We start from the raw sequence: 72089 nt of genomic DNA, 5'->3' as shown, positions 1-72089 counted from the left end.
AAATGAACTCTGGGGCATCCCTCCTGGTGAATGGCGGTATTGCACCCTTAGTTAATTCAGTGTCTTTGGCAAAACTCAAACGTGAGCATGCTCTTAGGTTCAAAAGGTAAAGTTACAAATACAGCTCCAAATTTGGTCAAAAGTTACATTAAAGGTCCTATCTTACACAAAACTGACTCTTGTGAGCTTTTAGCCGTTTTAGAATGTGGTTACGTGTCACGATCTCTGTCTCTCCTGCCTTTTTTTGGTCTTTTTCCCCTCCCTTCTGCGTATGAGCCTGGAGCAGGGGAGGAGATCTTGGCTCCTCCCGTGCACACCTGGAGCTAATCCGCAATCAGCTGCACCTGGGGAGAATAAGAGGAGCCACGACCTGACACTCGGCGCCAGATCGTCCGCGTATCTCTGTGGTACTCCCTGCTTGGCTCAGTTCATGTTTTTTGCTTTTTGACTCTGCTAAACTGGATATATTTGCTCCTCACCAGATCCTGGATCAGCTGTCTACCGGTACTGTTCGTCCCGTCTCGGTCTCTGCTACTCACACTCTGTCCATGGACCACGGCAAACGCAAACAACCGCTCCTGAGTCACAGTTTGATCTACCGTCATTTGTGCACTTGCACTCTTGTAAATAAACACTGTTAAACTTTTCCCCGAGTTCTGTCTTTTTGGTCCCACCTGTCAGACGTTATGACGTTACGTCCTCAAAACCATACCTGGAGTTTGAGTACGTGTTTCAGTAACCCTTTATTATTAGTCTGTCTCCGTCTCCAAAGCTCAAAATGCTCTGTTCCACCTTGTGATGTCATGATAGCTTTAAACTATCTTTTACCTTTTGTTCAGTAGAGATTTGCAATTCCGAGGCTGAAATCATCCAAATGATTCTAGTAAAGGTGCATGTAGTTTAAAAACACACTGGAGCACACACTTCCTGCACATGATGACATCACAAGGTGGGACGCAGTGGTTTCTGTTTGGGAGAAAAACTCAGCCTAAATATGCAGGATTTGTGTGAATGAAACAAAACAACTCCAGGTCTGTTTGTGATGCGGACACAACATAAAAACACAGATCAGAGGATGGTGTAATATGGGCCCTTTAAATGACGTCTCTTATTGGGGCATGATTTACTCAAGTCAAGCCCATGGAGCAAAGGTCTGGTCCCTCTTTGACCTGAGCAGAGCCGATCTCAGCTCCTCCCTCGTCAAGCTCCATGGGCCGGGGGCATTCTCAGCTGCTGCGGGGCATCCCATCTACACCGCTCGGGCCTGCGGTGTAAAACATGCAGCTAAAATCACCTCACGTGGGCCCTGCACCTGACACATACATGCACACACGTTTAAACTGGTTTAAATAGCGTCATAATTACAGTGAACATGGGGGATAAGTGATACGTCGCATTGGGGTTTGAGGAGGGAGAGAGAGAGATTGGAATGTGACTCTAGGAATTTTTACATCTCAACGTTGTGGTCCATATAAGGATGCTGTTCCCTTACTGTCATGCGTTAGGTCACTGTATGGAATGTGTTTAATCAAAAAGTAATAATAATGAAATAAAAATAGACACGGGGAAGCTGGTCATGGATTTTAAAGCGAATTTTGCTGGGAACTATATACCAACTACAGTAAACCCAAGATATTTTTTGTCCAATCAGGTTGATTTTTTCAATGAGAACCACGTGGAAACAATGGTCTATGAATATCCCGTGGTTTAACGCTGGAGTGAGAGGAGAGACTAAGTGGGCGGGGCTAACGGTTAAATCTGAAACATTTTCCTCACTCATGTTTCAAAATCCGATGCTGGCCCTTTAAGAAATCAGTATACGCGGAATACTCAGTAGGTTCTGTGCATGCTAGCTAGCTCACTGCGTCACGTTTATTAAAATTAGACAACAGAAAATAAACAAAATCAATCCTATCAAAATTCAAATTAAAATAAAAAACTATATATATATATATTATTTTTATATGTACAATACTTCCGTTTGTGGTGTTGTTTTAATACTTTTCATGCCTCAAAATTAGCATTAGCGTTAGCATCGAGCCACAAACATCTCTCTTTCTAAATGCAGAAGTGTTCTCCGGTGAAGTATTGATGGGTTTTGGGGTTGTTTTTTTTAAGTTTTTAACATGTTGTCTTTAAATATTTATACATTTTAGCGTCACTCTGTAAAAACCTCATAGAGATACAACTGGACGGGAAGTAGTGACGCTAACAGTGAGATCGCAAGCCACTGTTGTGCATAAAGCCCATGGTTGTGTGAAAGGCAAGTTGTATTGTCATTCCTGATGGAGTTTACTAACTGATATCTAAAGCTGATATCTACTCGTGCATCAGGACCACAATTACCACCATTGGTCAACAGGATAATTTGGTTTTAGGCTACAAAAAACAACAACTCAAACCACTACACCACCACAAATTTGAATAGCCTTGATTTGCCAGTAAAGACAAATTCTCTTGTCAAACTGCAACAATAGCGTCATTCTCCTACTGCCCATAAATGAGGTAGAGGAGAACAATTTGAAAGCTTGTGAGGAGCAGCCGACCAGAAGTCTTTGGCATTTCAGAGCGAGAGGGAGGTGTAGAGGTTGGAAAATGTCTCTGAACAAAAATGTCTTGGTTTTCGATCTTCATCTGGCCTTTTGTGTCACACCAGAGTCAGCCATTAGTGAGGAATCCAGACATAGTTTATGAATGAGGCACATCGATGCTACAGAGAAGAGTGAGATGTTGGTGTGATTCCTCTGTGTTTGCAAAGGAACAGAAAAATCCCCAGGCAAAATCTCATGCAAAATGAATAAAATCAGCAAGAATGTTTTTTGTAAGACTGGTGGGCCTGCAGGAAATGGTAAATGGTCACGTTTTTTTTCATATAGCGGTTTTCCCAGGCATTCCAAGCTCTGTAGATCAAGGAACTGCTCACACACACATTCATACATCAGTGTGCGCAGACACTGGGGGTGCGGGGGGGTTAAGTGTCTTGCCCTAGGACACAACTTCAGCATTCATCTGTGGGTCAGTGGATTTGACTGCTTAACTGATGATGTTTATGTCGAGATTGAGATTCGACCCACACACCTTCAGATCAGTGGACATACACATACAGGATTTTAGAAGTTAGCGTGGTATGAATGTGGTGTTTACCCCAGGACTACCTCAGGCTGTGTCCAATGTATGAGTATGGAGTTAATGAGTAATGACTTCAGTGGAGCACTTTGTCGAGCGTGTAAAGTGTAATATGTGTAATATGTAAAGAATTATTATGAATATCACTTGACATTTAGAGACATGATACCAGCTTCAAAAAGAATCAAAAATCAAAAGAGAAAGCCTATTGACTCAATGTTGGCCATCATAGTGCTCTTAAAATAGTGAATAAATACATTTGTGGGGAAAAAGCCTACACCTAAACTACTATTTAAGTGCATAATGAGCACAATACATCACAAGACAGAGCCCGAACATTGGCAGAGGTCTAGTCTATTAATTGTTTTGTTTGTTATTTTGTTATGTTTTTTTGTTTGTTTTTTTAATAACGTGTCTACAATTATTACTCACCATCCAAAAATGCACTGTGTTTTTGCACCTACACCAGAAAGTCTCTCTAATTCATGTAACATTTCCTGTTTGTAGAAGACTGACCTTCAGTGTTGAGCAAACTAAATGTAAGAGTGAGGAATGCAGTGACCACAGCAGTGAGCAGAGCACAGGGACCGCACATACACAACACTACACACACAACACTACACACACAACACTGTACACACACAACACTGTACACACACAACACTGTACACAAAACACACATGGGCCGCACGTACACAACACTGTACACACACAACACTGTACACACAACACACATGGGCCGCACGTACACAACACTGTACACACACAATACTGTACACACAACACACATGGGCCGCACGTACACAACACTACACACACAACACTACACACACAACACTGTACACACACAACACTGTACACACACGACACACATGGGCCGCATGTACACAACACTGTACACAGAGCACACATGTACACTGTACACAGAGCACACATGTACACTGTACGTGTCTCTGTGGAAGCTACACACTGAGTGGACTGATAAACATATTTTACATTCTATTTTTAAAAAGGTTTTTTGTAAAATATTTAATCATCCATCCATTTTCTTCCACTTATCCGGGGCTGGGGTGCAGGGGGAGTAGTCTAAGCAGGGACTACTACTTCCCTCCTCCAGCTCCTCCGGTGGGACCCCAAAGCATTCCCAGGCCAGCTGAGAGGCATAGTCCATAGTCATAGACCGGTAAATCGAGAGCTTTGACTTAGCTAATTCTTTATCACAACAGTCCGATACAGAGACCACATCACTCCAGACGCTGCACCGATCCAACTCTCAGTCTCACGCTCCATCCTTCCCTCACTCTGAACAAGACCCTGAGATACTTGAACTCCTCCACTTGAGGCAGGGACTGTCCACCAACTCATATATATATATATATATATATATATATATATATATAGAGAGAGAGAGAGAGAGAGAGAGAGAGAGAGAGAGAGAGAGAGAGAGAGAGAGAGAGAGAGAGAGAGAGAGAGAGAGAGAGAGAGAGAGAGAGAGAGAGAGAGAGAGAGAGAGAGAGAGATATTTTAATAACAATTCTCTTTTGTCTTCGTTATTAAGAATTTGCTTTATTATCTTTCCAAGTATAGCACTAAAACCTTTTAAATCTTGCACAGGATACTTGCCGTCCTGTGCATTTCTCCATGTTTGTGATTAGCAGAGTTACATACAGAGGAACCCGTTGCCTTACACAAATATGAAAAGGATCCAAAATCAAAATAGGATTCTAAAACATCTCCAATAAACTCAAGAATACTTTGCCAATGTCCAAATTGCCTTGTGATGCAGATTCAAAGTTGCCAAAAACTGTGGAAACTGGTTTGAGTTCAAATAGTAAAAGTGAATTAGCCTTGAGAGGCTGAAGTCACTGGGTCCATCTGGATGTACCAGTGTAATTAAAGTTCCAACTTCTTTTTGCCCATATTTCATTGCTCCAGCTGCCCGTGCTGCAGTCTGCCATCAGCGCAGCTCTTGACAGACACTTCTTTGTGAGACTGGACATAAACATTGGCAATAAAAAAGTGAGTAGAGCGAATGGAATATTTAAACAGTGATTAAATGGACAAAATATTTTAAGAGACACATGAGCAAATAGGATAAAAAAAAAAAAAAGTCCGCATTAGCAGACTGAGTATTGTTTTACTGAACTTTATAAATTCTTTTATTATTTATATTTTTTTGCTTAAGCTAATTAGCACATTTATATCTTCATATCAGCCATGGTCACATTTTTATATAGCGCTTTTCCACCTTCAAATTAATTTACATCAAGTAACCACTCACCCATTCACCAGTGTACACAGACACTAAGGGCAAGGTGGGTTAAGTGTCTTGCCCAAGGACTCAACGACAGTATTCATCTGTGGGAGCTGGAATCGCACCGTCAACCTGTGAGTCAGTGGACAAACACTCTAGCAACTCAGCTACTGTCGCCTCTGTTATCATTGTGCCTACCATTTGAATGCAAGTTTATCTAACAACAAAACTGTTTAAATTCTCGAAAATATCCATTAATTAAATGTTAATTAAACATAACATACTATGAAAAATGTACTTTTATGCCCTTGAAACTATTTAATAACAGTGTTTCCTCATCATTAGCTTAATTAATGTTGCATTTTGTTTGATTCGTGCTTGTTTGAGTAATCCCACAAAGTCCTGTATTCAAGTTTTTAGTGCTCAGTAAATGTTAGTTTTCACCTACCCCCTATCCCCACCCACGACATGATTATTTATACATGTCAAATTTCAAAATGAGAAGTTTTTTGATTGTTAAATAAAATAAACCCACAGCAAATGAAAATCTGCTTCTTGTGAAATGTCACTGTGAGGAGGCGTGGCCTGAACCGAAATGTCAGTTCTGCAGCTTTCAACAGGAAGTCCACTGACCCAAAGGTTGGTGGTTCGAATCCCGCTCTCAGCAAAAACATCACTCGTCCAGTGGTCACGAATGTCTTGAAGGTGAAAAAGCGCTATATAAAAATGTGACTGTCTACCATTTTACCAATTTAAAGCTGTGAGAGACAATTATTGTGGACGCCAATGAACAAAACGCAAAATAATTATCTACATATTGAAGTTTATCACCAAGTACCAGAAAAAAGGACATGTCTTCTCTAAACTGTGACTGTATGATGCCATTCCTAGAAAGCAAAGATTAGCAATGACAACTACGTAATCTCTGAGTCGCCCAGGTCTGATCCATAGCAAAAGAAAAATATAAAATCTGTCAACTGGACAAAATGTTGTAGGAGTGAGTTTCAGTGTAGTTAGTTCCTCCTGTCAGACAAATATAAGGCAGTGTCCAGCAGTAATCTGACCAGAACTGAAGAAGCGACTTGGATGAGCAGCGAAACGTCTTCACTCCTACAAAGTTTCATCCAGTTGGCAGATTTAATATTAGCTATGACACATTTTACATCTGGTTCCAACAATACTTCTCTTTTATACGTAAAATCTTTTTGATGAATCATGTTGAAATGATTCAGGGCCATGCACTACTTTGTCTGAGTCACTGTAGAACCATGTGAGGTCTGGTGGGTTCAGCCTCGTTCGTGTATTTCAGAGACGACAAGTACAAGCCAAAGTTTTCCTAATTTGGGGCGGAGGTCTGTGTGCTTGGCCTGTCTGAATAATGGGCCCCTGACTCAGCACGGAAATATTACACTGTTCTCCTCTGTAAATAGACTAGAATAGACCCAATCAGAAGGTGGTTTCTGTCTATTCTAAGAGAGCGTAAGAACTTAAAGAGGCAGGTTTTCAGTTTTTTGGAATTACTTCACAGTTTAAGTAACCTTGGGAAAAAAAGTTGAAAAGTAGTGCTGAGTCCTATGGAATCTCTCCGTCTATGTCATCACTGCATACAACTCCATTCAAAATAAAGAAACGATTTACACATGGAACACATTTTAAATTTTCTAAACTGTGTTATAATGTTGTTTCCTCATCACAAACAGACCTGGAGTTGTGTTTTGTTTCATTCACACATGTTTAACACAGAATCCCTGCATATTCAGGCTTCTTCTCTTACACTCTGCTCCACCTTGTGATGTCATGTGGTAATACAGGAAGTGCTCCACTGTGTTTTTAAACTCCATACACCTTCACTAGAATCATTTGAATAATTTCAGCCCTGGAATTGACAATCTCACAACTAAAAGCTCACACAAGTCAATGTTGTGTAGTACAGGACCTTTACAGCAAGAATTTAGTAAAGTAAAGGTATCACTATTTTCTATTGTCAAACTAGGGAACATTGTGTAAGATTTAAAGGTCCTACATTATGCAAACGTGACTCTTGTGAGCCATGTTATAACCTCATAAAAACACACCTGGAGTTGTGTTTTGTTTCATTCACACATTTGAGCAACTCTTTATTATTAGTCTCTGCACGTCTCCCAAGCTTAAAATGCACTTTGTGATGTCATTTAGTGGTAGTTTTCAGGTTAACAGCTCCTTTTCCCTTTTGTTTAGTAGAGACTGGAAGTTACAAATTATTCTAGTGATGTGTTCTAGTGGTGTGTGAGGTTTAAAAACACAGTGGAACACTTCCTGTATTACCACATGACATCACAAGGTGGAACCCAAGGTGGAGTGTGTTCTGTTTGAGAGAAGAAACAAGAAACTAAACACAACTCCAGGTATGTTTTTGATGACGAAACATTATAACATAGATCAGAAAATAACATAATATGGGCCCTTTGAAGAAAAAGCTTTTGTCTCAACAATTTTCTGTAAAGTTGCTATTCTAACCTGTCACACCCACTTTAAATTGGATTTAAATGTAAAAATGTGAAATGAGATATTCAATCATGAAAATAGATCAGTCTGATGACTTTTTTTCAAAACTCATTTGCTCTATATTGCATTACTCATTCACTCCTCATTCTTCACTCTTGGTTGTGATGAGCTCATTTTTACCACAGCTGAGGTTAACCATCGGGAACATGACTACAACCGAACACTCACACATGTTAGATTTATTTCTGGTTTGATTAAATATTACTTGAAAGATAATACAGATTTGGTCACATTTTTATACAGCACCTTTCCACCTTCAAGACAATCAAAGCGCTTTACATCAAGGAACCACTCCCCCATTCACACACATTCATACACCAGTGTATGTAGACTCTGGGGGCGAGGTGGGTTAAGTGTCTTGCCCAAGGACACAACAACAGTATTAATTTATGGGACCTGGAATCGAGAGCGGGATTCGAACTGCCAACCTTCAAGATCAGTGGACGAACACTCAAAAACAAAAACAAAAAATGTCTCTTGCATTTATTTGATTGTTTTTTACTAGTCAAAAACAGCAAGGTAAAAGTGCATTCTTACTGTTGGTGAGGTCACCTTTTCACAGATGAAACCTGTAACTTGGCTTGGTGGTGTTATCTGGTTGTCTCCATGGAGATAGATTACACAAGGTGAAACAATAATATCTCCATGGAGACAAAACCTGGATAAATCTTATAGCCAGTGACCACTGTTCATTTTAAAGCAGATTTCAGTTTTTCTTGTCCTTGTGCTTTAACTCATGCTGCTCTAATGATTACTGACCAGCAGGGGCGCTCTAGACACAGACTTAAAGATTCTCCTGCATTCTTCTGTTCCTGTTTTGACTGAAATAGCTCACACAAAGCCCCATGATGTAGTGAAATCCTACCTATCTCTGAAACACGACCCTCTATAGTCAATACTCTTTAAGTCCCAGCTGCTTGTTTGATGTAATCTGGCCCGGTCTGGTCCTGGTCAGCTCCCGTTGGCCTGGATTGCCCTCTCCTCCGCTCGGCTGGCTCCAGTGGAATGTGATGACCACAGATGGGACAAAGCCGTGCATTCATCCCTTCCTCGTCCCACTGTGGAAGCTGAAGAGTGGGAGCCTTGATCACAGACAGAGGGGAGTCCAGCCACCCCTGTCCCGTCCGACGAGCTTCTGTCAGTACAATGTTTTGGAGCACTTTGTAGACCCTCGTCTGTTCACATATTAAAGCAGACCTATTATGCAAAATCGACTTTTCAGAGATTTTAACCATGTCGTAGTTGTTTTCCTTTCTCGTTTCCCCGTTTTTGGAGTGGTTCGTGCATGCTTGAGCAATCTTTTATCGCTTATTTTCAAGACGCACTTACACTTTGAATCACACTCTCTATTCATAATGTAAATAATAATAATCATCATTTTGGTGATGGTAAGTAAGTCCTGTTGTAGCCACAGCTGCCCTGAGGTAGATGAAGTGAGGCTACCAATCTGCGCCATCGACCCCTCCAACAACCACCAGCCCTAACTCACCACATTCATACCAGGCAAGATGGATAAAGTGTCTTGCCTAAGGACACAATGACACTATGAAGTAAAACTACTGCCCCACTGTGACACCTGGTATTCCAACGGTCTTCTATCTAAGAACTAACAAGGCACAAGTTGCCTCGCTTCTGAAATGTGACGAGATCGGGCAAAATCCATGCAGTTAATACACAAATTCAAAACGTGTCTTTCCCTGTAGAGACATGGATGATTACCTCAGACGCCCAAACTCCAAGGCTCAAATACTTTCAGATAATGTTCATCGTTTAAACAAAGTACACATGAATTTGGGGGACCCAGCCTTCGCTGCTGCCGCCCCCGCCCTCTGAAACTCACTCCCACAGTGCATCAGGAACTCTGAGTCACTGCAGTACTTCAGATCATTACTAAAAACTCACCTTTTCAATCGGGTATTCCCCCATGATTTCCACCATCTTCTTCTACTGTTATTGTTTGTAAAATGTCATTGAGTGTCCAAATAAGCTCTTTATGAGATTATTATAATTAATCATTAATTATTAATTATTATTCTTATTATCATCATTAATATTATTATTATTATTATTATTATTATTAATTAACAAGATCCTGGCTAAATCGTATACAGTCCTTCTGCAGCCTTCCAGTCTGTTTGTTCATACTTTCTCCATCTGAGTTTCCTATTCTATCCATTTGCCATCTTTATATTCATAATTGAATCAAATGAGCACTCAGGGCTGCAAAGGAGTTTCCACCGCACAGTCACTAATAAACAGAATACACAGCGTTAGCATTGAAACTGATGAGTAAATATGCTTCTGTTTTATATTCTAAAGAGTCATTGTAAGATGAAAAAATAAAAGGAAATGGTGATGCTGGAAAATAATATTAGGATAATAATATTTAGTGACTTAAAGTGCTATTAATAATGGGAAAAGATGGGGAGAAAAAAAAACAGTGCATTGGCCATCCTGTACTACTATTATTGATTTTTCTATTTTATTTGTATTTTATTATTATTTTATTTGTATTTATATTATTAGTTTTATGAATTGTTTATTTTAATCGTGTTATTTATGAATTGTATCTATTATTATTATTATTATTATTATTATTATTAGCATTATTATTAGCATTATTATTAGCATTATTATTATTAGCATTATTATTATTATTATTAATTTATCTTTATTGATTTATGTAAGTATTATCACTAGGAATGAAATAAGGAGGGGTGTGTCAGTCTAGTATTGTTAGTGTTTCCTATAAAGGTGCATTTTGTTACTTTTCCTGTCTCCGTGGAAATGTTATTGAATATTGTTTGGAATCTTTATGAAATTAAACATATCTAACTTACATTTATTTGATTATTTTTATTAGTCAAAAACACCTAAACACGCATTTTTACTGCCTGAGGAGGTCACCTTTTTGCAGATGTAACCTGTAACTTGGCCTGGTGGTGTTACCTGGTTGTCTCCATGGAGATAGATCACACAAGGTGAAACAATAAGATCTCCATGGATACAAGTAGATGGCAGACTCTCCACCAAGAAAGTTACATAGTGCACCTAAAACTGTTGCGTTGTAAAGCTTCTAATGAATGTATTTGTGTTCATTAATTAATATCCAAGTTAAAAATTACACGTTATTCAATTGTGACTTTATTTGTGTTAGATATCCAAACTACAAGTTGATAGACTGTATAAAGAAGTGTGACGTCACCCTTAGCGTTTAGCTCCAGTCAAATGAAGCTCATTGAGGCCAACGTTTATAGGGGCAAATTTGGAGCCGAGTTCCATATTAGGAAATCTGACCACGAGTATCATAGCAACCAAACAGCCAATCTGAAACGAGGCTGTTGATGGTAATGCCCATAACCACCCACACCACTGGTTTAGCAGGGAGCTTGGCAACGACGTCAATCAAACTTGTTGCTAACACTAGCAAGAGTGACCTCTGGGAAAGAAAGCACCTGATTTTTTTCTCTTACTAGCGTTTATATCTTGATTGATGGACACAACAGCGAAATGAAAACACCAGGATCATGTAGAGCGGCTTAATACGAACATTTTAAGACAAAAATGACGAGTCTGACAGCAGCAGTTACAGAAAGAGGAGTGACAGTTTTCCAATTTCAAAGAACTCAAACCGCTTTATATCAAGGAACCACTCACCAATTCACTTTCTATTGGAAAAAGCGCTATATAAAAATGTGACTGTTTACCAGTTCAAAAAGCCTGTTCCACATCTTGCATAAATCTTACAGCTAGAAACGATCGTTCAGTTGGTTAAAAGCAGATTTTTGTTTTTGTTGTGCTCGTGTCCAGGTGTGGTCGCCCTCCTCAAAGGCCACATCCACAATTCATGAGAGGAAACTGAATCTAGCTCTAGCTGTGTGTGCGAGCGAGGGCTGGGAAGTGCATCAGAGCTTAAAGAGCCATCTAAATCATGGTTGATGTATTAAGAGAAAGCGGAGCGAGAGTGGAGCGATATAACAGCGATAGAACTCGTGGAAGGAGAAATAGGAAATGGATGCTTTTACTGGTCTGATGCAGAGGTCATAGATAGGCAGGATGTATGTTTGATGTTACAGCTAACAAAATGGGACTTGATGGATGGAATGATGTCATTTCCTGGTATTGTACAAAGCAGAAAAAATAGCATGTGCCTCTAGGATTATCATGGTTATGTCATGTTATGTAATTTCAACTTTGATCAAAGACTTAAGTCAAGTTTCCTTCAACCTTATGCAAAATCGAGCTTAAAATATCAGATTTTTTGCATGTTCCTGTATATAAGGGGCTCCAAACGTACCGTAATGGGCTGGTATTTTGTGTTTACCTCAGAGTTGACACCTTTTGTTGTTTATGTGTTGTTGTTGTTGATGAACTGCTTTTATATGTGACAGTTGCTATGGCGATGAGTTGATGTAAAGCTCCTATTCGTCTATTTCTGGTCTGTTTTGGAGACTGGCTCGAGTGAGTTGAGACTGCTGTTGTTTTGCTCTTGTTTTGGCGTGGGTTACGACCTGCAGTAGCCCTTGTGTTCAGGAAATAAACAACCAGATGAAATTTGGTGTGTTCCCTCACACCAGAACTCTACATTATTAGTACAAACTTAACAGATTAATTTTGGGACCTGGATTCCGTAGACAGTTGTCGTTAAGTTCTGGTCTGTCTACCTTTGCAGTTGACAATAAAGAAAACACAGGAATAACATAATAAAGCCACAGTATGTAACTTTTTTAGTCAAACAAATGGCAAAAGCATGTATTTCACTATGGTTGTGTTTATTGTACTGAAAGACATATGAAAACATGTGCTCTCCTCCAGTTTGTTTCCATGGAAAGGTTGTTCCTTTGGCTAGAATCTTCCACAGTATGACATAACACATATCTATCTTATAAAAAATGTTCCAAAGTGTGGTTTTAACTTTTTATTTCCATGGAATCATGCAGAAAATGACATAATATACTTTTAAAAGGCCCATATTACACTATCTTCTGATCTATGTTCTAATGTTTCCTCATCACAAACAGACGTAGAGTTGTGTTTTGTTTCAATCACACATGTTTAACACACAAACCCTGCATATTTAGGCTGAGTTTTTTCTCAAACTGAAAACACTCTGTTCCACCTTGTGATGTCATGTGGTAATACAGGAAGTGCTCCAGTGTTTTTAATCTCCTTACATCTTCTCTAGAGTCATTTGGATAATTTCAGCTCTGGAAATGTCAATCTCTACTGAACTAAAGGTAAAAGGAGCTGTTAACTGCCACTTCATGACATCACAAGGTGGAACAGAGCATTTCAAGCTTTGGAGACGTTGACAGACTAATAATAAATGGTTTCTCAAACATGTGTGAATGAAACAAAATACAACCCCAGGTATGTTGTTGATGAGGTAGCAGCGTTATTACATGTCTTAAAGCTCATAAGAGTCAGTTTTGTGTAATATAGGACCTTTAAGTAAATATCATTCCGGTGAGATATGGTCCGATTTTTGGTACAACACAATCTTTGACTCAATAGACCTTATTTTACCTTGAATAAACACTGAATAAACTCACTTTTGCCATGTTTACAAGTTGCTAGCAAGTCTTCTCTTCCCCCCTGTAATACATCATGCCTAATTCCATGAACTCCACACAGCTTTTTCCATTACAGTCTCTGGTCTGAGTGTAGTTTAAGTGGACCGGACAGCGTGCTTGCTCCCTCAGACATGTCCACTATGCCGTAACTCACAACATACTCTCAGGAGACACAGGGAGGGTGAGTAAATATAGAGCCCGCTAACATTACCCTCACGTTCTGTGGTCTGCTGGGGATTGGACTTAGAGGCTCTCGTGGCAGTGGAGACTATAGGCCATACAGTAGATAAATCCTATAGATGGGGCTGGGTTTGGACTTGTTTAAAGTATTTATAGGAGGTGAGGTCAATCAGTTTAAGCTAGCCATGTAAAGATATAGGCGGTCATGGGAGGTGGGGCTAAGATGAAGACACACCTCGGGATGGTAATTCAAAAACGTGCAGATTTGAATGCCATATTAGGCTGGACGATATACAGTGGTGGATGAAGTACTCCATTTTGTTAGTTAAGTAAAAGTACAGATATAGAGGTAAAAACTTACTCTACTTAAGTAAAAGTAAGTACCTGTTTAAAAAAGTGTTAAATGTAGAGAGATTGCTGAAAAAAAAAAAAATTACACCGATTTTGGTCAACAAGCTTGAATCCAAAATCTTTAGTCAGGATTTTACCACCAACATGGTAAAAATAACCCAAATTAAATCATATGAAAAGTTGGTTTAACAAGGAGCAGGTGCTTAGCAACGCTGTCAATCAAATCTGTTGCTAACATTAGTAGGAGCGACCTCAGGCAAAGAAACTGCCTGATTTATCTGTTATTGATGTTCATATCTTGATTTACTGACACAATAGTGAAATAAAAATACTAGGATCATGTGGAGTTAGTATAAACATTTTAAGACCGAAATGACAAGCCTGACAGCAGCAGTTAGAGAGCCAGGGTTGATGGAGCTGGGAAGCGCGCCCAAGCTCACTTCCCATTTGGTACGCAGGTTAGCTATGTCCATTTATATATACAGACTATGGTCCTGTTCAAAAATGTAATGGAGTAGAAAGTACAGATACCTGCTTTCAAATGTAGTGAAGTAAAAATAAAAAGTATCCAAACTGTAAACTTAACTTGACAAGTACAGATACCTAAAAGATCTACTGAAGTACAGTGCTTTACTACTTGTACATCATTACCTTCCCCCACTGATGACTGATGATACAGCATCTCCAAAGCTGGCCAAGTCAATACAGCAAAGACAAAGTGTCTGCATTTCAGGCCAAGAAATGTAAGCTAACATCTCCATCACATCTCAGTCGATATCAAGTTTCCATTCAAGTCTTTTCTTCTCAGTAGAAATGGGTCTTTTGACCTAATGAACGTAGCTCTTGTAATGAGCCATTATGTCAAGAAGATACTGTCTATGACCTTGACAAGCTTAAACTGGACAATGACAAAACACAGGGTTGTAATATTGATGCTTTAGGTATTAAAACGGATTCCTCTGTATTTGAGGGAGCAGTGTCTCTACTCTGAGTCCCACTGTTGACAAGACTGCTCATGCATTAGTCTATTAGTTTATTTCAATTGATAAATACATATAACATGTTCAAGAAGTTGAGTGTGTATATATAAAAAAGGAATTTTAATTAATCCATAATAGTGTTAACAGACATATTATGCAAAATCTTTTCAGAGCTTTTAACCATGCTATAGTTCTTTCTGGGGCGGGTGCAGAGAGATCCGGGCGGCAGTCGAAGGCGGGGACCTCAATGACCGGATCTCCGGACATGGAGACTAGCTCTGGGGACATGGAATGTCACCTCGCTGGGGGGGAAGGAGCCTGAGCTTGTGCGGGAGGTTGAGCGCTACCGGCTAGATATAGTCGGCCTCAACTCCACGCACAGCTTGGGCTCTGGAACCCAACTCCTTGAGAGGGGCTGGACTCTCCATTTCTCTGGCGTTGCCCGCGGGGAGCGGCGGCGAGCTGGTGTGGGCTTGCTCATTGCCCCACAGCTCAGCCACCACGTGTTGGAGTTCACCCCGGTGAATGAGAGGGTCGCGTCCCTGCGCCTTTGGGTCGGGGACAGGTCTGTCACTGTTGCGTCGGCCTACGGGCCAAACAGCAGTGCGGAGTACCCGGCCTTCTTGGAGTCCCTGGGAGGGGTACTAGACAGTGCACCAACCGGGGACTCCGTTGATCTCCTGGGGGACTTCAATGCCCATGTGGGTAATGACAGTGACACTTGGAGGGGCGTGATTGGGAGGAACGGCCTCCCCGATCTGAACCCGAGCGGTGTTTTGTTATTGGACTTCTGTGCCAGTCACAGTTTGTCCATAACAAACACCATGTTCAAGCACAAGGGTGTCCATCAGTGCACGTGGCACCAGGACACTCTAGGTCAGAGGTCGATGATCGACTTTGTTGTCGTGTCATCTGACCTCCGACCGCGTGTCTTGGACACTCGGGTGAAGAGAGGGGCTGAGCTGTCAACTGATCACCACCTGGTGGTGAGTTGGATCCGCTGGCAGAGGAGGAAGCCGGACAGACCTGGCAGGCCAAAGCTCATCGTGAGGGTCTGCTGGGAACGTCTGGCGGAGCCCTCTGTCAGAGGGGTCTTCAACTCACACCTCCGGGAGAGCTTCTCCCTGATCCCGGGGGAGGCTGGGGACATGGACTCTGAGTGGGCCATTTTCTCCACCTCTATTGTCGATGTGGCTGCTCATAGCTGTGGTCGTAAGGTCTGCGGTGCTTGTTGTGGCGGCAATCCCCGAACCCGGTGGTGGACACCGGAAGTAAGGGATGCCGTCCGGCTAAAGAAGGAGTCCTATCGAGCCTTGTTGGATCGTGGGACTCCTGAGGCAGCTGATGAGTACCGGCAGGCCAAGCGTGCCGCGGCTCGGGCAGTCACAGAGGCAAAAACTAGGGGTTGGGAGGAGTTCGGGGAGGCCAGGGAGGAGGACTATCGGACGGCCTCAAAGAAATTCTGGCAAACCGTCCGACGCCTCAGGAGGGAGAAGCAGTGCTTCACCAACACTGTTTACAGTGCGGGTGGAGAGCTGCTGACCTCGACCGGCGATGTTGTCGGGCGGTGGAAGGAATACTTTGAGGATCTCCTCAATCCCACTGTCACGTCTTCTGAGGAGGAAGCAGAAACTGGGCACCCGGAGGCGGACCCTGGCTGAAGTCACCGAGGTGGTTGGCAAGCTCCTCAGTGGCAAGGCTCCGTGGGTGGACGAGATCCGTCCTGAGTACCTCAAGTCTCTGGATGTTGTCTTGGCTGACACGTCTCTGCAACATCGCGTGGCGGTCAGGGACAGTGCCTGTGGAATGGCAGACCGGGGTGGTGGTCCCTCTGTATAAGAAGGGGGACCGGAGTATGTGTTCCAATTACAGGGGAATCACACTCCTCAGCCTTCCTGGTAAGGTCTATTCCAGGGTACTGGAGAGGAGAATCCAACCGATAGTCTAACCTTGGATTCAAGAGGAGCAGTGTGGTTTTCGTCCTGGTCGCGGAACACTGGACCAGCTCTATACTCTCCATCGGGTCCTTGAGGGTTTATGGGAGTTTGCCCAACCAGTCCACATGTGTTTTGTGGATCCGGAGAAGGCATTCGACTGTGTCCCTCGTGGTGCTCTGGGAGTATGGGGTCCGGGGCTCTTTGCTAAGGGCTGTCCGGTCCCTGTATGACCGGAGCAGGAGCTGTGTTTGCATTGCCGGCAGTAAGTCAGACCTGTTCCCGGTGCATGTTGGACTCCGCCAGGGCTGCCCTTTGTCACCGGTTCTGTTCATTATATTTATGGACAGAATTTCTAGGTGCAGCCAGGGGCTGGAGGGGGTCTGGTTTGGGAGCCACAGGGTTTCATCTCTGCTGTTTGCAGATGATGTTGTCCTGATGGCTTCTTCGAGCCAGGACCTGCAGCAGGCACTGGGGCGGTTTGCAGCCGAGTGTGAAGCGGCTGGGATGAGAATCAACTCCTCCAAATCCGAGGCCATGGTTCTCGACCGGAAAAAGGTGGTTTGCCCTCTCTGGGTGGGTGGTGAGTCTCTGCCTCAAGTGGAGGAGTTCAAGTATCTCAGGGTCTTGTTCACGAGTGAGGGAAGGATGGAGCGTAAGATTGACAGGTGGATCGGTGCAGCGTCTGCAGTGATGCAGTCGCTGTATCAGTCCGCTGTGGTAAAGAAGACGCTGAGTCCAAAGGCAAAGCTCTCAATTTACCAGTCAATCTACGTTCCTACCCTCACCTATGGTCATGAGCTCTGGGTAATGACCGAAAGGACAAGGTCGCGGATACAAGCGGCCGAAATGGGTTTCCTCCGTAGGGTGGCCGGGTGCACCCTTAGGGATAGGGTGAGGAGCTCGGTCACACGGGAGGAGCTCGGAGTAGAGCCGCTGCTCTGACACGTCGAGAGGAACCAGTTGAGATGGCTCGGGCATCTGTTCAAGATGCCTCCTGGACACCTCCCTAGGGAAATGTTCTGGGCATGTCTCACTGGGAGGAGGCCCCGGGGAAGACCCAGGACACACTGGAGGGACTATGTCTCTCAGCTGGCCGGGGAACGCCTTGGGGTCCCACCGGAGGAGCTGGAGGACGTGTCCGGGGTGAGGGAAGTCTGGGAGTCCCTGCTTAGACTGCTACCCCCGCGACCCGGCCCCGGATAAGCTTAAGAAAATGGATGGATGGATAGTTCTTTCTTCTCTTTGACCCTCTCGAAGTCACTTAATCGCTTATTTTCAAGACACTATATTGCCGATCAACTTATATTTTCACAGCCATCAGCATATACCTACTGCTCTATACTTACTTCATTCTACAATTTTATTATCTTAATCAACAAAACGTGCAGGATTCGACAGCGTCGTGTAATCATTTTGGTTCAAATGGAAAAAAAATCCACTACTTGTTGTGATGACGTTTACAACATCAGCTCCCACTGAAAGCAAATGCTAATTTTGAGGCAGAATAACTATTAAAATAACACCACAAACTGAAGTATTCTACATTTAAAAACAATCGTGCAGTCTTTAATTCAATTAATTTGAATTTTAATAGGTTGTTTACTTACTGCTTTAAATAATAGTGACTGTTAGCTAATAGCATGATGCGGTGCACGAGCCAATTCAGATGAAGCAACAATTAACAAATAAGGGAATAAAAACAACAAATCTTATGGCGCATTTAGAAGGCTTTATGCATTATCTGATTTTGGACACCTCCTCCTCATCTCTGTAGTAGAACGCAAGCTATCATCTGTCCAGCTTTGCCCCTCCAGGAGAGATGAGTGTAAACGATCCAGGCTGCAAAGGTAGGTAACACTACACAGATTATTATTTTGTCCTACAGCGGATTGTGAGGACTCTTCCTGTGGCATGAATCTTTAAAGAGCCCACTGTAATCCATACAGATGGGCAGATAGCGGCACAGAATGGACCCCGGCTATCCGATGCTACGCACAGACCAACTCAAATCTATGGCCCCAAAGATGAAGCTCAGATTGCTCAGCCCCAAATAGAAAATCAACCAAGATATTTAATTATAGAGGAACAAAAAACAAAAAGAGTATGAGACGTTAACACACAAATATACAAAAGGTACTGTTGGTACTGTACTAAAGCTGGAGACAATTTCAGAATTATACGCAAAATCATATGAAATAAATAAATAAGCAAACAAATGCACAAAGACAAAAACAAATACATAAATAAATATCAATTTGGGTTAAAAAAAATAATTTGTCAAGTATAAAATTCATATATTTATTAAAGCCCATGAAGTGTGTTTTATTTACAAATACAATATACTTTCCATTATTATTATTTTTTTAATCCAAAGCATTTATTTAGATTATTTTGATGTGAATGTTTACATCTCAATAACATAAAAATAGGACTATTTAGGATCAGGATATAGGTCAACATTTCATTTTTACCGTGTAGATTCTTTAAGTTCAGCTCCATGATAAGAACATCCACCTCTGAAGCACAAGTCAGTAAATATATGAAGTCATCTCAGCTTGACTAAATTTGTAAATTGAATCCAACTGTACGGCAACTGTAACCAACGGCAACTGCTTCTGTGTCAACAACAGAAATCTTGGCCGGGCCGGGCTCCTGTAGCCTAGCACTGTACCACAATTGGCTCACCCACTGAATGCTTAGATAACTTGTTCATCCATTATTCATGCCAGCTCACCTTTAGAGAGGTCTTGAGCTCATTTTCAGGTAAGCACTGTTCACAGGCAGACAGCGCACCGCGGGACCTCTACCTTTACCGGTGAGTTTTCTTGGAGATACTTTAAAGGTCATTTGGATTATTGTAACTGCGTACTTCTGTTGTATCTGTTGAAATCTCTCATCTGTGCCACACAAAATTGATAATTGTTGCATCGTTTAGTTGTGTAGTTGGGAATTACTATATTAGCTTTGTTTGTGTCTGATGCAAACTGCAAGACAAGAATCAATAAGTAACTTTTCTATAGTTTAAAAGAGCTTGGGAGTGAGTCGTCACACCTCAGAGAATTTTAAGTTAGGCTAACGTTGAACCTATATCTTAAAATGCTGTTAAAGTTAGAGTTCATTCAAAGATATTCTGACATTATAGTGTGATAAATGTATTTAGCAGTAGTGAAAAACAGCCTCCTTCTGGGTTGTTCCCTCAGCTCTTTTGTTTACTTTTTACATCGTCTTTGCTAACTCTATGGACATCTGCCAGTAGACCTAACAAAGTTTTTGACGTTCAATCCTGAGTTCCATGTACAAAAGGGTTAGGTTACCATTTGCAAAACAGCTTGAAATTTTTTGACAGTATAACATGAACCTAGATGAAAAATAATACTGTTTTGTTTGTTTGGAAACCTTCTTGCACCATAGCAAACATATTTCTATTGTAAATGTTACCCTTGATTCTAACCATAGACCGTATAAAGAAGTGGACTAAGTGAGTGTGACGTCACCCATGGCGTTCGACTCAAGTCAGATGAAGCTCGTTAGGGTGCCATATTTGGAATTCTGATCGCGAGTATCATAGCAACCAAAGAGCCAATCTGGAGTGAGGCTGTTGAAGGTAATGCACCTTCTGGCCTGCACCACTGGCTTAGCAGGGAGTGGGCACTTAGCAACACTGTCAATCAAACCTGTCGCTAGCGGGAGCAAGCTTGAGGAAAAAAGGCGCCTGGTTTGTCTATTAGTTAATTAATGTTCATATCTTGATTTATGGACACAATAAGGAAATAAAAATACAGGATCATGTAGCGCAGGTTAATACGAACATTTTAAGACCAAAATGACGAGTCTGACAGCAGCAGTTACAGAGAGAGGGTTGACAGTTTTCCAATGTTAAATTAATTGGAGACAGAGTTAATGGAGCAGGAAGTTCGCCCACGCTCACTTCCTATTTCAAACGCGGTGACTAGCAGGTTAGCTATGTCCATTAATATGTATATACAGTCTATGATCTACCACTGTCTATCCATGAGTTTCAGAACGATGAAAGTTAAGGCAGTTACCACAGTGAAGAAAAATATACTAATTATACTAGTATATATAACTAAATAATTTATCTTTAAAATAGAAAAAAAATCCACAAAAACGTTGAATGTAACTGGTAGAAACATGATCTCACTCAAATGTATTCTTACAATATTCATTTCAAAACCAGGAAACCACAAACTCTCTAGGAGACAGTTATGGAGCTGATGGGATCCACTCTGACTGCTACTTACGCCCGGCCAAAAACCAGTCACTTCCTCCCTGCCATCTCCACCATGGCGGCCAGTTACCGTGGCACCCAGCCCGCTTTACCCATGAGCGCTAGTGCCAACCAGTGGAGGACCAGCAGCTACTACAAGAGCAACGGCCCCCTCCCCTCGACGCTATCCATCCAACGGGACAATCTAGACTTAGTCCGGGCCAAAACAATGTTCTACCCGTCCAACAGAACAGCCCTGACAACTAGATACACTCCTGAAGACTGGTATAAATCCAACCACAGCAACTACAGAGAGTCGGAATCGTCACGGAAAAGTGCAGAGAGGTTAAGGCAAGATACGATTCGGCTCATGCAGGATAAGGATCAGCTGACCAGGAGGACACAGGAAACTACGAGTAAAAATCTTGGAGAGAGAGTGAGCGATATTGTCTTCTGGAAGTCTGAGCTGAGCCATGAGATCGATAACATGGTGACAGAGATAGCAGCTCTCAGCGAGGTCAAGAGGAGGCTGGAGAGAGCGCTGGCCGAGACGGAGGGGCCACTTCAGGTAAACATGCAATAAAGAGTATAAAGTCACATTTTTATGCCCCCATGGAGATGTTACTGCTTTGCCTGAATGATCCACAGTACCTGGGATCCAGAACACACACAGGGGTGTCAAACACATTTTCACTGAGGGCCACATCAGCAAAATGGCTGCTCTCAAAGAGCCAGATGTAAAATAAATCTAACTATTTTTTCAAATTGTTAATTAACTGTTTCTGTATTTATTACTTATTAAGCTACAAATATTGCATATGAATTTGCCTAAATGTAAAATAATGGCTGTGTAACTGTAACTGTAAACCATCATAACTTTTAATTTACCTTGTCGAGGGCCACATAAAATGATGTGGAGGGCCGCATTTGACCCGCGGGCCTCGAGTTTGACACATGTGCTTTACGAAGATGTGAGTCTGGTCACCTGTGAATCTGCCCATTTTCAAATATGATCAAGTTTGACCGGGTTTGCGAGGTTAATCTGTATAAAAAATACAGAGAGACGTAACATTAAACGTATATATCTATGGAGACAAGCGGGTCAAGTTACAGACCACATCAGCAGAGAGGCGACCCCGCTTTCAGTAAAGATGCTCAAAGTATCTTATTACCTTTAAGACTCATTCCAGACTGTGGAACATTTCAGGCAATATAATAACATAACCATGAAGAAAAACAGGTGATGGAACCTTCAGCTGAAAAATCTGATGAATCCGATTATAACATTTTGCTGTCTAGAGCCACCTCCTAATTCAAGATAAATAGAAAAAATAACATACATTTCACTCCCTATTGAAGTGGTAACTGTGAGCAAAAAGGCTAAAGGCTAGTACGTCTACACTCTCATGTTTGGGCATACACAGCGCACAACAAAGTCATATCTCATATCATGTTACCACTCTGCAGCCAAGATGTTTTGACTACAAAATCACTTGTAGCAACAGTCTCGCTCCATACATTTGCGTCACCAAGACACCTCTGAAAGCACCAGTGGTCATTGAACCTGTCAGCCTGTGAGAGCTAATGGTCTAAAAAAACAAGGACACCGCGCTAAATCTAGATCGGGTAACAGTGGGGTTCCTCAAGGAGCGGTAATTGGACCTATGTTATTGATACTGTGCTATTGATATATAATGAATGACAATGAATGAAACTCTTTACTGTCCTTCATCTGGTCTCGTTTGAGTCATGATCACTTTGTCAATAGGTGTCTCAAGAGTGTTTGTACCACAGAGAGAAGCGGATGTCCATTGATCTAGTGCATGACCACGTGGAGAAAGACCTAATTAAGGTAATGTCAGAGCACTACAGCTAGATACGATCTTGGTACTGTATCCAAACATGCATGAATTATTTATATTTGGGTGAACAGGAAGTGGAGGTGATCAAATCGTGCCAGGAGAGGATGAGGAGGTATCTGGAGAGAGCGGTGGCACAATTGGCGTGAGTATAGAAAAGATATTGAAGCCAAATTTTACACAAAAGACAACGATACATTAATTCAAACTTTTTGAACAAAGAGACACAGCAGGGAAGTGAATATTAAATTGGTTTGTGCTCTGTTAAACAATTTTCTAGTATTGTTTAGCAGTTTATCATAGAAGTCCCAAGTAGGTAATTTTTTCACGTTTACTTAATACTTTTAAGTACAAATTATTGTGTGATTTTTGACTGTTGTGTTGAGGGTTACAACTAAAATGAAATATCTTGGGCATATTATCACTGCAGACAGACTAGATGATGATGATATTTATAGACAATAAAGGATGTTGTATACTCAGGCAAATACTCTTATGTGGAAGTTTGGTTTTTGTACTGATGATGCAAAGTTGATATGGTTTAAATCGTATTATACACCGTTGTACATTGCCCAACTCTGGACTCATTACGAAAAATCCAGTGTGTAGGGGCTGCGGGTGGCCTGTAATGACGCTTAACAGGTGCTTTTTTGGGGGTGTCCTTGAGGAGGACTAGTGCGATCAAGATGTTTGTCACTGCACAAATGAACATTCTGCAAGTTGTACTCAGAACGTTAAAGTACAGTTTTTTTTGCAGGTTGAATAAGTCAGAAAATGAAATAATAATGTCACTCTCAAATATAAGATTCAGTGCAATACGCTTCACTGCAAGAAGTGGAGACACTGGTGTGGCCTTTTTAAATCATAAATGTTTACTGTTTGCATTGTCTTAAAAATGAACCATGCATCTGAAATAAAGATGAACTGAACTGAAATATGTGTACTTATAATCGAGTGAATCCTTAGCCATGTAACTATACTTTTACTTACCACTACTGATTCCAACTATTCTGTATTTGTCATGGTATATCGCTTTGTGGGTGTCCTAGGTCTAATCGAGCAGCGCAACATGAGCTGGAGCGAGACATGAGCGATAAAGTGACAGCTCAGAGGATCGACGACCGGTGTCACCACTTGAGAAACACGTCCAATGGGATCGGATACTACAGGGGCATCGAGAGACTGGACCCTTCGTGAGTGTATGCACTGACCAGGTCAAGCAGCCAGTCAGGGTGAAATACAAGTAACAAACCCATACATTTTACTTAGACCGAGAATATGCGGATGACACTGTTGTTAGTGGTTGGTAGAAGTATTATAATATCAGCAGACATCCTCTTACTGTACTTACTTACTTACCTTGGTGCCATAGCAAGAAGCTCCTTGGTTCGACTCCCGGGACAGGTGAGGCCTTTTTCGTGAAGTTTGCATGCAGCTCCCATCAACCTTAAAACGTACACAACAGATTAATTTCACCAGTAGCACTGAAGAAAGGGTCAAATGCAGAGGAGTTTGCAATTTCATATGAGGCTATTGTCTTAACCATACGAGAATCAAAAACTATTAAACCAAGGCTTACTCTACTTAACCCTTAATTAACTCTTAACCCATAAATGACTGAACAAATCTATTGCTACTTTGATATATACTTGATTCTCATTCATGCAACTGTTACTACAAATAAAAAGACTGTGTTAAAAGACAAGATATATGTTGTTTTTAGGTTTAACTAATAAGAGCAATGTATTTTTTATCACCTGACAGACTTTCTCTTCCCGACACCTGGTCCAAATTCACGGATGACAACATTTTGCATTCCCAGAGCGAACGCGCCGCCTCCCACAAACTCCGGGATGAGATTGAACTCTTGCTCAACACGACGTCCAACGAGATGTGGCACCAGTTCAACAACGTCAACGTGTCTTTTACCAACCGCATCTCCGAGACCTCGGATGCCAAGAACAGTCTGCAGACGCACCTGGCCAAGGTCTCTTACTCTACTTTATATTATACAGTTTATATTACGTGAATTTGAATCACTGAGGAGAAGGTATGACGTGCTAAAGATTCATTGATAATCAAAACATCACGTTGAAGTTGCACTGTGTAACGTTTCTGGTGGAGACTCCCCCAACTGCTTTTCTCATTGGAGATGTTACTATTTTGTCTAAAATGTTCACTAATATGGCATAAAATGATCTATATTCACGGAGAAAAGCAGGTGGTGCCACTAGGCTAGGTTACAGCTCAGATCTGTGGAGAGTTGAGTGCAGTCACAGCAAGAATGGATGTTTTTCAAGGTATTTGTGAGCAATAAAACAACTAATTGAGAAAAAAAGCAAGATAAATACATAATATTTGTATTGCGGGACATGGAAGGAAATAACATCACCATATAGATGTAGGTAGCAGACCCCTCACTAGAAAAGTTACATTGTGCACCTTTAAAGGGCTGACATTACACTATTTTATGATCTATGTTGTAATGTTGCTTCCTCATAAAAAAAACATACCTGGAGTTCCAATATTTTAATAAAGAAACACTGCATATTTACACTGAGTTCTTCTCTCAAACAGAAAACACTCTGTTCCACCTTGTGATGTCACCATGTGGTAATGCAAGTGCTCCACTGTTTCTTTAAAGTCCACACACCTTCACTAGAATCATTTGGATAATTTCAGCCCTGGAATTGCCAATCTCTACTGAACTAAAAGTAAAAGGAGCTGTTAACTTGAAAACTACCACTACATGACATCACAAGGTGGAACAGAGCATTTTGAGTTTAGGGGATGCAGACAGGCTAATAATACCGCATTACTCAAACATGTGTGAATAAAACAAAACATGCTTAATGCTCAGAAGAGTCAGTTTTGTTTAATATAGGACATGTAAATTTGTCTTGTTTTCTGTGTTCACTGTACTACCCAAGCACCAGTGACTCGCACATACCAACTCTATTTATACAAGAAGATATCGTTGTTGTGTATGCAAGCTTCAGTAAAACATCATCCAAAGTAGGTCAACATTATTTCAGAGACCACTGCATCAACCGTATTGTTATTGTTGAGATAAGGCGCTTATTATTTGCTCTGAAAAACAAGCATCAGAAGTTTCTCCAGGAGTCATGGTCAGGAGCAGTGATGGATGAAGTACTCGATTTTGTTACTTATGTAAAAGCACAGATACTGGAGCAAAAAATACTCAAATAAAAGCAAAAGCATCTCGTGAACAAATCTACTTAAGTAAATGTATTAAAGTACCTGTTTAAAAATGTACTTAAAGAGTAAAATGGTAAAGTATTTCAAGATTTTCAGATCAAGAAAAAGTCAAATTAACTGATTTTTATAAAAACTGAATTGTGTACAGAAACAATTATATATTTTTTGCTCAAACTATGAACATGTTAAAAATAAACCCTCAGTCTTTTCAGCAGGTCTAAAACTATAATAAAAAAATACTTTTACTTTTCAGTCCAGTTCAAAATGTAGTGGAGTAGAAAGTACAGATACCTGCTTTCAAATGTAGTGAAGTAAAAGTCAAAAGTAGCCACTTTAAAATTGACTTAAGTAAAGATTTTAGGCATCGGGACTTTGCTTAAGTAAAGTACTACTTTTACATTGTTACATTCCACCACTGGTCAGGAGTACCTCGCAAAAGGTAAATGACTTGTTCATGATTTTTGCAAAAAGATCTGGATAAATTGTGTTAGAGCCATGTGGATTCAACAAATTATATAGAACATTTCCTCCGTGCAGTTTCTGATTGAAGTCCATATGAAGACAATATTGACATCTGTTTTTATAGTAAAATGAAATTTTTATTCTGACACACTACTACAAACTACACCTATTTGTTTACAGTTTTTTGATCTATGTCTGTGTCTTATTTTGCATTCAGGCCCCTAATGGGAGCACCCACTTTTTGTCCAGTTGAAAGAATTGAATAGATCATACTTGGACGACTGAGGGATTACCCAGACATCTCTGTTTCGAGCTTGTATCCCAGTGCTTTCCTAACAATATCAGTATAATTGCTCCCCTCACAGAACCTCAAGGTTGCTGTGCGTTTTAGCTGAATCTTCCAGAGTAGGCAGATCACATGCTGTTTAGTGAGAAGGCAAAATCCCTCTCCTCTTGCATCAGTGGGTAACTCGATTTTCTACTTATTAGCAGATCATGTGCTTGTGCCATTCTCTTTTCCTCTGCGAGCTACAAACAAAACCAATGTAAATCCAATGCGTCTACATGTAACCCGAGAAGAGATCGATGTTAATCGCTCAAAGCATTGCTGTTTTGGTACTTCAGTTTGTCATCAGTGCCGTGCTAACAAGCTACAAACATGCTTACTATGAAATGTCCTAATCGAGCCGTAAATAGAACAAAAATGACTGGAGTAGATTAGCCAAAATTGTAAAAATATGTCTGCGATTTATTTTTGACAGCAGTTGTGATCTGAGGCACACGGTTCTCATTTAACCCAGTTTCAGAAGGCCAGTTATTTTTCCTAATTCAATTACATCAAAAGTGTTTGGACACAGAAGGACACTGTTAAGAAGCATACCAGATTGATTTATTAGGGCTACTGTCCATAATTACCACCAGCACTAGCTGTGAGTGTCTGCTTGAGTTTACTTTGCTAAAAGGTGAGTTCAGATATTGCCGTCTGGGCCAACCGCAACTGTACATAGTGTTAATGTAGTTTGTTTCTAAGAACTGCTTTTGTGTCAAACTGGTTGTAAAATTGTTTTCTGTGGCATATTAGCTCTATAGCTGCTCAATAGTGGCTCGGCTGGTTGTTACCATATCAGACTTAGAGTTTACTGTATTTCCATATCTTCAAAAACATGTATTTTCCCCACAATTTAATATCCTCCCATCCATTAATTTTCTTTTGCACTTATTTGGGGCTGGGTCATGGGGGCAGCAGTCTGAGTGTGGTCTCCCAGACTTCCCCAACCCCAGACACTATAGAGACAGATTTTCATGTATGGGCAAAATATAAAAGGAGGTAGGTATAAAATGTAATTGTCTTGAATGGACCAAACTGACTGAAATAATGGGAACTGTGCAATGAGTGGACAGTGCAATTATGGGAACTGTGCAGTTTTTACTTTGGCCCTTTTGTGACCCCAGATCTTGGGACAGCAGAGGGAAATTAGTCTTTGGCTATAATCCAGTGTGTTTACATTCAGGTTGTATCATGTCTGTTCATTAACATGCATTGTCCCAATCAAATAAATAAATAAATAAACACTTCCTCCAGCTCCTCCAGGGGGACCCCAAGGCGTTCTTAGACCAGCTGAGAGACATAGTCTCTGCATTGTGTCCTGAGTCGTCCCCGGGGCTTCTTCCCCCGTGGGACATGCCCAGAGCTCCTCACCCTATTTCTAAGGGAGCACCCATCCACCCTGCGGAGGAAACTCATTTCGACCGCTGGTATCTGCAAACTTTTCCTTTCTGTCTTTACATTGCCAAACAAGCAGAATGGTTTTAAACCCATCGAGATACACTTTTGAGTCTGCAAACTCCATGAGAATGAGCAGAAAAAATGGGCCACTGAAAATTTCACTGACAGATACCAACACATTCACTGCCAGAACATGTTTGGATTTTGGGTTTGGTTTGAGTATCTAGATAAAAAATGTAGGGTCCATTTCAATATCGTGTGATTCTGCTCCTCATTCAGACCCTTCAGGAGATCTTCCAGACTGAGATGCTGATCGAGTCTCTGAAAAAGGCCCTCAGAGACAAAGAGTGTCCGCTCAAAGTGGCCCAAACTCGGCTGGAGGAGCGGACCAGACGCCCCAACGTGGAGCTGTGCCGGGACAACCCACACCACAGGTAAACAGCCAGGGACATTTTTAAATTTGACTCATATGGATCTGACAATTCACTTTGGCTGGTTTCATTTTTATATTAACTCAATTTATTCTTGTTTTTTTTTTTTTTTGCTACAGTTACCTTTTATATAGACTGCAGAGGCAACCCTTTAAAAAACATGCAACTATCCCAAACAATTCACAAAAACTCCTCTATTTTTGGCTCCCTTTTTAAAAAATGTATAATTACATCTTACATTATGGTTCTGATATACTGCTGAATGTACAACAATGAGTTAAAGATGCACTACGTAGCTTTTCTGATGGAATGTCTGCCACCTGTTTGTCTTCATGGAATTACTGCTTTGCCTTGAATATTCCCCAGTATAGCATTAATCCTCTTGCATTTATTCAGTTACAGTTATTTATTTATTTTTATGACTAAAGATATACATTCTAAAAACATATTAGACATTTTTATCATGCGTGGGCTTGCCTCTCCACTGATCTGAACTGTAAGGTGGTAGCTCCTCCTTATTTCCATGGATATAGATTAACTTAATGCCATACTGTGCAAAATTACAAGATGAGGAAAACATTGAACCTTCCAGTGTTCATGCAGTACATTACAACGATAATGTACATTTTAATTAATAAGGAAGTAATAAAAATGGTAAAATATTGAGAGCCAAAAATAGTGGATGTTAATTTGTTTGATTTGTTGAGGTGTAGTTTAAAAAATGTGGAGGATTAGACGAGAATAAATACAGTTAATATATATATAAAACTATAAAAAACTAAAGTGAACTGTCAGACAACCAGTGGGGGATGAAGTACTCAATTTTGTTACTTAAGTAAAAGTACAGATACAGAGGTTAAAAGTACTCAAGTAAAAGTAAAAATATCACATGAAAAACTATACTTAAGTAAAATTATTTAAGTACCTGTTTCAAAATGTACTTAAAGAGCACAAAGTAAAAGGATTTCACACAAGTGTTGTTCATTTGTTAAAGTGTTAGATGTAGTGATAGTGATTAAAAATGACCCAACAAAAAGTAAAAACACATTTAAGTACCAGTTTAAATAATATTTTAAATGGGTACTTAAGTATTTCACACAGATTTTGATAGTGTTATTAATTGCTAAAGTGATATTGATTCAAAAATTAGACATATTTTGGTCACAGTAACAATACAAATCAATTCCTTCATTTTTCTTATGAATTTTGTGTATTTATTTTTGTTTGCTCAAAACCGAAGCTTGAACTCGAAAACTTTAGTCGGGATGTTGCCACGAACATGGTAAAAATAACCCTTCAAATCATATGAAATGTACTTTTTAATTTTCAGCCTAGTTCAAAAATGTAATGGAGTAGAAAGTACAGATACGTGCTCTCAAATGTAGTAAAGCAAAAAGTATCCACTGCAAAATGTGCTTAAGTAAAGTACAGATACCTAAAAAGTACAGTACTTTGTTACCGTCCACCACTGCAGATATTTGTTCACACTTTTTCAGACTGGTGGGTGAGGTTAAAGAGATCGAGGACACCATTTACAAACTGCAGGAGCGTCTGATGGAAGCGGAGAACACACTGCAGACCCTGGTGAAGACTAAAGTGACTCTGGAACACGACCTTTCCGTCAAAGCCAACTCCTTGTTTCTGGACCAAGAGAAGTGTATGAGCATCCGCAAGAGTTTTCCCAGCATGCCGCGGCTGGTCGGGTACACATAACAACCGCCCTCTGAGGAACCATAGCTGTTTTAATCAATGTGGAGTGATGAGTATGAAGTAGGGTGGTCAAAAGTACGGAAAATCAGATGCTAATCGGTGCTAAAAGTAATATTGAAACTAGATACTGGTCTGAGCAAGTATCGTATAAAAAGTACTACTATTTTGTGTATGATAAGTACATTCTATTGCTACAAAATAATCGGTATCGAGTCTCAAGTCTATTCCTTAGCATCGCAATGAAGTTTGAAATTTTAGTATCGTGACAACTCTAGTATGAAGGTAGTTTTGTGTATTTATAATGAAAGTGTGAAGTGTTGTCGACATCCTTCAACATTGGGGATTTTAACAGCACTTCTATGGGAAAAAAAACAAGCAATTTACCTTACCTGGATTGCGTAAGAATTGATAAAAATACATGGGTTTTATATAGAGCATTTCACAGTAACTCAGAGAAGCTTTACGTACAGTAGCTGAGCATAAAGTAAGTGAAATAAAATGCAATATTTATAGGAAAAAATATATAAATAAATGTATTTTGTTGATTTGCTGTTTCACTCTTTGAGCTTTTAAAATACTGCGACGTGAATTTGATTGGATTTAATTTCTGGAAACTTTAAAACTGAAAAAATATACATGAAATACCAACACTTTTCTTATACAATACACATTAAACCATCTTCATAAGTTAGATATTTGTATAGTGTTACTGCAAATTTAAATAAAATCCCAAAAATGTAATCTGCTGTCCAGTGCATTTGTACAGTTATGTAAGTCTTATTTGCACTTTATATTTGCACTACACTGTCAGGTTTCACACACTGTGCTCACATAGCGCAATATAAACAAACCTAGTTCTTTCCAACCTGAAAATTCTCCCTTTACTACAACTCGCTACAGTTTACTGAATGTCTCTCCCTGTTCTTCACCTCCATTTTACGCTAATCTATCCAAAACATTTAAATATATAGAATCCAGATAACTCATTTTCAACTACCCAAATCACTTTTATTGTTTAGATTAAGTGTACTATTTTTACATAACACTATCTGTATGTCTCGGGGCTGGTTGCCATGGCGCTGACTCCACTTGTTGTCACATGACGGCGTTCACAGCTCAGAGGTTCAGGGTTCACTGAACAGGTTGGAAACCCGCTGGGACCACTAATGCAGAAGGTTTGTTTTGTGTAACAGGGCAGAAAAGACACGTCTGATGTATGTTTGACTGATTTCGTGTTGAAGATGTTAAACAAACACGATACGGATGGAAAAACAATATTTTCCATGTACAGTAAGTTAAGTGTCTGTACTTTTTAAAGGTCCTATAATATGCAAAATTGACTCCTGTGAGCTTGTTACCTCATCAAAAACATACCTGAGTTGTGTTTTATTTCATTCATGCATGTTTGAGTAACCTTTTATAATTAGTCTGTCTAAATCTCCAACGCTCAAAATGCTCTGTTCCACCTTGTGATGTCATGTAGTGGTAGTTTTCAAGTTAACAGCTCCTTTTACCGTTAGTTCAGTACAGATTGGCAATTCCAGGGCTGAAATTATCCAAATGATTGTACTGAAAGTGTTTGAAGTTTAAAAAGACAGTGGAGCACTTCCTGTATCACCTCATGACATCACAAGGTGGAACAGAGTGTTTTCTGTTCCTTTACGTGTCTAAAGTTTATTATTTATTATTTTATTGGAGTATTACTTTTTACCACAGTCAGGATCGTTTTGTTTGTTTTTGACATACAGCTTAAAACGTATGACTAAAATACAATTACCATCTCAAGACGACGCCAGAAACAACATCGTAAGCGGGTCCACCACCTGCTTGCCTTGACATGTTATTGTTTAGTGTGTAATGTTCCACAGTACGGCATTAAACGTATATGTTATTTATCCAGTTACAAGACGTTTTAGCTCTAAAAATATGCATTGTTACTGTTCATGGGATCGCATCTCCACAACTCTGACCTGCAACTTGACCTTACGGTGTCGCCTGTTCGTCTCCATGGAGATAGACAAGTTTAAGGCCATACTGTGGAACATTTTCAAACACTCCCAAAATGTATATATACTACTGTACAACACCATACGCTCATAATGCTAGCTCTATAGAGTCACAATGCACCCATCCCTGTACTATAAACTCAATCGTTATTAAATTTCACTTTGTGTGTCACCAGTTTCTATTTCCTTCCCTGACCACACAGCGCAGTACACTCACCACTCACTTATGGTCACTCCCCAACCCAACCCAACCCTCCGCTCCCACTGTGACCTTTGCCTTTTCTTAGGAATGTAAACTTCACTACAGCTAGTCGCGCGTAGCCGACGTCGTGTCTCGAGTCGTATTGATCACCTTTATAACATGTTGGAAATAGCATTAAGATAAGATACGGCAACTAATACTCTAATAATTAAAAAGTAAAAAAGTATACACTACACACTATATAAAGAGGTAGTGTTCAGAGTTCTCAGACAGATAAGGGAGTCCGTGGTTGTGTGTGGAGCTTGCCCTTTGATTTAGTGTAATGTTTTACAGCGGCATTGTCAGGCTGGTCCTATGCTGTGCAAATATCATTGTGTTTAATCATATGTTAGACAGTGCTTCTCAAACTGTGGGGCGGGGACCATTTTTCACACCAAGTACTAGCAAAGAAAAGATTTTTGGTTTTCTGAGTGCCACCAGATCTAAACCAGGTCTATAACAGGACTATTATAGGTCTAATCTAGGACTAAACCAGGTCTATAACAGAACTATTATAGGCCAAATCTTGGACTAAACCAGGTCTATAACAGGACTATTATAGGTCTAATCGATGACTAAACCAGGTCTATAACAGGACTATTATAGGTCTAATCTAGGACTAAACCAGGTCTATAACAGGACTATTATAGGTCTAATCTAGGACTAAACCAGGTCTATAACAGGACTATTATAGGTCAAATTTTGGACTAAACCAGGTCTATAACAGGACTATTATAGGTCTAATCTAGGACTAAACCAGGTCTATAACAGGACTATTATAGGTCTAATGTAGGACTAAACCAGGTCTATAACAGGACTATTATAGGTCTAATCTTGGACTAAACCAGGTCTATAACAGGACTATTATAGGTCTAAACAAGGACTAAACCAGGTCTATAACAGGACTATTATAGGTCTAAACTAGGACTAAACCAGGTCTATAACAGGACTATTATAGGTCTAATCTAGGACTAAACCAGGTCTATAACAGGACTATTATAGGTCTAATTTTGGACTAAACCAGGTCTATAACAGGACTATTATAGGTCAAATTTTGGACTAAACCAGGTCTATAACAGGACTATTATAGGTCTAATCTAGGACTAAACCAGGTCTATAACAGGACTATTATAGGTCTAATCTAGGACTAAACCAGGTCTATAACAGGACTATTATAGGTCAAATTTTGGACTAAACCAGGTCTATAACAGGACTATTATAGGTCTAATCTAGGACTAAACCAGGTCTATAACAGGACTATTATAGGTCAAATTTTGGACTAAACCAGGTCTATAACAGGACTATTATAGGTATAATCTAGGACTAAACCAGGTCTATAACAGGACTATTATAGGCCAAATCTTGGACTAAACCAGGTCTATAACAGGACTATTATAGGTCTAATCTAGGACTAAACCAGGTCTATAACAGGACTATTATAGGTCTAATCAAGGACTAAACCAGGTCTATAACAGGACTATTATAGGTCAAATTTTGGACTAAACCAGGTCTATAACAGGACTATTATAGGTCTAATCTAGGACTAAACCATGTCTATAACAGGACTATTACAGGTCTAATCTAGGACTAAACCAGGTCTATAACAGGACTATTATAGGTCTAATCTTGGACTAAACCAGGTCTATAACAGGACTATTATAGGTCTAATCTAGGACTAAACCATGTCTATAACAGGACTATTACAGGTCTAATCTAGGACTAAACCAGGTCTATAACAGGACTATTATAGGTCTAATCTTGGACTAAACCAGGTCTATAACAGGACTATTATAGGTCTAATCTTGGACTAAACCAGGTCTATAACAGGACTATTATAGGTCTAATCTTGGACTAAACCAGGTCTATAACAGGACTATTATAGGTCTAATCTTGGACTAAACCAGGTCTATAACAGGACTATTATAGGTCTAATCTTGGACTAAACCAGGTCTATAACAGGACTATTATAGGTCTAATCTTGGACTAAACCAGGTCTATAACAGGACTATTATAGGTCTAATCTTGGACTAAACCAGGTCTATAACAGGACTATTATAGGTCTAATCTAGGACTAAACCAGGTCTATAACAGGACTATTATAGGTCTAATCTAGGGCTAAACCAGGTCTATAAAAGGACTATTTCAAACCTAAAAGTGGACTACATAATTTCCACGTCAGACTAGAATTATAGCCTCCTTCTGCCTGTCAGATTGTCTCAGTCTTTAACGCAGAAAATCCACCTCTTACCTACCACCTTATTAAATACCTCCCTGGTATTTAATAATTTAATTTGTGTTTTGTTTTGGTTTTTTTGGTGTTTTTTTTTTGTGAAGCACTTTGGTCACCCGAAGTTGTTTTAAATATGCTATAAAAATAAACTTGAATCGAATTGAAAATAATCCAAAGGCGGACAAAAAAATTTGATAAAATTAACTCAATATGAGACAGACCCACAGACTGAAGAACTGTCCAAGTAACACCTGAAGGAGCTCACAGGCCACAGTTTGAGTAACACTACACAAGCTTATTCTGAACTGCTGTCTTTTGCAGTGTTTTATTTAGACTTTTATTCCAGTATAGACTATTTGGGTCTGGGAAGGTTGGCGTTCCAAATCCCGCTCTCACTGTAAATTGGTTGGGCGTCATTGGTTGAGCAGTCAGATCTGTTGATCCACAGGTTAGTGGTGCAATTCCAGCTCCCACAGATGAATGCTGTTGTTGTGTCCTTAGGCAAAACACTTAACCCACCTCACCCCCAGTGTCTGTGTACACTGGTGTATGAATGTGTGTGTGGATGGGTGAGTGGTTCCTTGATGTAAAGCACTATCTGACCATAATGGTTTTGAGCTGGTTTGATCCTGACTTTGAAAGCAGTTGATAAAAAACAAAAAAAACAAAACATAATCTTCAGAATAAAATTATAAGACTTTAATGGCTAATTTTGCAGTCCATTCTCATTTAGTAACACAGCATCAATCAGGACAATAACAAGCAGATTTTTAGCACCTTTCTGCACCGTTTTTCTGGCAACTTTCTTTTTTTTCTGAAAAGTTATGCTCTGACTCTACAGCACTGAGACACTGGTGTGGGATCCTCCATGTCTGTGTGTTCTGCGCTGTCCCTCTGCAGTGAATTCCTCAGCCTTAGCATCGCAAAGAAAGGCCCCCTGTTGTCAAGTGAACATCAAAGACCCCCAGTGCCCTTGTCACCTTGTTATTAAAGAGACACCAGAGATTGGTTCAGGTTTCTGCTCTCTCAGCTATTTCTCAAACTATTCGCTATCAACCTATTACTGTGGAGTGCAAAATTGTAGAAAAATGCTCAATAATAATAATAATAAATACAAAATAAATAAATCAATAAAAATAAATACATCAATAAAAATAAATACATTAAAATAAAAAAAAAACATTTAAAAATAAAATAAAAAAATAAAATAAATAAATCCATAAAATAAAATTACATTAAAAAATAAATAAATAAAAAATATATAAAATAAAATAAAAAAATTAAAAAATGATGAATTAGTCTTAGCACTTTTTTCCAAATGTTAAAAAGTCACTTTACAATTTGGTACATTGGTGGAAAGCTACTGTTACAGCCACAGTTACTCTGGGGCAGACTGGTAAAAGTGACGCTGCCAATCTGCATCATCCAAAGACAACCAACACTCATGCACACACTACATTCAGGCAATGTGGGTGAAGTGCCTTGCCTAAGGACACAACAACAGTTTTTGTGACTGGCGCCCCACTGTGACACCTGGTATTCCCAGCGCTTAGGTTCTGAGATATGATGAGATCAGACTTAGACAAGGAGGTATGGTCAAGTTACAGTGTCCAGATCTGTACTCAAGCTTAACCTTTACCTTAAATCTTAAAATGTACTAAAAGGAAGAAAACTTAGATTATAGACCGCTACTAAGGCTTTAACTAGCAATAAACAAACAGTAAAGTGTAGTAGTAGTAGCAGTAGTAGTAGCAGTAGTAGTTTCCTTCACCTCACTACACTTACACTCCCCCTTCTAATTAAACTGACTTTTTTGTCCAGTGTTTTGTTTGACTAGCTCCTCTCATGCACAGCTCGGGCAGCCCTTTGGCAGTGACACAAATAGCTCCCAAAGAGAATATATCTGCCCTCCTGTCCCGCCCACGGCGTTGAGGGAATGTACTCCGGCATTCCTCCCAGTCCACACATGTTGGCAGTTTATTTTTACCGTTAGCTCTTGTTATAGATGCCCTGTGCTCCCTGTTAGTTTATGGCACTCACATAGTAGACATGCCGTGGCTAAAGAGCTGAGCGCAGAGGACTTGAGCTGTCTTACGAGCCATCTCAGTGGGGGGGGATTGGCACAGTTGAAATTACACTCTTTGACGTGGACCGCGTGCCAAGATAACGAAATACCTAAACATTCGAGCGTATTTGGGGTCCATTATAGACTTGGCTACAGATGCTAGCTTGCAGATTAGCACAAGGACACATTCAATACTAGTAAAAGTACTCTTGTGTCATCGATCTCTGACCAAACTTAACTCAAGATCTGGAGATGGATCTACTACTACTCCTGGTTATCCAACTTACAATGAAGTGACCTAATTACTCAAATAAAACTTCATAAACTGAGTCATTTCTTTAATCTTTAGTTATATAAGGATAGCCCAATAATAGAACCAGTCTCTTTTCCATGAGTGCCTTGTGAAGTACTATACAAACGAAAACTACATCAAGGAACTCCCCTATTGATACACCAGTGTACGCAGCTAAGAGTCTTGCCCAAGGACACAGCAACAGCATTCATCTATGGGAGCTAGAAACCCAACACCAACCTGCAGATCAGCGGATGAAAACTATTCTTCCAACTTTACGATTCCTTAATACCAGGAGTAAAAGCATTCATTCATGACAAAGTACAGTTGGCGTCCAAACTTAAATCAACGGCTTTGATACTTTGATCCTAATCGCATTATAAAAGAACATATTAATGTGTCTCCAGCAGTAAAGGAATGTTAGCGGAGTCAGATTACATAATAATTAATCCGATCTATCAATTCAAACTCATTGGTTAAAACATGTAAAATGGAGAAATTCCTGAAAAATGGCTAATTATGATCACAACTTTACTGCAAACTCAATTTTGACAGGATTCATTGACTTGACTCTGCGGGGTTTGAATGTGCAGTTGTTGTTTCCATAGGTACAACGGGTTTGGAACATAAACTGTAAAAAGAAGTGGACTAAGTGAGTGTGACGTCATCCATACCATTTGGCTACAGTCAAGGATAGCAGTTATAGAGGCGAATTTGGAGCCAGGTTGCTTATTAGGAATTCCGACCAAAATAGCAACCAAAGAGCCAATCTATAGCGAGGCTGTTGAAGGTAGCACCCCTTTCCACCTGCATCGCTAGTTTAGCAGGGAGTGGGCACCAATCTAACCTGTTGCTGATGCTAGCGGGAGCAACCTTGGGGAAAGATGATGCCTGATGTGTCTGTTATTAATGCTCATTTCTTGCGTTACAGACACAGTAGCAAAATAAAAACACCAGGATCATGTAGAGCGGGTTAATACGAACATTTTAAGACCAAAATGATGAGTCTGACAGCAGCAGTTACAGAGAGAGGAGAGACGGTTTTCCAATATAAAGTGAATTGGAGCCAAAGTCAATGGAGCCACAGGTGCACTCATGCTCAATTCCTATCAATTGATGTCTGTATGTCCATTTCTATATAATCTGTGGTGTGATAGCAGTTCAAAGCCAGTGAAGTATTCCCACTGACAAATAAGAGTTGTGCGTTTTGTGGTTTTTGGTCCAAACCGCCTCCCGTCCGCTGGTTGCTCTGTGTGACTGTCTGCTGATCTGGGCTCACATGAGAAATCTTTACCCAAAACTTTTCCAATCAACATTATCTCCTCTCAGAATTCTTCACATAATTCCGTCAAGACAGTCTCAGTCAATACAGTTGTAACAAAAAGACCAAATCTTTTCAAAGGGATTATAAGGCCACGCAACTTATAAACACAATAATGTATCTTTTCACGCCTCAGAGAAACCTTTAAGTACGTTTTAAGGCTAGATAAGGGAAACCATTGGACAAAAGCAAAAACTCAGCTAAAACTATAATTGAACCAAGTCATGGAGAGGCAAAGCAAGTTTAAACTAGAAGAATAAGGACTAATCGAGGACTAGACCAGGACTAAACCAGGTCTTATCCCCATCGAAAACTGCACTGCATTATTCATATTTATTTACCAAGTCTAAAGCTGGAAAAAACAACCCACAACCCCAGAATCCTACTTTCACCTCATATCAAGAAGGTCCCAGATTTGGATAGGTTTCTTAGGGGCACTCGGGTTTCACTCACAGCTGGGTCAAATGCAGAGCACGAACTTCCTTATGGGGACAACAGTTACAGCTTAGATTTAGCTACATTTTTACATTCAAATTGAATCACATTGTCATAATCAGTGGTGGATGAAGTATCTAATGTTGTAACTTAAGTAGACGTACAGATACAGAGGTAAAAAAGTATTACATGCAAAAAGTACCTGTTAAAAAAATGCACTTTGAGTTTTTCTTATGAGTTTTGTGTATTTATTTTTGTTTGCTCAAGCCGAAACTGTAGTCAGGATGTTATCAAGAACATGGTAAAAATAACCCTTCAAATCATATGAAAAGTACTTTTTACTTATCAGTCCTGTTTAAAAATGTAGTTGAGTAGAAAGTACAGATACTGCTTTTAAATGTAGTTAAATAAAAGTAAAATGTATCCAATGTAAAATCTACTTAAGTACAGTACTTTACTACTTGTACTTTGTAACCTTCCACCTCTGGACATAATACAAAATGCATCTGTTTTTTTTAGTACCATCAGAACTAACATCGTTCCACCACATGTACCCAGACCACACATTGAGAACCACGTATTATCAAAGCATTATCTTAAGTGCTCTATCTGTCTATCTGAAAAATAAATCCTTGTCATTCAAAAGTGGACTGCTATTACAGGAAAATATCTTGGAGGTTTTTGTTTTTTTATTTTGCTGAATCACAGTGGAGAGACTGGGCCAGAGAACACGATGAGTCTTGATTAAATTTGATCTTATTTATGCATCTAGCAGAGGAGAGGAAGAACACAGGCCCAGATTCTCACTAAAAGCACTCAAAAAATAATAATATAACAAAGTTTTACCAATATCAAAGTCACAATACTTCAATCTGTACAGTTATGATGAGGAAATAGCAGTTTATGACCGAGCAGTTATTCGAGTGCACATGAGTGTAAATGGGGCTAAATAAAGGGTCAAGTGATGCAAGTGAGGCGCCATTTTAAATTGTATTACATCCTTGTATAGAAAATGCGATTATGTATAGACAACACAAAGCTTTGGTTATGCTTAAAAATGGGCGGTTTAGAAATATATATTCAGCTAACATTTTGAGGCCTTTCAATTCCGATGCAAAAGCTTTAATATTTAGTTTGGAATTGTTAATTGCTATGGCAACGGTCCAAATTTTTCATCATTCTGAACTCTATGGATATGCAAAAAGAAAAAAAAAATAGATAAATATTTTCATTTTGATTTATTTGACCCAAATGTCATTCATACTCTTGGTGGCCCGCTTCTGTCATTTACCACCACTTGACCTCTGACCTGAGCTATTTTGATTTCGTCACCTCGTGCTCGGCTTTGACATTTCTCCAATTGGCTGTTTATCTGACATTACTTCTATCATCAATAACTGCCTTTTCATGAAAGACAATCTTATCACTGAGGACAGTTTGGTGTAAAGGTGTCCCTCAAGGCATCGGTGTGGGACCATTCGACTTTGATCAGTCGATACATTGAATGAGTGGATATCAGTAGGTTTTTGGGTTTTTTTCTTTGAAGTCCTCATTCTTTATAAGTCGCTCAAGTGTAAGCAATAATGTTTAATAAAAACAAATAATAAAAGGTAGAGTGTGTAACTTTCTGGGGTAGTATGTCATATGTTAATGAAAATTGAAAGTTAAAACCATACTTTGGAACATTCTCCATGGAGATACATACATTTTATGTCATACTGTGGGAGATTATAATCAAGGTAATAACATTTCCATGGAAACAAGCAGGAGGAGGCCTTAGCCAAATAAAAGTCAGGTCTGTGGAGATGCAAATCGGTTCAGACTGAGGACTTTTTTTTTTTCTGTAAAAAGTTACAGACTACGGCTTTGACTATTATAGTAAGGAAAAGTTTAATAATTTTCACCAGTCAAGTATGTACCACTTTAACTAGTTAGCTATTAAGTCTGAATCAATTCAATGCAAATGTATTTAAGAGACATTAAGAATGATGTTTAAATGTGCTATATAAAATATTCACAAAGCACATTTTCTTCAAATAAAGGAAAGTATCCAGCTTCTTCTACAGTTTGGGCATCAAATGTGCATAAAACCTATTACTATATTAAATTCCATACGAATCGGACATTAAAAACACTTGGGAGTCCATTTCCTGTACATCTTAAGCTAACAACATTACAAAGAAAATGTGGCACTTCCACTCACTGCGGTGCCATATTGTTAGGTGGACTCTCTCTCTGTGGCTCATATTACAGCCATTGAATGTTACAGCTAATTTAAGGGCCAGAGGACTGTGTAGCGCTCTGCTGTCATCGCTGCATTGGGTCTAATTAAAATGTGTTGATGGCAAAATAGTCAGAGGACAAACATAGAGAGCAGACACTATGGTCAGTCCAGGTTTTGAGCCTGGATCAGCATTGCAGAATACTATATCTACACTTCTAAAAATCTATGGGGTCATGTGCTGTTTGAAGACTTCAAACACCGCCAATTGATATCACAGCTGTAGATAAAGAAATATCCATGTAACATTTCAACATTTCAGGTGGAGGGTCCATCACCTGCTGTTATTGCTTTGCCTATAAAGTTTCAAAGTATGGCTTTAAACTTACATCTGTGGAGAGGGGACCCTGCTTACCTTAAGAATACATTTTTAAAGGTGTTTTTTTTTTTTTTTTTTTTTTTCAATAACACCTGCAATAGAACACATGGAAGATAGATTAGTTTAAACCAGACCTTTTCTGCAAAATCAACTTTTCAGAGCCTTTAATTATGTTATTGTTGTTTCTCTTTACCATTTATTCACCTGAAGTTGTTTTTGGAGTGATTTGTGCACGTTTGAGTAATCTTTAGTCGTTTAGTTTCAAGACATCATATTACCAATCAACCCCCATTGTCACCGACACAGCATACACCCACTTCTCCAGTTCTTTCCTCTGCTGTCCATTGGAGGTGCTGACTCTTTGTTGTGATCGTCAGCTCCCTTTGGGCACCATAGTTTTCTAATATGGAAATGTGCGGACTTGTTTCTTTTATTAAGTCATTTTAGATGAATATTGTGATTTAAAATGTGCAAATTATAACACAATGTGGAATGGGGGTTGTAGATCATAACTCTAACATAGCAGACACAAGCGTAATATTCCCTTCTTTAATCAGGCAGGGGCATTAACAGGGGCAACCACACCAGAAAAGTTACATAGGGCAACTTTAGGACAAACATTTAGCAGCCTAACTGTAGTAGTAATTAGTAGTAGTAGTAGTAATAGTAGTAGTAGTAGTAAATAGTAATTATGTAAAATTATCTTCATCTAAAAGATAGACACATCGCTTGAGGAATCCACATCTGCTTGAACACTTCTCTGTGGTGATATGTGGATGGAGTTACAGTAACTGAGAAAGTCCTAAGTCGAACATGTTAAGCCCATAACTCTGGTCCCATTACAGTGGCACGTATGTCTGAAGCTACAGGTATTTCATTATGTGCATTTGGGTATTATAATGTCAAATTATTCAAATATTAATTAATTTAATTTCTAACTTTTTTATATATATACAACATGAAACAAACAAACCAAACAAAGGAACAATATAGCGTACAGACTGGCCTAAAAGACATTGATACATGACAAACAAAGGTCCAGAAAGATTTGCGGTAGTTCAAGTCCAAAGTGGCTGTCCATTTGAGTCTATTTGACACTTAAGTCTGACTACTTCCAGTGGTTTCTTCCATTTGTCGACGAAAAAGCTGAGAATTTCCATTAATATCATGCCCAAGTTTGATCATAGTCAAGAGGTCAGACATCAGTGACTTCCACAGGGACATAGAGGGAGGATCATCACCCACTTTACCATAATACTCTTTCTACACATCATTAAGAGCGACTGGAAAATTTGCACGTTCTGTACCAGTGAAGGAGGAATATGTCCAAGTAAATACATCATTGGGTTTCCTGCCACCTGCTATGGCTTCACAAATTCAAGAAATACACATGCCCACTTCACACAATACAAAAAAGTAGCAAATACATTAGTACACAGGAACTTGTAAGTAATTCGCAAAATGAGTTCAATCTCTGCTATAAATTTCTTGTGTCTATAATTCACATTTTGCTCCAAGGCTGTCCGACTATCAGGGTGATGAAAACATGTGGCTGTTGTCATTGCAATTAAGAATTATTATTATTTATTTTTTTTAAGGGGAAAGGTCCTCACAATGAACAGACTCTATATTCACCACCTATCATGGGTTTCCGCTTCCCGTTACAAGCAACTGCAATGCAATTTTGAGGACATCCAATCCAAAAGATATTTGTTTTCAACTGATAATCGCTATAGCAACTGTCCTAATTTGTCGTCATTCCAAAACCCACAGATAAGCCAGATATTCCTGATTTCACAATAACGACAACCAGAGGCTGTGCGAAGATAGACAAAAGCTGTAGTATTAGTTACTCTCTCACCACAATAAAAAAAAGATCTCGTATATACTGTAGTTAGGTCTCCAGGCAATCCGGACAAATAAAATACACCCACTGTCCTTCGCAAATATTGACAGAAAAGGGAATGGCTGCTTTAAGGACCTCTTAAAATGTCGACTTTTGACAGTTGGCCAAAGTTCATAGTATTTTACAGGTTTTTGCGATGTTGAAACTCACCACTGTTGAATAGACTTATCTCTGAAAGGACAACTATATCAGGCAAAGTGGTACTTGGATGGAGAGCGGCACATACTTGGCACCCTGTTTGTTCAAGAGCACCCAAAGGCCCTGGTCTGAGAGGGATGAAGACGAGAGGGAAGTGTGAGTGAAGTGGTGAAGAATAGAGATGAGATGATGACAGGGGGTTATCTGGGGTCAAGTGACTGCTCTCTCACAACATACAGGGAATGTGTCTGTGTTTGATATATACACAGAAAAACATATGCCGTCTTATAGTTGGTATGTAGGGGACGCAGAACCGACTATCGCCTGATAACAAATACTGGGAAGGGCACATATAGTTTTAGTTCTCATGGTTACTTCCTTTTTGGGATTTTCTGGAGGTGAATGTAGACAAGAACTAGGAAAAAAGACATATCGGTCAACAAAATAAACTGTAATTATGCTGGAGTGACGTCAAAAGTTCTATATTACGCAAAATTGACTCTTGTGAGCTTTAATTCCTGTTATAATGTTGTTACCTCATCAAAAACAGACCTGGAGTTATGTTTTGTTTCATTCACACATGTTTCAGTAAGCATTTATAATCAGTCTGTCTACATCTTCAAAGCTCAAAATGCTCTGTTCCACCTTGTGATGTCGTGAAGTGGTAGTTTTCAAGTTAACAGCTATGGTTTTATTTTTTTGTTCAGTTGAGATTAGAAATTCCAGGGTTGAAATTATCCAAATGATTCTGGTGAAGGTGTATGGAGTTTGGAAACGCAGTGGAGCACTTCCTGTATTACCACATGATGACATCACAAGGTGGGATAGTGTTTTCCTCTAACCCTAACCCTAAATATGCAGGGTTTGGTGTTCAACATTTGGGAATGGAAAAAAAACACAACTCCAGGTCTGTTGTTGATGAGGAAACAACATAACATAGACCACAAAACAGTGTAATCTTGGCCTTTTAAATATTTGCAAATGCTACAGAAATGCTCACTTTTGGCATACTTATGTTGTGTGGGTTGAGAAATACTGCTTGGTAAGTGATCACATGTGACTGTCTAATGTGGATGATTATTCACCACAGATGAAAAAAATCTAAATGTATCACTTGACTACGCATCAGCATTTATATTAAAAAGGCTGAATAAGCTGTGTTTTGTTTTTCATAATGTTACTTCATCAATAAACATTAGTGGGTCCTAGTGATGCCTTGAGGTACTCCCAAAATACACACATACACACTCCCTTTCTCTCTCTTACTATATTTCTCTATCTCTTTCCCACTCCCTTTCATCTCTTTTCATGTCCCTCCCTTTTTCTCTCTCCCTCTTTCTTGCTCTCTCCATTTCTGCACTTCTGTCTCTTACTCTCTCTCTTTGTCTATTCTTAATCCTGTCTCTATCTACCTGCCTCTCATTTTCACTCACCTTTTTTTTTTTTTTAAACTTTACTTCATCAATAAACATTATGGGGCCCTTGCGATGCCTTGAGGTACTCCCAAAATACACAAATACAAAATACAAAAAATACAAATACAAAAAAACTGAAGGTCGTAAGTTAGTGTATTTAGTTTATTTGTTGTGACAAGGAAGGGCTTCTGGTGAAGAAAAAAAACAAAAAAAAACAACTAAAATTGGCTTTGATTTCATAGAACTGAATTACACTGAATTTCGTGTTTCATTTCACATTTTTTGGTCATCACCCAAGCTATTTTTGGCTGAGTAATCTTTCAACTCAAGCACGCTGCCACACCACAGTTTTTTGGAAAAGGGCGATAAAATGTTTTCACTTCTCTTTTTCCTCCCTGAACAGGAATCCCATTGACACGGCCCCCACAGGTCACAGTTGTATATTTAACATTTAATAACACGGGCTCGCTCAGGTCCAGGGCGGGACGTCCTTTTACTAACACTGGAAGTGAGTTATGTCAAACAGAGGAGAGCCCCTGACGTTTCTCGTTTTTCTCAGCCTCCCTTCCTCTTTCTCCCTCACCCTCCCTCTCTCTTTTTCTCTACTCTCTTCCTTCACCTTTCCCTTTCTCTCTTTCTCCCTGTCTCTCTTTCTCACTCATACAACCCCATCTCTTTCCACTCTCTCACCATCTTCTCTGTCTTTCTTCCCTCTTACCCTCTCTCTTTCTCTCCTTCTCTGGGCTAATGGCATGCACTCTATCCCCCCTCCCCTCTCAGGGCTTGCCTCGATCGCTCTTATTATATTTGTCTCTCATTTCCCACCCACTTTCATCTATCTTTCTCCCTCCCTCTCTCTATTTCCCTTTATATCTCTTCCTCACCCCACTCTCCCTCTTTCTCTATTCTTACCCCTGTCTCTTGCTCCCTGCTTCTTCTTCCCACCCACCTCTCTCACTCTCTCCTTGTCTTTCAGTATTTCTTACCTCCCTTCTCACTCTCTCCCTACGCCCGCTTCTTTACTTTACTCTTCCTCTTTCGGTCCTCCCCCCGTCATTTTCTCACTCTCTCTCTCTTCTTCTTCTCATTCACCTCTCGCTCGCTCTTGTACACTCTCTCTTTACTTCCCACTACTCTCTTTGCCCCTCTCTCTCTCTGTCTTTCTCTCTATCTCTAGTTCTCCCTCACACGCTTTTTCTTTCTTTCTTTCTCTCTCCCTATCTCCAGATTTTACTCACTCTTTTTTCTTCCATGTCTCTTTCTAGCTCTCTCCCTCTCTCTCTTTTTCCCCCCTCTCTCTGACACACTCCTCCTCTCTCTCTTCCCCCCCTCTCTCTGACACACCCCTCCTCCCTCTCTTCCCCCCCTCCCCCTCTCCCTCTCTCTTTCACACATGGGCTGCTGGTCAGTCATGTGGGCTGAGGTCAGAATTGGTCCAGGGAGAGCCCGGCTTCATCACTCTGTTTGTGTTTCTTATCGCCAAGACAACAAAGGCCCGCTTTAACATGGAACATCACACTGGCAAACTCACCACTTTCTGTAAGAATACAAATATGTTTCTCAGGGTTAAAGCGCAGGAAGTGAAGCAAACTATGATAACAATTTATGAGTTGTCATGACAACAAGATAAGGTCTTTTTATAGCTCCTCATGTTCATAGGATCATCATACAAATGAGCTAACCTGGACGTAAAGGTGCGATATGTAACTTTTCTGATGGAGGGTCAGCAACATTTGTGTTTCAGTGGAAATATTTCATTGTATGGAATGTTCCACACTATGGCATTAACCTGATCTATCAAGCATTTGTTGAATTACAGGTGGTTTATTGTAAAAAAAATAAATAAAAATAATAATAATAATAATAATACATAAAATAATAAATAAATAAATACATAAAAACAAATAAATAAACAAATAAATAAATACATAAAAAAATTAAATTGAATAGTAATAACAAAAAGCATTCTATCTGTGAGCAGGGTCGCCTCTCCACAGATCTGACCTGTAACTTGGCCTGGTGATATTACCTGCTTGTCTCCATGGGGATAGATAGGTTTCATGGCATACTAAACATTTAAGGCATGGCAATAACATCTCCATGGAGACAAGCAGATGACGAAGCATCCACTAAAAAGCAAAACAAAATTATTAAAAAAAAAAAAAAAAAAAAAAAAAAAAAAAAAAGTTAATTTGTCTAAAAATCCTCTTGTCTCTTTACTAACTAAATTAATACTATGTCTAGCCATCAAATAAAACAAGTCGGTAACTATGGAAACCACGCGCTTTTACGCACGGAGCGTCTATATTGGGAACTGTGACTGAGGGTCAGTGCGTGACGTAGCGACGCACACGGGGCGTCGTTCTCCCAAAATGAGACCGTTTATAACAGCACGTCAGCCTCTGGCATCAATCTCTGCTCTGAGTCCGGCTCTGCGCTCCGTGCACTGGGGATACACCGCTGCTACTGGACTTTAGGGACGCTTTAAACGCTTTTACTTGCTTTTGTGGGAATTACAGCTGCGAGCAACAAGTAAGTGGACTTTACTCCATCATCCTCTTCGTCAATAGGATAAGGCGCACGAGAGAAGCAGGAAAAGCGTTTATATACGGAAGAGAAATACTACTTTTACTACAACGCTGAACTTATAGTTGGTTTTAGGTATAGTGTAATTACGCAGTGTTGTATTAATGTTGAGTGTGTCAGACTTTAAAACCTAAGTAGAAACACTCTAATATTTTTACTGACGGAAAAATGCGTTCTTGTTTTCGAGTGACGCAAGTGTGGCGCGCACTTATAATTGGATCGCACCAAAGTTTTCCAGTTATGTCATTGAAAAACACAACCTGCAAAAAAGCGCAAACGACTCGTGGCTTAAATTCATACTTTACGGTTAAAACTATGTCAAAAATCCCAAAGACTAAAATAGGCAGAGGTCCATAGCGTACATACTCTGCTGTAGCCTATTTGACGCACGTCCAGATGAGGTATCCCGAGCTGCTTTTCATCCTGTTCTATGTGACACACCCATGTCCCACCAGCAGCCCAAATACGCACTCACAATATCACAGCCACCATAACAGAGGCAGACAGAACCAGCCTGACTTCACTGTTCCTCTTCGCTTGTGTCCAGACGCTGCGTAAAGATGCTGCTGCTACTACTGGGAATCATCTTCCTGCACGTCGCTGCCCTTGTGCTACTGTTTGTGTCAACGATTGTCAGCGTAAGTCACGTACAGCTTAGTCATTTATAATAACAATAGTTGATAAATGCATACATATCTGATAAATGCATAACTTTACAATCTTCACCTATATCTTATGTGTTTCAATTCACTTTTGGAGTTGGTGCAAGGCCAATCTTCATTAACATTGTGCATTAAAGCCCTACTAATAGTGTTTTTGTTTCATTTTTAAATTGAATTGTTTAGGCATGGACAAGTGGGCAGTATGGCACTTCAGACTTGTGGCAAAATTGCACTTCCAATGGCGAATTGTGTAACCCTGCTTCAACTGGTGGTAAGTCAAAAACACATCCCTGCCTCTAAATATCTGTAAATATCTACTTTATGAATTTGGAATTACGTCTGCGGTGCTGTGCTCTGGGATTTGTAGTCTTTGCGACACTTGTAGTCCATGGTACTACTGAAATAGTTTAGCTAAATGTTAGATGAAAGTGGATACTGTTTTTAAAATGCAAAACTGCTAGTAATGTGGGTGTGTCTCGTCTCCTCTGGGAGTGTGGTGCCATCTAGGGCAGAGAATGTGGTACTGCCCGAGCTGATAGGCTGTGGCTGTATAAATAGTCATGGTGCTATGTCCATATTGAGGGCCAGTGTGTTGTAGAGGGGGGATTTGGGGTGGGGCTGTTGCTACTGCTACTGCTGCCGCCGCCGCTGCTGCTGCTTCTGGTGTGGAAACTGGAGTATTTAAAGTTGTGCATCTATGTGGTAGGACCTTGGGCCACCTCGTGTAGGGCATAGTACAGGGTCACGCCCAGTGTCAGAGAATAGTGCTCAGGGATCATTAGGACAGTTTAAGGCAGCAGCTGCACGTGTATTTTAAACCAGAGCTGTCAGAATTGGAAATACTGAAATGTTACACTATGCTATAGAGGTTTAGTGAAATCAAACAAACGCACCCTCTTGTGTATTTAAATTGCATTACTCGAGCTGAAATGAGAGTACTCAAAGGACTTAGCACAAGTATAAATATATTGTGATTATTCAAACCTGTGTGCAGCGAATACTCAGTACTTATTTACTTCCTACAGTCACAACAAGTGCAAGTACCACCATAATTCTTCCTAGTGTCTATTGTACTAAAAGAAAACATTGGTTACATTTTTAATTACAATTATTAATATATAGTCAAACCAAAAAGTTAAATCTGTTTTGCTTTTACTATGGATCAGACCTGGACGACTGAGCAATTACACAGACAAATACTAATACACCACAAACTTTACCCCTGTGTCTATAAGTCTACAAATTATACCCGTCCCAAGCCAAGATAAACGCCAAACATCTGCCTGATATAGACTGTATGGAATATTTGCAGAAAGGAAAAATATCCAAGTTTAGCTGATGCTTAAAACTCCAGGAACGTGCAATTTTAAACTATAGCATTTTTATAGCGTAGCCCCAAAACTGCTTAGAGTGTCCAGTGTGGCGAGGGTGATGTCACTGGTGGAGAATGAGCCGGGCTGTGTGTGTTTTTACAGTGTAGCTCCCAGCGCAGTGGCAGGTCCTGGGGCAGCCGTAGCCTCTGCACTTGTTTGACCAGCTTTCAGTAATGAAACAGACTATGTTTATTTAAGTAAAGTGTCCCTACTCTCTGTGCTCTGTGGGGATGGTACAGAGCAGCAGGTTGGATTTGGTTATGCTATGAGCTAGATTCTAGTCATAGATGTTGAGAATATTAGAAATGTTTTTTGTTTTTTTTTTTAATATATTGCTGTGCTACTCAGGAAGTTCGTATTTTCATTTTGCAGCTTACATGCATGCCCACATCCCCTGGTAAAGGGGTAAACAACAGTTGAAAATAAGCGAGAACCGGTCAGAACTGGTTGACACATTGATGAACCGATGCATGTCAGGTTGTGGTTTCCCCTGCATGGGTCGACCTGAGATAGAATAAAAATTTGGTACAGAAGATGTGAAGGAAAGAAAAGGATTTGGACTCCAAGGAGCAAGTGCAGTGCTATTTTCACTCTGGAGAACGACTTTGCAAACTGCTCTGACTCCTCAACTTAAATAAATAGCCTAAAGATGTTTTTTATTGTACTAATTTAAGGGTTTCACCTCAGGTACGAAAAGAATTGGGAAGAGAATCAAATTGGGAATCATTAAATAGGTCTCCATTGGATCTGTGACATTAAAGCTACAGAGAGTCACAGAGACATTTTTTATATTTTACTTCTACATACTTGTTTTGGTTTGGTTTTATAGCTGCATAGGTGTTTTCTGCTGGTGTTTTCATGCATATAGAATTACTTCACCTGAAATGTTCCGCAATATAGCATTAAGCTCAACTATCATCCATTCAATCGCATGTTTTTATCGCTAAAAAACTGCCTTGTCCCTGCGTGTCCACGTTGAGATAAAGGAGTTTAAGGTCATTCTGTGGGACATTCCAGGCAAAGCAATAAGATCTCCATAGCGACAAGCAGATGGTGGACGATCTACCACAGAATTTAGTGCAGCTTTAAATATAAAAGTTCCGCATTCACTGTTTCTCCGTAGCTGGCTGTAAAAATGTCTGGATGTTTAAATATATAATTGGAGAGAAGACTTTTACTTCCCAGTTTTGTTGAAGTATCGTGTTATGTCGACTACTTAGAAGTTGTGAACGAGTTGGTGAAAATGTAGTATAGACACATACACGAACCAGGAATCCATTTGTTATTTATGATTTATGAATGACTTTCAGTTTCTCTATCAGTATTTTATGGTCCTAACGTGCTGTGGTGTTGATTTAGCATTACTTAAAGCCTGATGCTGTGATCTTGGCGTTCCCATGCACTCATGCTACAGAGTTGTTCTAAGTATACACAGTTGTGACCCTTAATTAAAAATTCTCAACTAGCATAGTCACTGCAGTCCTGAGTCACATGAGGTCACAAGCCTGTGAAGTCAATCTGTGCCAGGAAAAGATTAATTTGAACCATTTGGACAAACATGCATTCATATTTTAGGATTACTAATCGGAAAGTTTGTGTAACCCAAAATTTGATGTCATGTGTTTTTATGTTGAATCATAGACTTTATTTTTAAGAGCATTTGGTTTTGATTTCCCCTTTTACCATCGCCTTGGACAAAAAATATAATAGGCTTAGGAGTGTAGTAAATTATCAGACTCCAGAGTTGAATTTAAACATCCTCTTAACCAGGAAATGACATCACCAAATCTACTCCATTGTACATACATGCTCATTATGACCTGCACTCATGACGACGTGGATTTCCGTGTTTATATCCATGGATTTCAGCTTCCTGTTAAAAGGTGCCATTTTGAAGACCATTGACCATTCAAAAGATTTAAAGGGCCCATATTACCCCATTTTCTGATCTATTTTATAATGTTTCCTCATCACAAACAGACCTGGAGTTGTGTTTTGTTTCATTCACACGTTTAACACACAAATCTTGCATATTTAAGCCGTGTCTGTTCCACCATGTGATGTCATCATGTGGTCATACAGGAAGTGCTCCACTGTGTTTTTAAACTCCATACACCTTTACTAGAATCATTTGGAAGATTTTAGCCAAAGGAACAAAGGGTAAAACGTATCTGTTAACTTGAAAACTACCACTTCATGACATCACAAGGTGGAACAGAGCATTTTGAGCTTTGAAGATGTAGAGTGCCAGGGGTGTCAAACTCAATTTCACTGGGGGCCACATCAGCAAAATGGTTTCCCTAAAATTTGCATAGATGTAAAAAATATGGCTGTGTAACTGCGTATCTCCTGATAAACTGACATTTTAAGACAGTCATACATTTTAATTTACCTAGTCATGGGCCACATAAAATGACGTGGCGGACCACATTTGGCCCCCGGGCCTTGAGTTTGACACATGTGATTTAGACAGACCAATAATGCAGGATTACTGAAACATGCGTAAATCAAACAAAACACAACTCCAGGTATGTTTTTGATGAAGTAACTACATTCTAACACTGCTTGAAGCTCACAAGAGTCCATTTTGTGTAATATAGGACCTGTAATATTCTGTTTTGAAATATTAATCGCTATGGCAATGCTCCTAACTTTTCATCAATCTAAAAACCATGAATAGAGCGCGGCGTCGTATCTCCCCTGTCGCTAGGTAGCACCACAATGATACATTATGTCATCGGTGTAAACTATTGGGCACTTGTCATATTTTTCAGCTTTATTTTGAACCTGGGGCCAGGAAATACCTCATGCCAGTGTTTTCCTACTATGACAGCAACAGGAGAGGAAGGAAGACGGACAAGATGTGTTTATCACAAGCCAGCGACGATTTGCGTTTATGCCGGATGGAACATTTTGGTCATCAGTCAAAGCGTTATCAAGAGCTATTACATAACACGGGCTTATTATAAGTAGTGGAATCTAATTGTTTGTCAGATGTGATATTGTGCTGGAGAAGACATGCAAAACAAGTCCGTCTATCCACTGCTGCATGCAATCGAAGAACGTCTCATGTTTCCAATCTGAAGTAAAGGTCATCTTGAGGTAATATGATCTGGCTGTTCAAAATCTAGAAGGGCTTTGTAAATAGTGCAGTTTTGAAGATTGTGCGGCAGAGTGGTTAACGCTCACTGGGGTTGAAGTTGGACTGGTCACCACAGCGTTCACTGACAAACATGAAATCACTGCAGGATGTTTAGATTGTGGGTTGAGGTTAGTTGCGTGATCGGCAATGAGTTTGATTGGAGTTCATAAGCCACGTTCTGTTCTAATCGCAACGTCATGAGAGAAATTTCCGGTATCGTCCATTGGTTGAATGTCTCACCCCAGCTCTTCACCCCTGTTTTGCACTGCGTACTACTGCACAGTGAACCCCACCTAATGTCTATATAGCACATTTTTGGATGGTAGAGAGAACGATTACTCTGAGAAATCATATAAGCACAAGGATTTCATTCTTAGCCTCCTTGCTAAGGTACAAGGCGAGGCAGTTCAGAGTGTGCAGTGTGCATTAGCGTCCACAGTTGCTCGGATATGCACTTGCTACCCGTGAAGCTTTAGATCAATAAGAAAATGCATGTGAATGAATTTAGTGCTATGCCAAATGTGAAATAAGTTTATAAGGACACTTAAGGAAAATATATGATAAATTATGCAGTGTGTAAGTCATGCATTTAAGTGGATCAATAGTCAGGCATTTAAAGGTTAATAAAAACAGACATTCTATCCTGACGGGGTCTAAAGGTACACTATGTAACTTTTCTGATGAAGGGTCCACAAACTGCTTTTGTCCTTGAAGATGCTTTCCCTTCAGTGTATCACAGTATGGCATTAAATCTCCACAGAGACAAGCAGATGGTGCTACAAAGCTACATTACAGGTCAGACCTAATGAGACACGAGCCTGGCTATACTAAGAATACGTGTTTTTAAAGTGTTTTCGAGTATTAAGACCCCTAGTGAAAAGAATGTCAGATAGATTAATTTAATATAATACGATCAAACATTCCAGGCAATGCAGTAACCCCTCCATGGAGATAAGAAAAGAGGATTGGACAGTGAATCCAAAGCATAAATGGCTGCTAGCATCCAAGACGAAATACAGATATAGTCATTTGAGGAGGGTATGGACAGAGCTCTTATGAAATTTGAGAGGCCTGGAAGGCAGTGTGCATAACCCCTACACAAGAAATAGCCCCTGCTTAGAAATCTTAGGATTCCTGGCATGGTGTTGCAAATGAAGGCCTAGACACGTCCAACACCATAACAACAACTCAACAATATAAAGATAGACACAGGAGGTGGATAAATAGTTAAATGCATAGCTCCTAGTCGATACAGGTGTCTAATGGGTTAATGGCCAGGGCCTTGGAAAGACTAGCAGTAACAATCAATACAGAGCGTTTCAGTCATGGGGCCTGCTGTAAAGGGGTGCACAGGGCTTTTAGCAACAAGATATCCACATGTTATGGATCCATTATACGTTCCCAGAAGAAAGCATGTCTGGAGCCTTGTTTTATTTTTTCCTACTGAGAGATTCCTATTTTTTCCCCTCACTCATTCACACATTTAATTCATATTGTTTGAACATATTTACGGTAAATGTGTATATAATTAAAATGGAATAATACATGAATGTTTTATATAATGTGGTAGACCTCAAGGCCTTGCTCTGGGGGGCTTGATGTTTACTTTGTCTGAAACAATGTTTTTTTTTCAACACTCCCTCTCTCTCTTTCTCTCTTTGTACATATTTATGCTAAAAGTATAGAATTACAACTAAATTAATCAAACTGAATGTTCTTATATAGAATATGATGAATTTGGTGCACCTCAAGCCATTGCAATGAGGATGTTTGATGTTTACTCTAATGTTTGAAGATTTTTTAATCCTATGCAGAGATTATTATTCTTATTTTTTCTTCTCTTACAGTTTACATTAATTTCAAACTATGTGCAAAAAGTACTGTATATAATTATATTTAAATGAATAGATTAATTTGGGGCACCTCAAGGCATTGCAATAGGACCTTTGATGTTCACTCAAATTAATGGTCAGCAACTCCATACAGTACAAATGATTACCCACATATTACTACGCTCATCAACCTTGCTAGCCTTCCTTTTTAGCCCACATCCTTATGTTTACATCTCACAGCTCGGTTTAGTGTTACAGCTAATGCTAATTGTATATCATTATTGGTATTGATTGCTGTCTTGTTTGCGTCCTTGTGCAGAGTGGATCCAGTCGGTGCAGGCCCTCATGATCCTCTCCATCATCTTCAGCTGCTTGGCCCTCTTCCTCTTCTTCTGCCAGCTCTTCACTCTGCAGAAGGGAGGTCGCTTCTTCCTCACCGGAGCCTTCCAGATCCTAGCCAGTAAGTCCATTCAATATGCATTATGTCAGGCCGCAAATGGTATTGTCAGATTTAATGAGGCTTAAATGAGAACAAAAGAAATGCTTAGAGATGCAAATAGAATTGGGAGCAGTGAATATATTTCTTTACTGCCCTCTTGTGGCTGGCTTTGGCATTATGTGGACTTAAACAGATTTCCACAGTCGTATGTTATTACATTTTGTTGATATTTTTAGATTAGTTAAACAATGCTATGGTGTTGTGTTGAAAAGGGATCATTTACATTGTAAGACTGTGCAGATTGTACAGATAGAGGAGATGGAATTTGATTTATCTTATATTGGGAGAAATTCTACTGCTTGTACTTGTTAAGGGAGACCATAATGCATATTTAAGTTGAAGTAGTAAAAAAAAGTACAAAAAGTTTACAAAGAACAATACTTCTACTACAAAAGAAGCAAAAATATAAAGAATTCTGTAAAAAATCTAACTGTTGAAGCATCTCAATTTCAAAACCAATGTGCAGATGATTACCTCTGAAAACTTTTCTACCTTAAAAAACGATCGATCGAAATGTAATGGGGCAAAAACTAACATGCACATTTACACAGCTGCACTAGAAGATGATGAAAGGTGACAGTTATAATGAAAGAACGTTATGCTCAGAGACAGTGAATAAAAATCGCTTTCAAATGCCACTCCCAAAACATGGCCTCCCAAGTGAAGCCCACAGCGGATCCTCTGTGGCAGACAATTAAATTAGAGTCTGAGCCAGTTACTAATGCTTAGAGCTGCGTTTGTGTACTCCACACTCTGCCCTTTGCCAGTCCATTGTGTGGGGTTGGCAGCCCTCCTCCACCTCCCAGGTTCGGCTGCTGCATTGTGCCAGCGCGTTGCCTGGTACACTGATGCCCACTCAGCCAAATACTGGGCCCACAGCCAAGAGCGGAGTCGAAATGTCAGATGTCTCACTGAGTAGGGGCTGGAAAGATAATGCCCTGTCACAGACTAGGAGGTGGGCAGAGTCGCTCACATAGGGCATTGAATAGAAAGTTTGCTTGGGTATAGAAGTGGGCAGTAAAAATGTTTTCATAAATACTTTACTTACACCTGTTTTTAAGTAACCTCATTGTCAAATTTACTTGTGCAATGTGGAAATTATTGGCAACAAAATGGAATAAACCAGAAAGAATTTGTAACCGCAGTCCATCCCCAGAGGTGTGATCATGCATCAATGAGACAATCTCATGTTGCTTTATCAAGTAGATAGAGACGAGGTCCATGTAATGAAAGGAGAAAATATCTATGGCGGTTGGAGAAGAGGAGAAGATAAGGAGACTGAGTTTAGCATTTATCTAGAAAAGGTGGAGAGATCAAACAAATTGACTTAAAATGCAATTGGGTGAAAAGATAGTTGCATGCTTTTATCCAGGAAAACACAGCGAGATCCAAGCACACTATGAATTAGAATACACATTTTTTGGGATGGTAGGACCTTTTAATGGCAAGAACAGCGGAATTTGTGGGTCTCAGGAGGGACTGTTAGCATGTGTGCGCTAGTCCATATATTGTTATCTGTCCTCAAAGCTACTAGAGATGCACCAGTACAGCTTTATTATCCCAAATATCTGTATCAAAACTTAATCGTTTAATGAACTCTGCATCAAAAACACTGAGGTCTTCAGCATCAAGAGTCCAGTAAATTTAAAAACTTTAAAGGAAACCTGTGTAAGCTTTCTGAGAAGGATCTGAAACCGTTTTTATGTGAATATGTTGTTGTTTTTTTTAGTCTGGAATTTTCCGCAAACTTTGTTTTATATCATGCTATTCAGTTGGTGTACCTCAAGGCAGTGCAATAGGACCCTTGATGTGTATTCAAATTAATGAATGATCAGCAACTCCATACCATACAAACCATTACCCAAATATTACTCTCATCAGTCTATTTAGTCTTGCTAGTCTTCCTCTTTAGTCCTACATCTCACAGACTGGTTTAGGGACTTTAAATGTATTACAGGGGCTCTAGTTAAGGTTTCTGGTGGAGGATCTGAAACCTTCTTTTCTCTGTTGTTATGTTGTGGCTGCTGTTGTTGTTTTTTAGCCTGGATTGTTCCGCAAAATAACACACAACAGAAATCTCCATGTAGACAAGGATGTGATTTACAATTAATAATACTACAATACAAAATTTCTCATGGTTTTTCTTTTGTCTTTTCAGGTCTGTTTGTGATGAGCGGCGCCATCATCTACACTGTGATGAGTCCGGACTGGGTGCCGTCTACAGACTCCTTTGGATACGCCTACATCCTCGCCTGGGTGGCCTTCCCATTGGCTCTGATCAGCGGTATCATCTATGTCATCTTAAGGAAGCGAGAATGAGTCTGCAGAGTTTGAAAACAACCCAAACCCAACACGCCATGTGACCTCGCGCTCTCGTTCAGGCTCTCACGCCATTGGCTGGTTGAACGGTGACATCACAGACAGGGGTATATCAGATTTACCATGGAAACCATCTCCAAAACCCAACGATGAAGGATGTAAATAGTATCTATGGTTTAAGACCTATTTATAACACTTTTTACATATATGTACATAGTTTGTGTTGCTCTGATACTGATGTATGAGCTTTGTTTTAGTGGATTAAGTGCCTCAGTGTTTGTCTGTAACAACGAAGTAATTTTAAGCTTTTTTTTTTCTTTTTCTTGCCAAATTTCATTACTGAACTCATTAACCAAAATGCATGATGAGAACTACTTGTTTCTAATTGATTTCGAGGGCTTGCCAAGTTTTTTTTTTTTTTTCTACCTTCAACAAAATGGTGCTATGTATTTATCATTCCTATCACTACAACAATTACCGCCACGTTGCCCTTAATTTAAAATCAGACACAAGTGCAATTGTTTATTTAGTGCTTTGGGAATATGACTTAATACTTTTAATTGCAATACTGTACAAACTTATGTAGTAGCCATTAATGTCAGTATTATAGAAAATTTTGGAATAGATTTGAAAACATGAACTGTAATCATTTTGATTTGGGCTAACTGTACTAGGCTATACCAAAATTAACATTAGGGGGCATTCTAGTTGAAGCCATACCAGAATATAGAGATGTTTATGAAGTATTTACTATTTAAAGGGCACAGAACTGCAGGAATCAAGCAACTATTTGTTTAACATACTTGAAGTTTGACGTGATGCAGTCTCTGGCCCATGTGTTTCTGCTACTGTAAAATTCACTGTTTATGTCGCCGTAGTAACAGATGTTGATGTCAATGGAGCATAAACTCTCACTCAATAAAACTATGATCACTATTTCTCAGCTTCACCAATGTGTTTGCAACTGCTGTAAATGGACTGAGTTGAGCACTAACAGCTAATGCAGTGAGACTTGGGAGTGCCTTGTTCTGAGTGGGAATTTGCAATATTTGCCTGGAGAAAATAAGAAAACAGCAAAATAGTGAATTAAATATTGTAAAAAGTCCGATATTGTTTATATTAATGTTGTTTCTTTTATTTTTGAGACCTGCTAATAATGTTACAAATGTTTCAAAATAAAACTAGTAAATTTAAAGGTACGCTAACCTTTCTGGTAGGGAGGTCCGCTACCTGCTTGTCTGTTGTCTTGCTTGGAATGTTCCACAGTATTGCATTAAACTGATGCTTTCATTCAATTACAGGTGTTTTTACTGCTCAAATTGCCTCTTCGCAGATTTAACCTGCAACCTCCTGGTGGCGTCACTGGCTTGTTTCCATGGAGATCAATACAAAAATAATGTTATACTGTGGACCATTCAGGGAAAGACGGGTTCAACCAGAAAAAGTTACGTCGTGCATCTTTAACATTGCTTTATACCTCCAATCCGCATGTTTTATTTGACCAAAGACTTCATTGATGTGGTCTTGTGTGATTCTAAATAGAGATTTTTTTTTTTGCTAATGCTTTGGCACCAGTGTAAATCCCAGTGCCACACCTGAATGACAGTCCTGCATTCACGTGTCAGCTTTGATAGATGAAAGTACAGCTAGAAATGTTTTTACAAATGCCAAAAGCGGCTAGGGTTACCATCTCCCTATAGCCTTTCGCGTGGGGCATCAGCTCGAGCTATGCAAAACACGCGGCTTCTATTTCAAACTGAACAGTGACGCGAACAGCATTGAAATAAACACTTGAGATTCTCATTGCAAGTCTATGGAATGTTGTCCAGAGCTTTATTTTGTAGTAGATGTGCAGGCATGATACTAAATGGGTTCAGTTAGAAGAGATACACCGTTACCTCTAATGAAAACTGCCCACTTGTTAATATCAAGATCCATCTGCAGTTTGTGTTGTGTTTACATGTACCAAATGCTCTCAATAATACAATGCTACTTGAGTTTAACCATTAAAGGATGTTTCTTACCACCTCCGGGAATGAATGCTATTTTATTTGTTTATTTATTTGAGTTTAAAGTGGGGCTAAATAGCTAAACTCCGCCCATAGATACATTGTAAATAGAGCTGATAAAATAAGCGGTACCTGGAGGACTAAAGAAGAAAGTGAGAGAGGAGGAGGGGCGGGGTCTAGAGGGATAAGGAACAGTGTGATTGGTCTAACGGGTATCCACACTTCAAACTTTGCTCGGGTGTTTGTAATGAGAAACAGCTTTCTGTAATCAGGGCAGTTTTGTGTGATGTCACCAACTACTGAAAATAGTAGGGGCCATTTAACACCATATATACAGATTTTAGGTTTAGTTGCACTTTAAAAGGGTGGCAAAAACCCAAAAAAGTGACTTAATTATGTGTTTTGTTTACTTTTTGAATAGTGGAACAAACAGAATAAGGACAGTAGCGACAGTAGCAGAGTGGTTAGCATTCCATATCTTTCAGAAATCAGGTTGTAGATTTGACTTAGCGTTTGAATTTTGCCCAAAGAAATGAACCACAAAGAGCGAATGATAAAACTGTTCAGAAAAAGTGGACATTGCAGACATAGGCTTCTTGAATGAATAGTAATTTAAGGCATGTGAACAGAGCTTTCCCTGTTTAAGTCAATATAATTTTATTACAAACAGCTTCTAGTCTAAACTGATAAGTGAAAAATGGAAGATGAAAGAGTCCTCACATAGAGACATTCTTGGGGCAGGACTCATAGGTCACGGCCTCCCACTGACTCGCCTCCAAACATATCTGCTCTGGGTGAACTGGGGACACAGCTGCACTGGTATGTCCAATATAAACACAAGTATAATCTAAGTAAATAAAAATAGTTTTCTAAAATAATATAAATACTTGCAAACCAAACGTAACTGGTCCACTACAGAGCCAACTCACATTTGATATAGACTTCTACTGCCATCTGCTGGATGTATGAGGCAACTGTAAGAGAAGATGATTTGGGAAATATATTGGTGAACACTGCCCTCATGTGGCACAAAGTCTGAACTACATGCTGTGCTGTGAAGGAGACACTGCAAATGCTCAAATGATGGATCGACTGTGTGTTAAGTGAGGGCAAATTAAAGACTTAAATTAAATATGAATCATTAAAAATACTTAAATATTCATTTGCTTAGTTTTGTTTAATTTGGCTATGAGTTATACAGAATTATTTGATTACCTTACTGATGATTATTTTGAGAGAAAATGAGGTCAGTACAAACCATGCTCAACATCAGGTGTAGATAAGAAAAGCCACAGTGTGCATATTTTTAGTCCCCCACCAAAAAAATTGACTAAAACAATGCATGTTTTGTCATTTTTTATCAAAACCTTAGAAAACATGCATTCTCACTCTGGCTTGCCTCTCCATAAACCTGACTCTTATTTGGCATGGAGGAGTGTCTCCTTCTGCTTGTTTCCATGGAAATGTTGTTCCTTTGGCTATAACCTGCTACCTGGGACAAAGCATCTCTCTACATGGAACGATGTACATAGGTGACGTCACGGGACACCTGCAGAAAGTGACATATTGTACCTAAATTATATCTATAAATTGCAAAAAGTGTAATATTAAACCATTACAGTCAGTCTGAATTGTATTGTGTTATTGTAAATATAAAAAAAGAATAAAACAAATCAATCAAAGCAGTTACTTATATATATATATATATATATATATATATATATATATATATATATATATTTATCTCTGTTGCCTCTTGCCAGCTGTAGCGTTAACACCATTAAGTCTATCTACTCCATTAACCCTTCGTGGTAGTTAGCTTGTTGGCGAGGACATATTCTCCCTGCATTAGCATCAGATTAGCATACACCCAACACACACCCAATCCGCAGTGACAAATGACGGCTCCTCGCCATTATCCTTCAGTCAAACTAATTCATTTCCCCCCATTTAGATTTATTACAAGATTTTTAATGGCAAAACGCATCAGAGCAAAAACAAAAGGGTCTTGATTAAAGACCATAATTTGGAAAGACACACAATGATTAGGTCAAATTCTTGGGACGAAAAGAAGAAACGTTTTAGAAAAGTTGTTTACGCTTAACTGGTTTGGATAGTAATTAAATAACTATAAATCTCAACTGACACGCTAGACATATTAGTCAAAATTAAACTTGTCTCTCTGTATTAAATTGAGTCTGGGAAAGTGTCTGAAGCAGCCCGCAGTGTTGGAGTTGTGTGTTTTGTGTCACAGTTAAAACAGTGTATTGCCGCTGGGTTTTCCTGCCTTTCATTTCATTATCACAGATCAGCCGTGAAGTTGTCAAATGCCAGGATTCAAAAACAGAGAATTGAAGTGTCCATCATGTTTCATTTTAACATAGAATCTGTCACGGTGGTACGTCTGGTTATGTAAAAGTACCAGAGGTCGGCCCAAGTCCTTGTTTGGCAAGTTTCAAGTAAGTATCAAGTCTTTAGGATGAAGTCTGAGTCAAGTCCCAAGTCCCAAGTCCAAGCCAGTCAAGAGTCAAATCCCACAAGTCCTCTGTTCTAAGCTTCAAGACCTTTCAAGTCTTTAAACCGAAGTACAAAATACAGCTCGCAATTTATACGCTTTTTAAACTAAACTGTCCACTCATCCATCCATTTTGTTCTGAGGCCAGGTTACAGGATGTAGTCTAAGCAGGCACTTCCAGAGTTCCTACACCCCAGACACTTCCTCCAGCTCCTCCAGTGGGACCCCAAGGCGTTCCCAGGCCAGGCCAGAGAGACATATTCCCTCCAGGTGGGACATGCCCAGAACACCTCCTCAGGAAGGCGTTCAGGAGGCATCTGGAACACATGCCCGAGTCACTTCAGCTGACTGCTCACCACGTGGAGGAGCAGCAGCTCTACTCTGAGTTTGTCCCCTGTGACTAAGCTCTTCACCCTAAACTAAATTGTACTACCTAAAAAGTCATGGTTACAAATAGGGATGTACAAATATTCAAAGCTTACAGTAAAATATGTTGTAGAATTTCTACGAGCAAATAACTAAAGGATGAAATGTCGTCTTGCCCTTAACTGTGTCAGTGTCAGTACCTACAGCATATTTATACCACAAAGATAAGAATTACATGACCCAGAAAACCAGTTTAGACGCATTAAAGGAGCAAAAGAACAAAACACGGATAAGCAGTTCATCTAAAAGCATCAGACAGTGGACAACAGAGCGCGATGTACTGGACCTCGAGGTCAAATGGATAAGATATAATTGAACTAAGAGTTAAGAAACTGGGACTAAAAGGTCTGCACCCAGTCGATATGACAAAGTGCAAATGAGGTAAAACACTGCAAGTAAAGATTTCCATAACAATTATTAACTATAATATATTTTTTATGCTAACAGAACTGTAGATATGTTACTTCTTTCTTTTAAAAAGACCTTAGTGTGAATCATTATGTCATAATCCAAATGTGCGTAATCGCTACTTCATCTGCACTGAAACGGAGCAAAGGATCATGGTCTATGTCAGGGCTGCCCAAATCTTGAAAAATATTCGACACGGAGGGCCACAGAGCAGTGGTCAATACGGTGGATAATTCAGATGGTGCATTTAACACAGTTTTGACTTCATACTTTAAATAAAGCTTGAAATATAATATTAGGTCTGTATGACAATGCAGTGTGATGTTATTTAGGTTATACTGGTAGGATTACTCAAATTTGCCGTAAAAAGTACTGATTATGATCAATTGGACCAGTTCAACTAGAGGTCTGAGGGCCAATAAAAATTGGTCTGAGGGCCGCATTTGGCCCCTGGGCCATAGTTTGGACACCCCTGGTTGATGTAGTTCCCTCTGTTTTAGCTGTTACTGCAACAAAACAGTGGATTTAATAAAGAGAGCTTGTAATACAATTTATTGTGACAGACCCAATATTATTATGAGACATTTGACGATTTCACAGTATTTCAGTTATTTTAACATCCCTGGTAACAAATAGAGAAAATGGGAGGGACATGTTCCAGTTTGTTCCTTTAAAATTAAGCACCAAAAGCATCAACTGTATAGAGAAAAGTGTTTTGAGGAGAAGCATCAAGTCGTGTCAAGTAAAATCAAGTCCTGAGTCAATCACCCTCAAGTCCAGGTCGAGTCCCGAGTCTTAGTCCATTTTATCAAGTCAAGTCTCGAGTCTTCAGAATAGTGACTCAAGTCTGACTCGAGTCCCAACATCGTGAACAAAGATAGTATCTTACTTTATTATACTATTACAGATATAAGCAGCAAGACATGTGGAATTATGTAATAAAGAAAAAGGTTAGATAACTCAAAGCAAAGTGTGGGTACTTAGAGGATTTTAACTAAAAATATACAGAATATTTGGTAGTAGTTTCTTTGCTACATAATTCCATTGAATTTACTTCATATATTTAATGCATTTTGTATGTATATAAAATGTAGTACAAAAGTAATTCAAATAAAGAAAAAAAAAACTATAGGTCCAAACATTTGACTGGGGAAATAGGACAAAAAAAAATCCCCTGATCCAAACCAGCAGAGACACACAGTTACAACGCTAACACCAGATAACACACAGCATTGTGTTCTCATCACTTGGGTCAAGGACAAGCTTTCAAAATAATCACGTTCCCATTAATCCCGTCTTGTCCTGTCCCACCCAATGTCACCCTCACCTCGGCGACGCCCCCCTCTCTCTTTAAGGTACGAGCCAACTGCCAGATAATTCTCCTAATTCCAACAATACAATACGTGGGATGCAAACAGAAGGCCCACCTCAATCTATCATGACCCCTTCAAGGCCTACAGCGAGGAGCGGTGACAAGCACAAAATCCTGGAGCCGGTGCGGACCAGGGCGATAGACGCAATTACACCTCATGAAATGCAAATGGGGCTTTATATGAGAGGGTTTTTCGGGGGGTCTGAGGGGTGAGAAGGGGGGAGAGGGGGGTGAAAGTGGATGGGGTAGGTGGGGTGGGGGGCCCAATTGTGGTTGTTCCCATCTGCTTGCCATCACGGCCATCGGGAGACGCTCTGTGTGGGTAATTTGTAGCTTTAATAATCACTACCCCCCCAAAGGAAAGAATTTGGACCAGGCCATACAGCTGGGTGAAGTTAGATGTGGAACAAAGAAAACATGAGTGGAGAAAAGTACAACTACTTCAGCTTAAAGTACTCAGGAGTCAGGAAGAATTATTTGAGCAAAAAATTAGTGGAAATATTACAGAAAGTGCTTATGCAGTGACTGGTGTTCATGCTACTGCTGTGTCTGTGCCACTAAACGAGAACCACTTTGGAGTATCAGTTTTGTAGTATTTCTTCCTATATTGCAACTACTACAAAAGGCTTCTTTTTTATAACTAAAACCACTGCTGCATGTTTACTGCTTAAATGGATGGTACCTTATCACCGTAAGTATCTAGTAACTACTGGACTCTATTTTAAAGTGCTATCAACTAGGATTGATTATTTATATATATATATATATATATATATATATATATATATATATATATATATTTTTTTTTTTTTTTTTTTACATTAAAATAAAAAGAAATTTTTATTTTAATGTTATATATATATATATATATATATATATATATATATATATATATATATATATATATAATGTTTTATTTTATTTATTTATTTATTTTTTATGTTTAATTAAAATTTTAATTTGTTGAGAAAAACTGACAAAACAAAACATTGCCATAGGATCAGGGATACACTGATATGATACTGGTCTTGGATACTGGTGCCGATATTGAACATTTTTGGTGGATCGAATATCGGCTTCCATGATAACGGTTCAGTCGATATCTCATTTTGGTCTAGAAACTGGTGTAATAAGACGATTTAATAGGCAATGCTGGCCTAAAGCATCTTGTAATATTAAACTTGTATTTTTTCAAAGCTACACTATGTAGACACATAGATCACAAACATCCATCACAAACACACTTGGAGTTGTGTTTTGTTTCATTCACACATGTTTAACACACAAACCCTGCATATTTAAGCTGAGTTCTTCTCTCAGACGGAAAACACTCCACTTTGTTCCACCTTGTGATGTCATGTGGTAATACAGGAAGTGCTCCACTGTGTTTTTAAACTCCATACACCTTCACTTGAATCATTTGGATGATTTTCAGACCTGGAATCGCCAATCTCTACTGAACTAAAGACAAATGTAGCTGTTAACTTCAAAACTACTGCTTAATGACATCACAAGGTGCAACAGAGTGTTTTGAGCTTTGGAGTGTTACTCAAGTGTTACTCATGTGAGAATGAAACAAAACACAACTCCAGGCTTGTTTTCGAGGAGATAACAGCATTATAACATGTCTTAAACCTCACAAGAGTCTAGTTTGTCTAATATAGGACCTTTAAATGATAAGTAACAGCTACAAAACACGTAGATAATTCTTAACTTTATGCTGTTTGTGTAGAAATAATTTACATTTTCAGTTTCTGGCCTTGTATTGGCTGATATCGGGAATTGACAGATATTTAAAGCCAAATTATCGACATCGGTATCGGAACAGAAAGAGCTGGATTGGTGGATTCTTACATAGGATACAGTTGTGTTTGGGATGTGTGTGTGTAAAACTCAACCTCTCTGTCACATAAATATATCTTTTTATACAAATATTCTTTAAAATCTACAAAAATGTTAAACTATGCATGATTGTGTATCGATATAAAGCCTGTTAGACTTCACTATAGCCACAAACACTGTAGTATATTCCCCACACAATACTCACCTTCACCCATTCTGACCCCGTCTGAGCTGCACTCTGAAGAAAAAGTGCCTCCATAAATCTCAGAGGACTTGTGGGGTTATTTGGGAAAACAAGATCCCGTCTCAACGACCCCCAGACTACAACCCCAAATTCACCCTCCGCCTACCTACACCGCCGCTTAAAACGCACATTCATCCAGGTTAAAAGACCCACCATTTTGAACCAGCAGACCCCCTTTCAATTGTCCACTATTTCAGAAAGAGGGCAAGTCCAGGCCAAGGTCAACACCAAACACGGATGAACTTTGACCCCCGGGATGTCCATCAAGTCTCGGGGAACAAAAGCGGTGATTGGCAGCTCATGTAGTCCCGGAGTAAATCAACTTCAGGTTTGGCCATGCATTAAAATCACTCAAACCAACAGAGGAGCTAATTGTGTTATCGCCCTCAGGAGAAGAGAGGAGGGAGGGAGGAGTTTGGATAGGGACCTATGGGTAACATTATAAAAACATGACTCCGACTTGGTAAAGAAGAATATAGGTGTCAGCAAATAGGACAATACAAAACCTCACTGTTTAACTGGTTATAGTAAAACTTTAAAGCAAAGCAAGACCTTCTGTGCTTGTGTCTGCTCCTTAGTTATAATCTGTGACACCCGTGGATCATCGTGTTATAATTTGCACATTTTAAATCGCAATATTCATCTAAAACGACTTAATAAAAGAAACGAGTTGGCTGACTTCCATGTTAGAAAACTGCATCTTGAAAATAAGCGATTAAAAATTGCTCAAACATGCTCGAATCACTTCAAAAACAACTTCGAGAGAGTAAATGTCTAAGTCTAACATCTATAGAAGAACTAGTCCTATTACTGATTTAAAGGGGCGGTACCCAAGTTTCTGTGTAAAATAAGTGCAATTTGTTTTGCCCTAGATCTATTGTAAAAGCAGCTCTTTGGGTCAAAATGAGGCGGCTGTGCGCTGACTGCATCTAATTATAAAGAGTCTGCAAACCAGGAAGTGGTGGATGAAGTACTAAATTTTGTTACTTAAGTAAAAGTACAGATACAGAGGGAAAAAGTTACTCAAGTAAAAGTAAAAGTCTCACATGAAAAAAGTGTTTAAGTACCCATTTAACATGTACTTTAATTGTAAAAAGTAAAAGTATTTCACACAGATTTTGATAGTGTGTTATTAATTGCTAAAGTGATATTGATTTAAAAAGTATATATATTTTGGTCAGCAGTAATAATAGTCAATTCCTCAATTTTTCTTATAAATTTTGTGTATTTATTTTTGTTTGCTCAAAGCTGAAGCCCGAACTCAGATGTTAGCACAAACTTGGTAAAAATAACCCCTCAAATCATATGAAAAGTACTTTTTACTTTTCAGTCCAGTTAAAAAATACTGAAGTAGAAAGTACAGATAGCTGCTTTCAATGTAGTGAAGTAAAAGTAAAACGTATCCACTGTAAAATGTACTAAAGTAAAGTACAGATGCCTAAAAATTCTACTAAAGCACAATATTTTACTACTTATACTTCGTTATATTCCACCACCGTGTTTATGTATACTGCTTTTTATTGAAGTATTCTGTTAAAGCCAGGACTAAACCAGGACTAAACCAGGACTAAACCAGGACTAAACCAGGACTAAACCAGGACTAAACCAGGACTAAACCAAAACTGAACAAGGACTAAACATGGACCCTGCACTCTTCTCTTTTAATGCTAATTTTATGATGATTATTAACAATTATTTATGTTTTAATTTGTTGTTGTGATTTAAATGTCTTTCTTATTCTGTAAATAATTGTGAATCCCCTTGTGTATGAACTGAGCTATACAAATAAACTTGCCTTCCACATATTGTCAGCTCTTTGTTGCCCCCATCTGGTGAACCCCGCACACAACACCATCAACATCTGCATCCCTATTCCCTTGTATCAGCAGCTGAAACAAAACACGTCCTCTGAAAGAAAAGGACACTCCACACGATTAAGCATATGATTTATTTCTAGAACTGAAGAGGCATACGCTCGTCTAATTAGCATATCAGTCTTCCTTTGAATTACTGACGCGTCTAAAATGGGCTCCAGAAAAGAGAAAAATATCTTTCTTCTCTCAACGATGTGAGACAGAAAACGCAATAAAACTGTCATTAGCGGAGTTAATTAGGCGGCTACTTGAACAGATTTTGCGGTTTTTTTTTAATTTTTTCCAAGTGGTAGAATTCATAGACGTTAGTAGAACAAAAGCCGGTGTAATCTGCTCTCAGTGCGTGTGTGCCTATGTGGAGATAGTTTGTGCTGGGATATGGGGGGTGCAGGATGTGCTAGTTCATCTTGGGACAGTGCTGGTATCTGGGGACAAAAAGGGTTTAGATAACAGTATGGATATATGGGCACATGATCAGAGCGTTAGTACAAAGACAATCCTGTACTTTGTGTGGAGATGGTGCTTAGACTGATCCTCCCCATTGAGTTTTCTGGATAATGACCAGAGACGTCACCCATGGCGTTCGGCTCCAGTCAAAAGAAGCTCATCCAGGCTAAAGCGGTTATATGGGCGAATTTGCAGCCGAGTTCCATAGCAGCCAAAGAGCCAATCCGGAGCGAGGCTGTTGAACGTAGAGCCCATTCCCGCCCACACCGCTCGTTTAGCAGGGAGCGGGCGCTTAGCAGTGCTGTCAAGTCAAACCTGCTGCTAACACTAGTAGGAGTGACCTTAGGAAAAGAAGGCGTCTGATTTGTCTGTTATTAATGTTGTCTGTGTAAACCCTCAGTCGTCCAGGTCTGATCCACAGCAAAAGACGAAGTTTAAATCTGTCAACTGGACAAATCGAACTGAACTGAAGAAGCGGCTTGGATGAGCAGCGAAACGTCTTCACTTCTACATCGATTTGTCCAGTTGACAGATTTAAACTTAATCTTTTGCTGTGTTATTAATGTTCATATTTTGATTTACGGATAAAATAGTAAAAATAAAATTGCGAGGATCATGTAGAGCGGGATAGTACGAACATTTTAAGACCAAAAAGACAAGTCTGACAGCAGCAGTTACAGACAGAGGGCAGACGTTTTTTCAATAGAAAGTGAACTGGAGCCAGCGTCGATGGAGCCGAAAGCGCACACATGATCACTTCCTGTTTGGAACGCGGAGGCTAGCGGGTTAGCTATGTCCATTTATATATACAGTTGATAATGACACACGTTTATCATGACAAAAGGCTATACAATAGTGATAGTAGGTGAAAAAATACTGACATACACTTTACTACAAAATAAATGAAATAAATAAATTGACCAAATCTAACATGCACTTAAAATTCAACAGGGCAAACTAATATTTGCAAAATTTCACATTTCTGATATTCATTTTTCAACTAAATGACCCAATTAGTCAAATGTAAACTGGAATGAATAGGGGGGTGGCCCAGAGCAGGGAGGGGCCCCTCACAAAGTCTGTAATGGGCACTTTTTCTTAGACAACATGTAGTGCGGGCCCCCCAAGATCATTTGTGTCCAGGGCCCAGAATTTGAGTGCTACACCCGTGCCAATAAATATAATGGAAAGTCATTTATTTTGGCAAGTCTTAATTTATCCATTTCAGTCCGGGTTTTGTCATCCTTGGCACTTACCAATCCTAAGATGATAAACTTTCTTTCACATCACAATGCAAGAACAGTATCCCATCCATTCATTAATCCCTCAAAATGTACTTTCTTACTAAACCATTTTCTTTTCAACTCGCCCTCATTTCATACATAGATTTACTATTCCCATTCCCGTTCCTGTGTTTGCCTCCTCCTGTTCTCCCGCTCTCCAGCCTTGTTTTAGAGCCCTCTCATTCACTTGTACAGCTCTGTTGCACTTTCGGCTCATTGCTGTAAATCACAAACACATCTGGCTAACGTCCTCGCTGCCACCACTCCCAAATTCACCCCAAACTCTACAAAACATTTCACGGACAACCTATTTTTTTTTTAAACCCACAATCCTCCGCTTCTTTCGGCTTTCTTTCCATCACATCCAACAATCAAAGGCCATATGGCAGACATATTGTTTCGCTCCATTGGTTTTTATAGCTCCTGTTTAAAGAGTGGGACTTGGTTTTTGGTCCAGAGGGCGATCGGGGGGGCCACATTCGACGGGAAGAATAATTTGGTCTACCTTTGGTCCATTACAAAGCTTTTATTTGTGTTGGTTGAGCCGTGGGTGCTCGGGGACCATCGGGCCACCTCCAGTTAATTAGGGAAGAAACACATTAGGTGCTGTTAAAACCGGATCCATCAAGGGTGCTAAATTTTCCGCATTCGTACACTCGCTACTTAGCCATAACTCAGATTAGCATAATTTGAGCACTCCGCTACAGCTAATAGCGCATTACTGAGAGATTGAACAAATATGTAAATGGCCAAACAAGATTTAAAAGTGTTGCGATGTGACTTCATGAGCTGCTTTTTGGAGATGCTAATGCTTTGACAGGAATGTTTCGCAATATGACATTAAACATATCCTTGGTGATGAGACAGTGGTGACATTTAGGTCGTGTTACAGGCCCGGTCGCAGTAGGTTTGAACAAGAAAACACATTAATAAATGTTGTTCGATGCAATATATGGAATATTCAAAGCCATGCAATAGAATCTCCATGGAGACAAGCAGGTGGCATATCATTAGCCGTGGAAGAAGTACTCGGTTACTTAAGTAAAAGTGCAGAAACAAAAAAAAAGAACCTTAAGTAAAAGTATCACCTCAAATTTATATTCAAGTATTGTTCTCAACTGCAGCTATACAGGTTACAATCCAATTACATTTTTCCCCTTTTCACTATTCTCCCTTTTATTACTATAATATATATATATATATATATAAACAATAATAATAATAATAATAATAATAATAGTAAATGATATTATAAATAATATAAAAAGTAAAAGTATTAAAGTACCTGTTTAAAAATGTACTTAAAGAGTAAAAAGTAAAAGTATTTTGCACAGATTTTGAGATCTTATAAAACTTCAAATGCATTGATTTTGATGCAGATTTTTGGCTGTTTTTTTTATTTATTTTTGGGGTTTTTTGCTCAAAGTGTGAACCTGTTAAGAATAAACCCCTCAGCCTTTTCAGCAGGTCTCAGACAATCATAAAAAATTGTTTTACTTTTCAGTCCAGTTAAAATATGTAGTGGAGTAGAAAGTACAGATACCTGCTCTCAGATGTAGTGAAGTAAAAGCAAAAAGTATCCACTGTAAGATGCAATTAAGTAAAGTAAAGATACCTGAAATTTCGACTTATATACAGGCTTTACTACTTTTACTTCATTATGTTCCCTCACTGCATACCATCAGACGTTATGCAGTTCACCTTTATGGTAAGATTGGTTCCTGAAAATATGCGAATTACTCCAAAGCTAGCAGACATTCTTCTTGTGACAAATCTATACACTTGTGATCGGTTTAAGACCTCTGAGTCCCCCTTGAGAAGTCAACGGGCCATAGTAAGATTTAGTAAGGACGTGAACAGCAACATTCCAGTAATGCTATAACACAGAAGGTGCTAACACAAGCCAATTCACTGCAAAGTCTCCCTTCATGGGCAAACGTCCATATTTCAGCAGGTTTGGGGAATGTTAACATGTCGTTCAATGCTTTCCAGTGATCCAAAGCAGAGCCACTGGTGACAAGCTTCAC

General features: G+C 39.4%; 2 protein-coding genes across 2 annotated transcripts; both read left to right on the top strand.

Annotated features, from left to right (window-relative positions):
* Positions 1 to 19730: 19730 nt before the first annotated feature.
* tekt3 (tektin 3) lies at positions 19731 to 30601 on the top strand. Its single transcript, XM_033985137.2, has 8 exons — positions 19731 to 19760; positions 21144 to 21741; positions 22942 to 23025; positions 23107 to 23177; positions 24082 to 24225; positions 24797 to 25019; positions 28719 to 28873; positions 30367 to 30601. The coding sequence occupies exons 2-8, from the start codon at positions 21172 to 21174 to the stop codon at positions 30581 to 30583; spliced, it is 1464 nt and encodes a 487-aa protein (XP_033841028.1). The 5' UTR covers positions 19731 to 19760; positions 21144 to 21171; the 3' UTR covers positions 30584 to 30601.
* A 16954-nt stretch (positions 30602 to 47555) lies between these two features.
* On the top strand, positions 47556 to 59670 carry pmp22b (peripheral myelin protein 22b). The gene is made up of 5 exons (XM_033984769.2): positions 47556 to 47761; positions 48363 to 48453; positions 48661 to 48748; positions 55144 to 55284; positions 57482 to 59670. The coding sequence occupies exons 2-5, from the start codon at positions 48376 to 48378 to the stop codon at positions 57640 to 57642; spliced, it is 468 nt and encodes a 155-aa protein (XP_033840660.1). The 5' UTR covers positions 47556 to 47761; positions 48363 to 48375; the 3' UTR covers positions 57643 to 59670.
* Positions 59671 to 72089: the final 12419 nt, after the last annotated feature.

The sequence above is a fragment of the Periophthalmus magnuspinnatus genome, chromosome 19 (genome assembly GCF_009829125.3).
Source record: "Periophthalmus magnuspinnatus isolate fPerMag1 chromosome 19, fPerMag1.2.pri, whole genome shotgun sequence".
NCBI classification, from domain to species: domain Eukaryota; kingdom Metazoa; phylum Chordata; class Actinopteri; order Gobiiformes; family Gobiidae; genus Periophthalmus; species Periophthalmus magnuspinnatus.
This window is presented reverse-complemented; position numbering and strand designations above follow the sequence as displayed.

Excerpts from the sequence above, each read along its gene's own strand:
- pmp22b (XM_033984769.2), top strand. The coding sequence starts at position 48,376 with ATGCTGCTGCTACTACTGGGAATCATCTTCCTGCACGTCGCTGCCCTT. Across the intron at positions 48,454-48,660 it reads TTGTGTCAACGATTGTCAGC|GCATGGACAAGTGGGCAGTA; the intron begins GTAAGTCACGTA and ends TGAATTGTTTAG. Across the intron at positions 55,285-57,481 it reads AGCCTTCCAGATCCTAGCCA|GTCTGTTTGTGATGAGCGGC; the intron begins GTAAGTCCATTC and ends TTGTCTTTTCAG.
- tekt3 (XM_033985137.2), top strand. The coding sequence starts at position 21,172 with ATGGAGCTGATGGGATCCACTCTGACTGCTACTTACGCCCGGCCAAAA. Across the intron at positions 24,226-24,796 it reads ATCGAGAGACTGGACCCTTC|ACTTTCTCTTCCCGACACCT; the intron begins GTGAGTGTATGC and ends ATCACCTGACAG. Across the intron at positions 28,874-30,366 it reads CGGGACAACCCACACCACAG|ACTGGTGGGTGAGGTTAAAG; the intron begins GTAAACAGCCAG and ends ACACTTTTTCAG.